At 43.8% G+C, this 72,089-nt stretch overlaps 1 protein-coding gene across 2 annotated transcripts; it reads right to left on the reverse strand.

Annotated features, from left to right (window-relative positions):
* Positions 1-17,923: 17,923 nt before the first annotated feature.
* On the reverse strand, positions 17,924-31,829 carry LOC124004130 (G1/S-specific cyclin-D1-like). Of its 2 annotated transcripts, XM_046312922.1 has the most exons (6): positions 31,821-31,829; positions 29,680-29,888; positions 28,421-28,636; positions 27,868-28,027; positions 25,181-25,329; positions 17,924-20,885 (listed from the first exon to the last, which is right to left on the reverse strand). In XM_046312922.1, exons 2-6 carry the CDS (start codon positions 29,875-29,877, stop codon positions 20,730-20,732), a joined length of 879 nt encoding a protein of 292 aa, XP_046168878.1. In that variant the 5' UTR covers positions 29,878-29,888; positions 31,821-31,829; the 3' UTR covers positions 17,924-20,729. The 2 variants fall into 2 exon arrangements, with proteins under 2 accessions (XP_046168878.1, XP_046168880.1); XM_046312924.1 differs by lacking the exons at positions 17,924-20,885; positions 31,821-31,829 and adding an exon at positions 23,240-24,940 and having other exon boundaries at positions 25,107-25,329; positions 29,680-30,163.
* Between the last annotated feature and the right edge of the window lie 40,260 nt (positions 31,830-72,089).

The raw sequence follows: 72,089 nt of genomic DNA on the forward strand, positions 1-72,089 counted from the left end.
CGCCTGGAAACCCTTGTGCCAACGGCCATGACCCTCCTCTACTGTTTCATAAATCTGTGTCCGTAGAAAATGCAAGGGCATAGAAGCACTATCTGGAAGAAAGATAATGTGAAAAGAAAGAGAAGGAAAGAGAAAGCAATATTCCCTGGAAATCAGTACTCCCTATTCCCTGGAAATCAGTACTCCCTATTCCCTGGAAATCAGTACTCCCTATTCCCTGGAAATCAGTACTCCCTATTCCCTGGAAATCAGTACTCCCTATTCCCTGGAAATCAGTACTCCCTATTCCCTGGAAATCAGTACTCCCTATTCCCTGGAAATCAGTACTCCCTATTCCCTGGAAATCAGTACTCCCTATTCCCTGGAAATCAGTACTCCCTATTCCCTGGAAATCAGTACTCCCTATTCCCTGGAAATCAGTACTCCCTATTCCCTGGATGGGAGAATGTGGTGGGATTTCGGAAGCGACAGGTGGTATCAACGGTAAAAAAACAAAACAATTCGAAGTCACTATGCTGTAACTGACATACCATCATAATAGCGTACATTACTTTACTTTACTTTGCAGGCTATGCTACAGGCTACGAGAACAGCAACAAAAGCAGATTTACAAGTTACAATCGTACAAGCTGCTGGCGAGGAAACTTCTCCCTCTACTTTTTGATAAAACACGGTATGCAGTAAGAGGCTGCTTCGGCTGCTGTTCAGTTATGTGACAATAGCAGTGGTGGTGCGGTGTGTCCTGAGGCCATAGGCTTAGGCTGACTGGGTTACGCTGACTGGGTTAGTCAGTGTCCACTGTGTCCTAAATGACACTCCATTTCCTATATAGTGCACTACTTTTGACCATGGCCCCAAAAGAATCTCCTTTATAATAAGCATTGCATGCATATCACTGTATTTGCAGATCTGAGAAACAATTGCTTTTCCTAAAATCATTTCAAGGAATTCTTTGTCATTTTACATGACTGGAGACATTACAGTAATGACCAAAATGACACGCTACTCTGACTCTGACATAGGGAGATCAATAAAACAAATGACTTTGCCTTAAATGCAACCAATAGTATAAGCCAATGAAAGGAGTGGAGAAACAGATTGTACATCATGATTTGTCACATCATGAGCACACACAGTATAGGCCTACATGGGGAGGAAGTTACAGTTCACCTTTCTAGTGGCACTCACTCATACAAACTTTTTTTCACGCAATATTGTGACAGACCTTTTAGCTACTGCCTGTTGTTCATTGACAGCCAAATTGACAGCCACAACTCAACTCAGCTGATATTTGCTGTACCAGTTGCCCAAATGCGGGCTTTCCAATTGCGGGCTTCTCGACTGTAGGCCTATATGTGCTCGTAATGTGACAGAACGCAATTCATAGCGATTTTTTAAAAGTAGTTATTGATCATCTGTGGCTAAATTATGTGAAGTATTTTCAATTATTTCATTTATTTCTATACAGACAAGGAGTATTTATGTAATTTGGCAAATGTATTTAAATGAATCAACACTTATTATTATTATTCAATGGATTGTAGTCAGTAACCCCGATCAGTGCCTTGCAAAAGTATTCATCCTCCTTTGCCTTTTTCCTATTTTGTTTCACTACAACCTGTAATTTAAATGGATTTTTATTTGGATTTCAATTGTGCAAGTTCTCCCACTTAAAAAGATGAGAGAGGCCTGTAATTTTCATCATCGGTAAACTTCAACTATGACAGACAAAATGAGAAAAAAAATCCAGAAAATCACATTGTAGGATTTTTAATGAATTTATTTGCAAATGATCTTTTATACTGATAACAAGTTCAAACATGTGCCATTTAATACAGGTAATGAGTGGAGGACAGAGGAGCCTCCTACAGAAGAAGTTACAGGTCTGTGAGAGCCAGAAATCTTGCTTGTTTTTTAGGTGACCAAATACTTATTTTCCACCATAATTTGCAAATAAATTCATAAACAATCCTACAATGTGATTTTCTGGATTTTCTTTTTTCATTTTGTCTGTCATAGTTGAAGTGTACCTATGATGAAAAGTACAGGCCTCTCTCATCTTTTTAAGTGGGAGAACTTGCACAATTGGTGGCAGACTAAATACTTTTTTGCCCCACTGTACATATACATATGAGATGAGTAATGTAGGGTTATTATTATTATTATTATTATATTATATTAATGTAGGGTATGTAAACATTATATTAAGTAGCATTGTTTGAAGTGGCTAGTGATATATTTTACATACATTTCCATCAATTTCCATTATTAAAGTGGCTGGAGTTGAGTCAGTGTGTTGGCAACAGCCACTCAATGCCAGTGGTGGCTGTTTAACAGTCTGATGGCCTTGAGATAGAAGATGTTTTTCAGTCTCTCGGTCCCTGCTTTGATGCACCTGTACTGACCTCGTCTTCTGAATGATAACGGGGTGAACAGACAGTGGCTCGGGTGGTTGATGTCCTTGATGATCTTTATGTCCTTCCTGTGACATTGGGTGGTGCAGTTTGCCCCCGGTGATGCATTGTGCAGACCTCTCCACCCTCTGGAGAGCCTTACGGTTGTGGGTGGAGCAGTTGCCATACCAGGTGGTGATACAGCCCGACAGGATGCTCTCGATTGTGCATCTGTAGAAGTTTGTGAGTGCTTTTGGTGACAAGCCAAATTTCTTCAGCCTCCTGAGATTGAAGAGGCGCTGCTGTGCCTTCTTCACGACGCTGTCTGTGTGGGTGGACCAATTCAGTTTGTCCGTGATGTGTACGCCGAGGAACTTAAAATTTACTATCCTCTCCACTACTGTCCCATCGATGTGGATAGGGGGGGTGCTCCCTCTGCTGTTTCCTGAAGTCCACAATCGTCTCCTTTGTTTTGTTGACGTTGAGTGTGAGGTTATTTTCCTGACACCACACTCCGAGGGCCCTGACCTCCTCCCTGTAGGCCGTCTCGTCGTTGTTGGTAATCAAACCTACCACTGTAGTGTCGTCCACAAACTTGATGATTGAGTTGTAGGCGTGCATGGCCACGCAGTCGTGGGTGTCATGTTTTGTCTTATATTGTCTTGTCATTTTGCTTTTCCCTCTGTTCGTTTTCCCCCTGCTGGTCTTTTTAGGTTCGTTCCCCTTTTTCTCTCTCCCTTCCTCTCTCTCTTCTCTCTATCGTTCCGTTCCTGCTCCCAGCTGTTCCTATTCCCCTAATCAATCATTTAGTCTTCCCACACCTGTTCCCTATCTTTTTCCCTGATTAGAGTCCCTATTTCTCCCCTTGTTGTCCGTTTCTGCCCTGTCGGATCCTTGTCTATTGTTCACCGTGCTATGTCTGTGTATCGCCCTGTCGTGTCGTGTTTCCCTCAGATGCTGCGTGGTGAGCAGGTGTCTGAGTCTGCTACGTTCAAGTGCCTTCCCGAGGCAACCTGCAGTTCATGATCGAGTCTCCAGTCTGTTCTCGTCATTACGAGTGGAATTATGCTTTATGATTGTAGATTTACTTTACTGGATTAAAGACTCTGTTTTCGCCAAGTCGCTTTTGGGTCCTCATTCACCTGCATAACAGTGGGTGAACAGAGAGTACAGGAGTGGGCTCAGAACGCACCCTTGTGGGGCCCCAGTGTTGGGGATCAGCAGGGTGGAGATGTTGTTACCTACCCTCACCACCTGGGGGCGAGACCAGGAAGTGGGACATCTGAGGTTTGTAGTTTTTCAAAGCTTGGCCTACCGAATACACATTGAGATATGGATGAGGTTGCACTTCCTATGGCTTCCACTAGATGTCAACCGTATTTTGAAACTTGAATAAGGATTCTACTATAAAGGAGGGGCTCATGAGACCTCTTTGAGTCAGTGGTCTGGCAGAGAGCCTTGGTCTCATAACGTGCGCTCCCGACAGAGTTACCAGTCGTTCCAATGCTTTTCTGAAGATAAAGGAATTCTCCGGTTGGAACATTATTGATGTTTTATGTTAAAAACATCCTAACGATTGATTCCATACATCGTTTGACATGTTTCTAAAGGACTGTAATGGAACTTTTCGAGTTTTTGTCTGAATGATGTGCCTGCGCCTCATGAAGATGGATTACTGGGCTGAACACGCTAACAACAAGTGGCTATTTTGACATAAATGATGGAACTTTATGGAACAAATCAGTCATTTATTGTCGAACTGAGATTCTTGGGAGTGCCTTCTGATGAAGATCATCAAAGGTAAGTGAAAATGTATGGTGTTGTTTCTAACTTTGTTGATTCCAAAATGGCGGACATTCCTCTGGTAGTTTTGGGATCCGCTCTCAGATTATGCTTTTTCCGTAAAGTTTTTTTGAAATCTGACACAGCGGTTGCATTAACGAGAAGTCTATCTTTAACTCTGTGAATAACACTAGTATCTTTTATCAATGTTTATTATGAGTATTTCTGCAAAATCACCGAATGTTTTGGAATCAAAACATTGCTGCGCCAATCTAAACTGAGAATTTTGGATATAAATATGCACATTATCAAACAAAACATACATGTATTGTGTAACATGATATCCTATGAGTGTCATCTGATGAAGATCATCACAGGTTAGTGATTAATTTTATCTATATTTCTGCATTTTGTGACTCCTATCTTTGGCTGAAAAAATGGCAGTGTGTTTTTTCGACTTGGCGGTGATCTAACATAATCATATGTTGTGCTTTAGCTGTAAAGCATTTTTGAAATGGACATGATGGGTAGATTAACAAGATTTTTATCTTTCATTTGCTGTATTGGACATGTTAATTAATGTGTGAAAGTTACATATTTCTAAAACGTATTTTTGAATGTTTTCGAGGGGTTCTGCTAGCGCTAGAAAGGTTAGCCAGTGTAGACATGCTAGCACAGGAGTAATATGATCACATTTTTTTGGATCGAGTCAAGATTCTAGCAGCTGTGTTTAGCACTAACTGAAGTGTATTTAGTGCTTTATCCGGGTACCTGGAAAGTTGAGCATTGCAGTAGACTAACCTAGAAGTGACAAAAGCATGAATTATTATGATTTTTTTTCCATTTTTGAACACAAAGTTTCTGTTACGTAGATGGAAAAAGGCTGTCCTTGAAACAGTCTTGATCTGTTCATCAAAAGAGAGATCAGTGTCTAGAGTAACGCCAAGGTCCTTCACAGTTTTATTTGAGATGACTGTACAACCATCAGGATGAATTGTCAGATTCAACAGAAGATCTTTGTTCCTTCGGACCTAGAACTAGCATCTCTGTTTTGTCCAAGTTTAAAAGTAGAACATTTGCAACCATCCGCTTCCTTATGTCTGAAACACAGGCTTCCAGGGTGGGCAATTTTGGGGCTCCACCAAGTTTCATCAAAATGTACAGCTGTGTGTCGTCCGCATAGCAGTGAAAGTTAACATTATGTTTACAAATGACATCACCAAGAGGTACAATATATAGTGAAAATAATAGTGGTCCTGAAATGGAGCCTTGATGAACACCAACATTTATTTTATCTTTATTTAACTAGGCAAGTCAGTTATTAACAAATTCTTATTTTCAATGATGGACTAGGAACAGTGGGTTACCTGCCTGTTCAGGGGCAGAACGACAGCTCGGGGATATGAACTTGCAACCTTTCGGTTACCAGTCCAACACTCTAAACACTAGGCTACCCTGTCACCACATTCACAGTTGATTTGTCAAAGGGCAAACCATCTACAGAGACAAACTGATATCTTTCACAACAGATAAGATCTTAAACAGGCCAGAACTTGTCCGTGCAGATCAATTGGGGTTTCCAATCTCTCCAAAAGAATGTGGTGATCAATAGTATCAAAAGCAGCACTAAGGTCTAGAAGCACGAGGACAGATGTAGTGCCTCGGTCTGATGCCATTAAAAGGTAATTTACCACCATCACAAGTGCAGTCTCAGTGCTATGAGAGTTCTAAACCAGACAGAAACATTTCGTATACATTGTTTGCCTCCAGGAATGCAGTGAGTTGCTGCGCAACAGCTTTTTCTAAAATGTTTGAGAGGAAAGGGAGATTTGATATAGGTCGATAGTTTTTTATATTTTCTGGGTCAAGGTTTGGCTTTTTCAAAAGAGGTTTCATTACTGCCACTTTTAGTGAGTTTGGTACACATCCAGTGGATAGGGAGCCATTTGTTATGTTCAACATAGGAGGGCCAAGCAGAGGTAGCAGCTCTTTCAGTAGTTTAGTTGGAATAGGGTCCAGTATGCAGCTTGAAGGTTTAGAAGCCATGACTATGTTCATGAATGTGTCAAGAGATATAGTATTAAAAACTGTGAGTGTCTCCCTTCATCCTAGGTCCTGGCAGTGTCGTGCAGACTTAGGACAACTGAGCTTTGGAGAAATACACAGATTTAAAGAGGAGTCCGTAATTTGCTTTCTAATGATCATGATCTTTTCGTCATAGACGTTCATGAATTTATCACTGCTGAAGTGAAAGCCATCCTCTCTTGGGGAATGCTGCTCTTTAGTTAGCTTTGCGACAGTATCAAAAATACATTTTGGATTGTTCTTATTTTCCTCAATTAAGTTGGAAAAATAGGATGATCGAGCAGCAGTAAGGGCTCTTCGATACTGCACGGTATTGTATTTCCAAGCTAGTCGGAAGAATTCCAGTTTAGTGTGGCACCATTTCCGTTCCAATTTTCTGGAAGCATGCTTCAGGGCTCGGGTATTTTCTGTATACCAGGGAGCTAGTTTCTTATGACAAATGTTTTTTGTTTTTAATGGGGGCCGACTGCATCTACTCAAGGTTAAATTTAGTTCCTCAGTTAGGTGTTTAACTGATTTTTGTACTCTGACACCCTTGGGTAGGTGGGTTGAGTCTGGAAGAGCATCTTGGAATCTTTTGGTTGTCCGAGGATTAATAGCACTGCTTTTGATGATCCTTGACTGGGGTCTGAGCAGATTATTTGTTGCGATTGCAAATGTAATAAAATGGTGGTCCGATAGTCCAGGATTATGAGGAAAAACATTATGATCCACAACATTTATTCCACGGGACAAAACTAGGTCCAGAGTATGTCTGGGGCAGTGAGTAAGACCGGAGACATGTTGGACAAAACCCACTGAGTAAATGATGGCTCCGAAAAACCTTTTGGAGTGGGTCTGTGGACTTTTCCTTGTGAATATTAAAGTTACCAAAAATGTGAATATTATATGCCATGACTACAAGTTCCGATAGGAATTCAGGGAACTCAGTGACGAACGCTGTGTACTGCACAGGAGACCTGTAAACAGTAGCAATAAAAAGTATTGAGTAGGCTACATAGATTTAATGACTAGAAGCTCAAAAGACAAAAACGCAGTATTTTTTTGCTATCGTAAATGTTAACAACACCTCCATCTTTGCGGGATGCGTGGGGGATATGGTCACTAGTGTAACCAGGAGGAGGGGTCTCATTTAACACAGTAAATTCATCAGGCTTAAGCCATGTTTCAGTCAGGCCAATCACATCAAGATTATGATCAGTGATTAATTCATTGACTATAACTGTCTGGAAGTGAGGGATCTAACATTAAGTAGCCCTATTTTGAGATGTGAGATATCACAATCTCTTTCAATAATGACAGGAATGGAGGATGTCTTTATTCCAGTGAGATTGCTAAGGTGAACACCGCCATGTTTAGTTTTGCCTAACTTAGATCGAGGCACAGACACAGTCTCAATAAAAAAAATATTTAAATAGGCATGTCAGTTAATAACAAATGTGTATTTACAATGACGGCCTAAGAACAGTGGGTTAACTGCCTTGTTCAGGGGCAGTATGACAGATATTTACCTTGTCAGCATGGGGTCTTGATCCACCAACCTTTCGGTTCCTGGCCAAACATTCTAAACACTTGGCTATTTGTCACTCACTATCAATGGGGATAGCTGAGCTGACTACACTGACTGTGCTAGTGGCAGACTCCACTAAGCTGGAAGGCAGCCTCCAGCTAGGATGGAGTCCGTCACTCCGCCGCAGGCCAGGCTTGGTCCTGTTTGTGGGTGAGTCCCAGAAAGAGGGCCAATTATCTACAAATTCTATCTTTTGGGAGGGGCAGAAAACAGTTTTAAACCAGTGATTGAGTTGTGAGACTCTGCTGTAGAGCTCATCACTCCCCCTAACTGGGAGGGTCCAGAGACAATTTCTCATTGCCGACATATCTTTCTAGCTGATTTACACGCTGAAGCTATGTTGCGCTTGCTGACCTCTGACTGTTTCATCTTAAAATCGTTTCTTACGGTCGCTTAAATCGAAGGACCAAGGCGCAGCATGATTTGAGTTCCACATCTTTTATTCACCTTGAAACTTACACAAAAAACAATGAACATACACGACCGTGAACTATGTGGTGCAACAGGCACAAACACAAAACAATATCCCACAAAGCAGGTGGGAACAGGGACACCTTAAGTATGATCCCCAATTAGAGACAACGAACACCAGCTGCCTCTATTTGGGAACCATACTAAGAGCACCAACATAGAAATGAAAAGATTAGAACACCCCCCTAGTCACGCCCTGACCTACAACACCAAAGGTGCGGACGCCTTGACCTACAACACCCCCCCCCACCTCCCCCCCAAAGGTGTGGATTCTGGCCGCAAAACCTGAAACCAAATGGGGAGGTTGGGGGGGTGACTAGTGTCAGTGTGCGGGTCGTGGCCCCCGCCCAGACCACTGATCCGGCCATGGAGCCAGGCTGAACGCCGTGCCTGGACTGGGCATTGGCTCAGAGGAGGGCTCCGGCCTTGGAGCGGGACTGGACACCGTGCCTGGACTGGGCACCGGCGCAGAGGAAGGCTCCAGCCATGGAGCAGGACTGGACAACGTGCCTGGACTGGGCATCAGCACAGAGGAAGGCTCCGGGCTTGGAGCTGGGTTGGACGCTGTGACTGGACTGGGCATCGGCGCAGAGGAAGGTTCCTGCCCTGGAGCGGGACTGAACACTGTGCCTGAACTGGGCATCGGCGCAGGTTTCACCGGACTGATGACACGCTCCTCAGGTTGAGTGCGTGGAGCCGGCACAGGACGCTCCTGGCTGGGGAGGCGCACTGGAGGCCTAGTGTGTGGAGCTGGCACAGGTTTCACCGGACTGATTACACACACTTCAGGGCGAGTGCGGGGAGCCGGCACAGGACGTACCGGTCTGGGGAGGCGCACTGGGGGCCTGGTGCGAGGAGCCGGCGCATATGGCACTGGACTGGTGACACGCTCTTCAGCACGCCTACGCTGTAGCATACTCCTCGCTACCACCTCTCTCCTGGGTCTTTCATTGAATTCTTCCACCGACTCCCACACAGGCTCTGGCACTCCCCTTTGCTCAGCCGACCACTCCTTGTGCCCCCCCACCCAAAAAAAAACATCTTGGGGTTTCTGTGGCTGTGGCCCCCGGTGTCGGTGCTGTCCTTCCTGAGTCCTCTGCAACATCCGCCAAGGAAGGGTCTCGCATCCACTCATGACCCTCCACAGCACGCTGCTTGGCCCTTGTGTGGTGGGATATTCTGTCACGATCGTTAAAAATGGAAGGACAAAGGCGCAGCATGATTTGAGTTCCACATCTTTTATTCACCGTGAAACTTACACAAAAAACAATAAACATACACGACCGTGAACTACGTGGTGCAACATTCACAAACACAAAACAATATCCCACAAAGCAGGTGGGATTTAAGTATGATCCCCATCATTGATCCCTATCATTGGTGCTGACGTGGATAACAATATCCCTATACACTCAACACTCACCAGTTTCAGCCTTAGCCAGCACCTTTCTCAGATTAGCCTTAACGTCGGTAGCCCTGCCCCCTGGTAAACAGGGTTATATCCTTCCTGTTTGGCCCTGTCTGGGGGTGTCCTCGGATGGGGCCACAGTGTCTCCTGACCCCTCCTGTCTCAGCCTCCAGTATTTATGCTGCAGTAGTTTGTGTCGGGGGGCTAGGGTCAGTTTGTTATATCTGGAGTACTTCTCCTGTCCTATTCGGTGTCCTGTGTGAATCTAAGTGTGCGTTCTCTAATTCTCTCCTTCTTTCTTTCTCTCTCTCGGAGGACCTGCGCCCTAGGACCATGCCCCAGGACTACCTGACATGATGACTCCTTGCTGTCCCCAGTCCACCTGGCAATGCTGCTGCTCCAGTTTCAACTGACCTGAGCCCTAGGACCAGGCCCCAGGACTACCTGACATGATGACTCCTTGCTGTCCCCAGTCCACCTGGCCATGCTGCTGCTCCAGTTTCAACTGTTCTGCCTTACTATTATTTGACCATGCTGGTCATTTATGAACATTTGAACATCTTGGCCATGTTCTGTTATAATCTCCACCCGGCACAGCCAGAAGAGGACTGGCCACCCCACATATGCTCTCTCTAATTCTCTCTTTCTTTCTCTCTCTCGGAGGACCTGAGCCCAAGGACCGTGCCCCAGGACGACCTGACATGATGACTCCTTGCTGTCCCCAGTCCACCTGACTGTGCTGCTGCTCCAGTTTCAACTGTTCTGCCTTGTTATTATTCGACCATGCTGATCATTTATGAACATTTGAACATCTTGGCCATGTTCTGTTATAATCTCCACCCGGCACAGCCAGAAGAGGACTGGCCACTCCACATTGCCTGGTTCCTCTCTAGGTTTCTTCCTAGGTTTTGGCCTTTCTAGGGAGTTTTTCCTAGCCACCGTGCTTCTACACCTGCATTGCTTGCTGTTTGGGGTTTTAGGCTGGGTTTCTGTACAGCACTTTGAGATATCAGCTGATGTACGAAGGGCTATATAAATACATTTTGATTTGATTTGTATGATAGCTGGATGATTTGTTGAAAGTCTAATACCAGGGGTAATGGAGTCACCAATGACTAGGGTTTTAAATTTGTCAGAGCTAATGGTGGGAGGCTTCGGCATCTCAGATCCCGTAACGGGAGGAGGAGAGTCCAGAGAAAGCTTGGCCTCTGACTCCGACCCGTTGCTTAATGGGGAGAACCGGTTGAAAGTTTCTGTTTGCTGAATGAGCAAAACCGGTTGAGCATTCCTACAGCCTTTCCTTCCAGAAGCCATGAGAAAATTGTCTGGCTGCGGGGACTGTGCAAGGGGATTTATACGAACACTTCTCATCACCCCGAGAATACCATCCCCACATTGAAGCATGGTGGTGGCAGCATCATGCTGTGGGATGTTTTTCATTGGCAGGGACTGGGAAACTGGTCAGAATTCAAAGAATGATGGATGGTGCTAAATTCAGGGAAATTGTTGAGGGAAACCTGTTTCAGTCTTCCAGGGATTTGAGACTGGGACAGAGGTTCACCTTCCAGCAGGACAATGACCCTAAGCATACTGCAAAATAAATACTTGATTGGTTTAAGGGGAAACATTTAAATGGTTTGGAATGGCCTAGTCAAAGCTCAGACCTCAATCCAACTGAGAATCTGTGGCATGACTTAAAGATTGCTGTACACCAGGGGAACCCATCCAACATAAAGGAGCTGGAGCACTTTTACCTTGAAGAATGGCCAAAAATCCCAGTGGCTAGATGTGCCAAGCTTATAGAGACATACCCCAAGAGACTTGCAGCTGTAATTGCTGCATAAGGTGGTTCCACAAAGTATTGAATCTGGGGTGGTGGGAGTGAATAGTTTTATTTGGCTTATTTGTTGTTTGTTTCACAATAAAAAATATTTTGCATCTTCAAAGTGGTAGTCATGTTGTGTAAATTAAACGATACACCCCCCCCAAAAAATACATTTGAATTCCAGGCTGTAAGGCAACAACATAGGAAAAATGCCTAGGGGGTGAATACTTTCGCAAGCCACTGTATGAGGTTATTGCATAGGAAGGCTCAGTGGTGATATTTCAGCTAAAACTAGGGTAAAGCAAAGTGCAAGGTATTTTCATAAAGTTCATGCTCATTTAGGCCTACTGCATTTCTACACCATTTAAAAACAAACATTTAATTTGGAGAAGAGCAAGAACAAGCCAAATTTACTCTAGACATTATCACCTTGGCTGTTGAAGTATAAATTATTTCAAATTGTTATATTATAATATGTTTGGGGTACTTTTACACCTTTTTTGTGATATCCAATTGGTAGTTCTTGTCCCATCACTGCATCTCCTCTACAGACTCGGGAGAGGTGAAGGGGGAGAGCCATGCGTCTGAAACACGACCCTGCTAAGTCGCACTGCTTCTTGACTGGGAGTGCAGATGCTGTTGTCTTGGACTCGCCAAGCACTGAAAGACCTGCAAAGGAGATATTTCAAAGGTATGTAGCCTTTCATTCTCTGTTCACTGCAAATAACATGGTTGGATGTAAAATGACACACTGCTCGCTTAACCCGGACACCGTCCAGCTGGCGACCAACGTCAGCTTGTAGGTACCCGGCCCGCCACAAGGAGCCGCTAGGACAAGGAGATCCCGGTCGGCCAAAACCTCTCCAATTGTGCACCACCTCATGGGTCTCCCGGTCACAGCAAGCTGTGACACAGCCTGGGATCAAACCCGGGTCTGCAGTGATGCCTCAAGCACTATGATGCAGTGCCTTAGACCACTGCGCCACTCGGGAGGCCCCAAATGGCTGATATTAAGCAAACCAAAGATCAGAGGCAGTAGGCCAGAGATGTTCTCTTGTGCGTGATTGGACAATTTCTTTGTCCTGCTAAGCATTCAAAATGGAATTACTAATTTTGGGTGTCTGGATAAATATATGGAGTAAAATGTACATTATTTATTTAGGAATGTAGTGAAGTAAAAATAAAAGTTTTCAAAAATATAAATATAAAGAACAGATACCACCATGGAAAAGTGTAAAACATGTATTTGCATCAGTAGGCTAAGTGACTCAAATGCATCGGAAAAGTATTGGAAAGTGGAAAGTTCAGCAAAACAACAGGGAAGCTCATCAGGTAAGCTGTAGGCATGTGCTAGAAGATCTGAATTGATTTAAATTGCTAGACAAATTATTATGAGCACGCATCTCAACTTAGCTAACATTTCCCAGGCTAATTGTAAACAAATATCCAAATATACACTACTGTTCAAACTTTGGGGTCACTTAGAAATGTCCTTGTTTTTGAAAGAAAAGCACATTTTTTGTCGATTTAAAAAAGGTCAAATTGATCAGAAATACAGGGTAGACATTGTTAATGTTGTAAATTACTATTGTGTGTACTACTCCCTTCACAGAACAGCGCAAACTGGCTTTGACCAAAATATAAAGAGGAGTGGGAGGCCCCGGTGCACAACTGAGCAAGAGGACAAGTACATTAGTGTCTAGTTTGAGAAACAGACGCATCACAAGTCATCAACTGGCAGCTTCATTAAATAGTACACGCAAAACACCAGTCTCAACATTAACATTGAAGTGGCAACTCCGGGATGCTGGCCTTCTAGGCAGAGTTCCTCTTACCAGCGTCTGTGTTCTTTTGCCCATCTTAATTTTTTATTGGCCAGTCATTTTTCTTTGAAACTCTGCCTAGAAGGCCAGCATCTTCACTGTTGATGTTGAGTTAGTTTCTTTCTATTCTGGTTAGAGCTAGTTTGCGCTGTTCTGTGAAGGGAGTAGTAAACAGCGTTACACAAGATCTCCATTTTCTTGGCAATATCTTGCATTGAAAAGCTTTCATTTCTCAGAACAAGAATAGACGGACGAGTTTCAGAAAGGTCTTTGTTTCTGTCCATTTCGAGCCTGTAATCGAACCCACAAATGCTGATGCTCCAGATACTCAACTAGCCTAAAGAGGGCCAGTTTTATTGCTTCTTTAATCAGGACACAGTTTTCAACTCTGCTAACATAATTTCAGAAGGGTTTTCTAATGATCAATTAGCCTTTTAAAATTATAAACTGGGATTAGCTAACACAACGCGCCATTGGAACACAGGAGTGATGGTTGCTGATAATGGTCTTTTGTGTGCCTATGTAGATATTCAATTAAAATCAGCCGTATCCAGCTACAATAGTCATTTACATCATGAAAAAATGTCTACACTGTATTTCTGATCAATTTGATGTTATTTTAATGGACAAAAACTTTGCTTTTCTTTTTTTTCAAATAAAATTTCCAAATGACCCCAAACTTTTGAACGGTAGTGTATATATACACTGCTCAAAAAAATAAAGGGAACACTTATACAACACAATGTAACTCCAAGTCAATCACACTTCTGTGAAATCAAATTGTCCACTTAGGAAGCAACACTGATTGACAATACATTTCACATGCTGTTGTGCAAATGGAATAGACAATAGGTGGAAATTATAGGCAATTACAAGACACATCCAATAAAGGAGTGGTTCTGCAGGTGGTGACCACAGACCACTTCTCAGTTCCTATGCTTCCTGGCTGATGTTTTGGTCACTTTTGAATGCTGGCGGTGCTTTCACTCTAGTGGTAGCATGAGACGGAGTCTACAACCCACACAAGTGGCTCAGGTAGTGCAGCTCCTCCAGGATGGCACATCAATGCGAGCTGTGGCAAGAAGGTTTTCTGTGTCTGTCAGCGTAGTGTCCAGAGCATGGAGGAGCTACCAGGAGACAGGCCAGTACATCAGGAGATGTGGAGGAGGCCGTAGGAGGGCAACAACCCAGCAGCAGGACCGCTACCTCCGCCTTTGTGCAAGGAGGAGCAGGCGGAGCACTGCCAGAGCCCTGCAAAATGACCTCCAGCAGGCCACAAATGTGCATGTGTCTGCTCAAACGGTCAGAAACAGACTCCATGAGGGTGATATGAGAGCCCGACATCCACGGGTGGGGGTTGTGCTTACAGCCCAACACCGTGCAGGACGTTTGGCATTTGCCAGAGAACACCAAGATTGGAAAATTCGCCACTGGCGCCCTGTGCTCTTCACAGATGAAAGCAGGTTCACACTGAGCACATGAGACAGACATGACAGAGTCTGGAGACGCCGTGGAGAACGTTCTGCTGCCTGCAACATCCTCCAGCATGACCGGTTTGGCGGTGGGTCAGTCATGGTGTGGGGTGGCATTTCTTTGGGGGGCCGCACAGCCCTCCATGTGCTCGCCAGAGGTAGCCTGACTACCATTAGGTACCGAGATGAGATCCTCAGACCCCTTGTGAGACCATATGCTGGTGCGGTTGGCCCTGGGTTCCTCCTAATGTAAGAAAATGCTAGACCTCATGTGGCTGGAGTGTGTCTGTAGTTCCTGCAAGAGGAAGGCATTGATGCTATGGACTGGCCTGCCCAGTCTGGGACATCTGGGACATCATGTCTCGCTCCATCCACCAACGCCACGTTGCACCACTGACTGTCCAGGAGTTGGCGGATGCTTTAGTCCAGGTCTGGGAGGAGATCCCTCAGGAGACCATCCGCCACCTCATCAGGAGCATGCCCAGGCATTGTAGGGAGGTCATACAGGCACGTGGAGGCCACACACACTCCCGAGCCTCATTTTGACTTGTTTTAAGGACATTACATCAAAGTTGGATCAGCCTGTAGTGTGGTTTTCCACTTTAATTTTGAGTGTGACTCCAAATCCAGACCTCCATGGGTTTATACATTTGATTTCCATACTTTTTGTGTGATTTTGTTGTCAGCACATTCAACTATGTAAAGAAAAAAGTATTAAATAAGAATATTCCATTCATTCAGATCTAGGATGTGTTATTTTAGTGTTCCCTTTATTTTTTTTAGCAGTGTATATATTTTTAAACAAAAATCAGACAATTTGATTGATTATACAAAAAAATGTAAATATTTTTTGTTATTTAATGTTTTTGCTTATTGCCTTAAAATTTTTGCCTGGGGGGTACGCTCTGCAAATGTAGGCATGTTTATATAATTACGCGCTCACATCTTATGCTCACATCCATTGAACTGTACAAAGCTAGCTAGCTAGCAAAAACAACCTGAGTGACAAATGGACTCTATTGCACCTCCAACAATTTTCCAAGTCGACTGACAAAATTGATACGTGCTCTATCACTGATGGGAGTGCAGATGCTGTTGCCATGGACTCGCCAAGCACTGAAAGACCTGCACAGGAGATATTTCAAAGGTGTGTAGCTTTTCATTCATAACATGGTTTGCTGTAAAATGACCCTCCCCCCAGCCCCCCTTTTGCTCTCAAAACAGCCTCAATCTGTCAGGGCGTGAACTCTACAAGTTTTTAAAAGCGTTCCACAGGGATGCTGGCTCATATTGACTTCAATGCTTCCCACAGCTGGGTCAAGTTTGCTGGATGTCCTTTGGGTGGTGGAACATTCTTGATACTTAAAAAAAATATATATATATTTAACACTTTTTTACCAGGTAAGTTGACTGAGAACACATTCTCAATTACAGCATCAACCTGGGGAATAGTTACAGGGGAGATGATTGAGCCAGTTTGAAGCTGGGGATGATCAGGTGGCCATGATGGTATGAAGGCCAGATTGGGAATTTAGCAAGGACACCGGTCTTAACACCCCATACAATAAGTCAAGACAACCATTTAATGTTCCATCTGAAAGAGGACACCCTACAGAGGGAAATGTCCCCTATCACTGCCCTAGTTGCCACCTATTGGTCCTCTAACACCTCTTCCAGCATCATCTTGTCTCCCATCAAGAGGCCAACCAGGACCAACTCTGCTTAGCTTCAGAGGCAAGCCAGTAGTGGAGGGTGGTTTGCTGCTGAGTGTGAAAACCCCAGCAGAGTTGCTGTTCTTGACAAAAAAACGGCACACCTAGCTCCTAATACCATAACCCTTACTACCATACCCCATTAAAAGGCTCTTACATTTTCTGTCTTGCCCATGCACCCTCTAAATGGCACACTTAAACAATCCATCTCTCAATTGTCTCAAGGCTTAAAAATCCTCCTTTAACCTGTATCCTCCCATTCATCTACACTGATTCTAGTGGATTTAACAATTGACATCAATAAGGGATCATAGCTTTCACCTAGATTCACCTGGTCAGTCTATGTCATGGAAATGTTTTGTATACTTAGTGTATATCAATCTGTCTAACAATGAATATCAATGTCCTGTGTATTTGCATGTCATTGTGGACGCTACATCAATCAACATGTCTGAGCTGAGCATTGTGTAATTTTGTCAGATGATATTAAATATGCAAACATTAAAGGTTTGTGTATCTTGGCTACAATGGTATTTTCAGTTGGTAAAAAGATTTGGTAAAAAGAAGAAGTACATTTTGGTTATTAATAGCCTATTTCACTCTGGTTGTTGGCACTACCTGTTGTATGGTGAACATGGGCTTCATCAAGCTTTATTTGTCAGTAAATCTGCCTTTGAGAATAGCCAGTGCTTACCCAGCCACCAACCTCACTTCAAGTGACTGGCGCAATGGCACTGTCCCAATGAAAACGGTGCTGAAATGATAATGTAGTTGAGAACACACAGCAATTGCTTTGCATGTATTATAATGGTTGGATGACTTTGTGAGTTTCACGTAACCACGGCTCTATGAACTAAGCGGTGCATTCAGCTGACTAAATTATTTTTACACCATCGCAGCAGCGCAAAAGATTCAGGGCTGACCACAAATCATTCGGGGCTAAAGCCGCAAAATCCCGATCCTGGTGAGGTCTTTGCCTGTGGGAAAGGATTAGGGTTTCAGCCTTTCTATTCCTCTATACAGAATTATCCCTTCAAAAGCATTCCATGCATAACAAAACAGAATGTACTATGTCCCTCTCCTCTCCCGCTCCTTTCTCTCAATTCTCCCTCTCAGTCTCTTACCCCCCACCCCCCCCTTACATACACACACGCGCATGCATACGCAACCTGATGTCTCTTCAACAGATTTCCCCCCACTAGGTAGGAATCAAAGTGATTAGGACCTGGATAGCAGCTTCATATCCAAGCAGATGTATTTACATTACTTTGGTCACAAAGACCAGAAAAGTATTTACTTATGTTGAGGCAAAACCAACAATATTGCCTCCATATGGAACACTCTGACATACCAGGAAGAGAAAAGAGGCAGTAGTCTTTAGGGTTATTAATTTTTTATTGTGCTGCAGCAAAAACACATGATTGATAACATCATGTCTCTGGTCGTTTCGAGCTGATGACATGAGGTACATTTTTTATTTATCAAAACGGTGTTAAATCGCTATCAGAAAACAACCTATGGCTTAATAGGTAAACATGCCATTTACAAAAATCTGTTTTCAATTTGTACAAAAGCTTTATAAATATATATATATATATATATAAGGGCCATCAACGGCCTAATGGGGGATAGTCTCTTTTAATGAAACAGCTTAAAAAGGAGTTATAACGGTGTTTTAAACTAGTTATAACAACTTTCTAACATCAGGTTGGTTGTTATGTCACCAGGTTCAATCAATGCTTTCTACTAGCTCCCTGAAGGACCCATTTGGATAATAGTATTCAAATTTTCAAAATGGACAGACAAATGAAAAAAAAAAAGATACAGTCAGAATTAAAGTAAAACTCAAGACGAAATAATCCGATATTTTTGTCTGTAGCATGAGGTATAGTGAAGGAAACAGGAGCTCTATTTTTTTATGTTTTCTTTTTTTCTTTTTTGGAATAGAGCAGAAATCATAAAACATAGTAAGAAAAATCTGATCACATACCAATACACTACAAATGACAATGTCAATAATATCATCATTTTCTATGAGAAATTCTATTACATGGCAGTATATTGACATTTAACTAATACAAATATCCACAAAATAGCAGCAAACACTTTGAGAAAAAAAAAAGGATTGTTTTTTCTTTTCATTTTCATTTCATTTAAAGTCATGCAACTTTGCTGGGAATATTCCTCCATAGCAGCTTGTTGTTAGGAGTGTTAACTTTTTTTCTTCTGTCACTGTACAATCAAACCGTTTGCCCACATACCTTATGCCCCCCCATCACTCCCCTCGCAACCCCAATAGCAACTTCAGTTATTTCGTCCAGCTTCAACAATACGCAAAAGACATCTTTGAATATGTGCAAAATGATTTCAAAGCCTTTTCAATTTTCATTTGATGACAAGGGACGATTTGAGACATTCCTCTTTTGAATTCTAGTTTTTCCTTAATAACATTCAGTACACTAAGCCAATGCAATGATTTCAAAGCAATACTTTGAGTGTACTTTTACTTCATATGCCTTTCAAAGTAGGGCCAAAATGTTGTGTTTTGATTGGATGAAATTACGCATATTTGTAAAAAAAAATGTATTTGCAACTCTGAATTGAATGTTTTGAAATATTTACATATATGAAATAGCTTCTGTCATCATGATCCACACTGGCCTTGAAAAGAGAATACTCTGCAATATATAGTTCTTAGTGTAACTACAAATTACAAGCCTCAGATGCAATTCAAGCTGTTAGAAAAGTCTGTTATCAACTGTCATGAGGAGAATAGGTAGATAGGTGCATTCTTGCGTGGATGGGACCACCATTTTTCACTGTCTTTACAACTAAGATGATGGAAAGATGGGGTCCAGGTATTTTAGCTAGACAAATAGATTAGATTTGCAAAACAAATTCTAATATGTCCTGCCATTCCCACATAACACCATGTTTAGAAACACTCTTCATCCCAGAAGCTGACGTTGTTCCCAAACCATTCCATTATGTTACGTCATGTCCCACATGGTTCTTCTCAAAATAGGCAGTAAGGAGTTATTGACCCAAAGTGCTTTTTTTGATGGAATGGTTTTTAGATAGTAAGACAGAATTACAATTCGATAAAGACTGTGGACTACGTTAGCTTACATAGAGAGAACATACAGGACAGCTAGCTAATTATTCTGTCGCAGAATGCAATGTTGCAAGCATCCAGTATAATGTGATCTAGACGTCCTGCAGATATTTTGAAGCAGCTGTACTTCACTGGTTAGCTTGCTGTCTCCGGAAAGCAGTGTGTTAGCAGTTAGGACAGAGGCCTAGGTAATCCACAGACCTCTGATGACAATTGAATAAAGGCTCTATTCAATGAGTATCGCTGAAGCGTTACAGATTGCGCGATCGGAGACGTAAAGGTCATTTCCGATTAAGCCGACATACGCAGAGTTTTACAGTTAATGCAGTCTCTGCTAACGCGGGAACATTGCCTTTCAATTTCAATCCAGTCGTAACGCTGAACTTCCGCGATATGGATTGAATAGAGGCCTTAAGTACGCTAAACAAATTAACATTGTACGGTTACATTCTCCATTAAAAAAAAGAAGAGGAGATTAGAAGACTGATTTCAAAACAATATCTCAAAGTTGGTTAAATGTTGAGGCAAGCATGGCCACACCAAACTAACCAGGGACAACAAAAACGCCCCTCCATTAGAAACGGGTTTACCATACCATAAAACGCCTATGTCATCAAACAACTCAGGCTTTTTTACGTGAGAAATTCCAGGTGTATCGTGCTCAATCTGTCCAAACAACAACAGAAATACCTATTTCATTATTCTCTAGTTGTCTATTCTGTTGTACATACAGCACTACATTTCTTTTTTTTTTCTTTCTTATTCAAGTTTCTTTCGTCTAAAATACATAATGGGAACCATGCCCAATTGATGCTGCCTCAAACCAGTGAGGGGACAGAGAGCAAGTGTACGCATGAAGCCCGGGCTGATCCCTTACAACACCTGTTAGGAGCCAGACAGGATGTTCAGGCCAGACCCTATGCTACGAGCACAGGTGTGCGAGTAGGTGAGATCGCAGTCAGTGGGAGCGGTGCTGCTGAGACAGTGTCAATCAGCGCGTTCTCTTCTATCCCCGAAGCCCTATCCTCCATCCATGGCTGCTGCTTAGTGAGCACCAGAAAAGGCTGTCCGACTCAGATGTTCACATCTCTAACGTCCGTTGGCGTGCACGACAGGTCGACCTCCTCATCCATGCTCTTGGTGTCAATGGAAACCGTGTGTTGTTGTGCCTGACGGAGACTGGTCTCCAATAAGGACTCGATCTGTTCTTGACATGCCCGTAGACAATCCTGCAGGGGGGGGGAGAGGCATTGTTAGAGATGACATAAGGACTCGTGTTGGTTCGTCTCTCAGCAACAAGCACCACTTACAGTCATGGACATTTGTCTTAACAGGTGGCTTTTTTGCCTGCCTTCTAAAATAAATCTTCAAACAATCGGAACAATCTGAAAACATATGCAGTATTAGAATGGTATGACCATGGTACCAATGTTATACTGTGTAGGCTTTAAGGAGTGGTGACAACACACAGAGCCAAAGAGGCAGAGTTGCACTCTAGTGGGAAGGGCTGTGACTGTGTGAGGATTAGGAGGAAGAGAATACATCCAGAAAGACTGGAAACCCAATCTGCTAGCACCAATTCCTGGACACAAAACAATAGGAGCAAAAGCAATTCATTGGGCGAAGGATAAGAGGGGCAGACCCTCAGTCAGGTGGTGGAAGGAGAGCCCCAGGGACCTCATTCTATTGATTACGGTTCTTATTACCTGGATCAAAGAGACCTGTAGAAACTAGAGCCAGACCAGTGGGTGAGGAAGGTTTCAGAAGTTATTCTATTACTATACAACACTTATATTACCCTTTGATTAAAATAATAACAATACACTGAACAAAAATATAAACGCAAGATGTAAAGTGTTGGTCCCATCTTTCTTGAGCTGAAATCAAAGACCCCTGAAATGTTCCCGTACACACAAAAAGCTTATTTCTCTCAAATGTTGTGCACAAATTTGTTTACGTCCCTGTTAGTGAGTATTTTTCCTTTGCTAAGAAAATCCATCCACCTGATAGGTGTGGCATATCATGAAGCCGATTAAACAGCATGATCATCACACAGGTGCACCTTGTGCTGGGGACAATAAAAGGTCACTCTAAACTGTGAAACTTGGTCACAAAACACAATGCCACAGATGTCTAAAGTTGAGGGAGTGTGCAATTTGCATGCTGACTGCAGGAATGTCCACCAGAGCTGTTGCCAGAGAATTGAATGTTAATTTTTCTACCATAAGCCACCTCCGAGGTTGTTTTAGAGAATTTGGCAGTACGTCCACTCGGCCTCACAGCCGCAGACCATGTGTATGGTGTTGTGTGGGTGAGCGGCTTACTGATGTCAACGTTGTGAACAAAGTGCCCCATGGTGGTGGGTTGGGTTATGATATGGGCAGCCATGAGCTATGGACAATGAACACAATTGCATTTTCTCTATGGCAATTTGAATGCACAGAAGTACTTTGACAAGATCCTGAGGCCCATTTTGTTAAGGTATCTGTAACTAACAGATGCATATCTGTATTCCCAGTAATGTGAAGTCCATAGATTAGGGCCAAATAAATTTATTTAAATTGACTGATTTCCTCATTTGAACTGTAACTCAGTAAAACCTTTGAAATTGCTGCATGTTGCATTTATATTTTAGTTCAGTATAATAATAGTTTGTGACATTCCTTTGAAATAATGAGAGATTACAGTGCCTTGCAAAATAATTAATCCCCCTTTGCTATGAAGCCCCTAAATAAGATCTGGTGCAACCAATTACCTTCAGAAGTCACATTATTTGTTATATTGCACACAGGTGGACTTTATTTAAGTGTCACTTGATCTGTCACATGATCTCAGTATATATACTGAGATCATGTGACAGATCAAGTGACAACACTAAGCAATGGGTACCACCAAGAAAGCAGCACCATGAATGAGCTCCCCAAACAGGTCAGGGAAAGAATTGTGGAGAAGTACAGATCAGGTTAGGGTTATAAAAAATATCAGAAACTTTGAACATCCCATGGAGCACCATTAAATCCATTATTAGTAAATGTAAAGAATATGGCACCACAACAAACCTGCCAAGAGAGGGCCGTCCACCAAAACTCACAGACCGAGCAAGGAGGGCATTAATCAGAGAGGCAACAAAGAGACCAAAGATAACCCTGAATGAGCTACAAGCGCCACAGCAGAGATTGGAGTATCTGTCCATAGGACCACTTTAAGCGATACACTCCACAGAGCTGGGCTTTACGGGAAGAGTGGCCAGAAAAAAAGCCATTGCTGAAAGAAAAACATTAGCAAACATGTTTGGTGTTCGCCAAAAGGCATGTGGGAGACTCCCAAAACATATGGAAGAAGGTTCACTGGTTAGATGAGACAAAAATTGAGCTTTTTGTCCATCAAGGAAAACGCTTTGTCTGGCGCAAACCCAACACCTCTCATCACCCCGAGAACACCATCCCCATGGTGGGGAACACGGTGGTGGCAGCATCATGCTGTGGGGATGTTTTTCATTGTCAGGGACAGGGAAACTGGTCAGAATTGAAGGAATGTTGGATGGCACTAAATACAGGGAAATTCTTGAGGTAAACCTGTTTCAGTCTTCCAGAGATTTGAGACTGGGACGGAGGTTCATCTTCCAGCAGGACAATGACCCTAAGCATACCACTAAAGCAAGACTTAAGTGGTTTAAGGGGAAACATTTAAATGGTTTGGAGTGGCCTAGTTAAAGCTCAGACCTCAATTCAATTGAGAATCTGTGGTATGACTTAAAGATTGCTGTACACCAGCGGAACCCATCCAACATAAAGGAGCTGGAGCAGTTTTACCTTGAAGAATGGCTAAAAGTCCCAGTGGCTAGATGTGCCAAGCTTATAGAGACATACCCCAAGAGACTTGCAGCTGTAATTGCTGCAAAAGGTGGCTCCACAAAGTATTGACTTTAGGGGGGTGAATAGTTCTGCACGCTCAAGTGTTCCGTTTTTTTGTCTTATTTGTTGTTTGTTTCACAATAAAAAATAATAAAAATAATAAAAAATATTTTGCATCTTCAAAGTGGTAGGCATCCTGTGTAAATCAAATGACACAATTCTAGGTTGTAAGGCAACAAAATAGGAAAAATACCAAGGGGTGTGAATACTTTCGCAAGCCACTGTATGTACTCAAATATGACATTAGGACTGAGTTGTGTCCTGTGTTTGCGATGCAAATATACACAACTGACTTTGTAGTTGCAAGGAAAGTGCATTTATTCATGGTGCCTCTTTCTTTTTTCTTCCCCCTTTCCTTTTGGACTCCACAAGAGCCTGGCCTCCTGCATCAATGACAAAGGGGACAACGAGCGGGAACTTTTGCACGTTGTCGTCGACTGCACTGGAGTAAGGGACTGTTCGCTCGCCTCTCATTTCCTGACCTCATTCAGAGACAGGATTTATGGCCTGGCTACCTGCTGCTCTACATCCCCTGTCTCTCAGAACTCTCTCTCTCTCTTTCCTCTAGTGCTGACTGATTAGTACTTTTTGAGGTCGGTTTGGGTTTGTTATGATTATATATATATATTTTTTTAAATGACTCCGGTTTCGCTTATTTATGTTTTTAAACATTAAATGCAACATTGAGTTGAATGGTGTAACAACACAGAATATTTTTTTATAAAAAAATCCCATGATGGTAGTGATTGCTCATTACATCACTTATTAACCATCATTTATTCACATTACTTTAACTAAATATTTCAGTTGTTGTGTATATTACACTTGTTTTATTTGATGACTTTACTACCTCATTCCAAGTCATCATCTCATCTCTTATAGAGCTGTTGCCCCATGCTGTCTAACAAAATCTCCATAATAGTCCTTCTTCAAAGTAAATAAGGCACACTTTTATGACTGCTGAATACTATCTAACAATCGCTGAGATCATGTACTTTCAGGTAGAGATACCATGCGAAGTAACTGATCTCTGTCCTTCTCCATAACGCATTCTTCGGTCTCTTTTACATATAGCAGGTATAGCAGACATGAGTCAGTCATGGTCACATGATGAGGTAACCCTGCCTACGAACTTCAAAACCAGTGTCTGCCCTCGGCCCAAGAGGGAATATCCTCTTGCCCTAATCGTCTAAGATGTTGGTTGCTCCCGTGGGAGACCCGGGCAACTGATACTTTGGGTTAATGCTCAGGACTACTCCTCTCTTGTTCTACTGTCACCCCCTCTCCCCCACGAGTTACCACACAGTGGAAGCAATCCGATCAATAAAAGGAAATATGTGGAAGATAAAAGACGGCCATTCATTCCATTGCAAAGCGAGGCAGAATGGTTGCACAGGAGATAGGTTTTTACTATATTAGGCTGGATGAGAGCGAGAGGGAAAAGGATACAAGGTAGTGGTCGGAGACTTGGAGGGAGTTGCAATGAGGTTAGTGGAAGAACAGCATCTAGTAAAGATGAGGTCGAGCGTATTGCCTGCCTTCTTGTCACATTTCTAAGCTACATGTTCACTTTCAACATTTTTGCATGAGACTTGGTTGTCCTTGCATACCGGGTCACTTCTGATGACTTGAGACAGGAAGTCAGTGAGTTGCTGGGATGACAGTGCATCGTCCATGCTCTTCAGATTCAGCCCCTGGACAGCAGCCGCCACACTGCCCGCTGCGATCATTGACGGAGGGTTGGCAATGAATTTGACATCTGGTGGAGAGAAATGCTCTTCAGATTCAGCCCCTGGACAGAGAGAGAGAGAGAGAGAGAGAGAGAGAGAGAGAGAGAGAGAGAGAGAGAGAGAGAGAGAGAGAGAGAGAGAGAGCGGGTCAGAGGCAACAGGTCAAATACCCGAAGCAAGGCATTTGATCCGCAAATAATTCACATAACAACCTTGCTAATGGGGCAGCTCACTGGCTGCAGAGCGGCAGCTCAGGCCATTGGCACGGGTGCGACAACAAAAGAGAGATGACACCCTGGCAGTGAGGGGGGAGGCGGAGGTGAGGGGGAGGGAGAGAGGGTTGAGAGGAAGGAGGTGGGACGAGGGGGACGGGGCAGCGTAATGTGGCACAACCAGATAATGGCTAGGCAGAGAGGAGAGAGACACTGTGCATCCAACAGAATCAGAACAGAGCCACCATGCTGACATGTGGCAATGTGCCCTGACTGCAACTGAGGAGCTGTGCTGTAGGTCCCAGTCACACTGCCCCCTCCCCCATTACACTCCTATAGCCGTCACCCCCTCCTACTCTCTCTATCATCGTCTCTGTAGCCTCAAATTTGCATACATACAACACTCTGATAAGAGCAAGGAGTTGCAGATACAACAAATGACATAATCAAATAAGAGGTAAGACATATTGCTGGAATCTGATGTTGGTGATAAATGATCTATTCAGCCCAGGAACTGCTTGACAATCACACAGAGAGAAAGAGACAAGCTCATGAAATGCAGATGTATTCTCCCCAGACCCTCTTCTCCCCCTCAAGCCCAAACCCCCTCCCCTTTCGACAGCCTCAGTATGCAATAAATCACTCTTCAACTCGCTTGGCTTGGACCCCTCTCTGGAAAGATCATGTCTCACTTCCTCTTTTCAAGTGCTTAGAGAGACAATAAATCTACTCCAGGCAGGGGCGCTCACACACGCACCACATGTGCGCACACGCACACACACACACACACACACACACACACACACACACACACACACACACACACACACACACACACACAGAGGGGCTCCTCAGATGATGCACATTGTGTGAAACAACAGGTCTAATCACCAGGCTCAGACCATTAATTTTACCATATTAATTAGGGGGCCTCTCAGTCTAGGAGACGAGCCCCCTTTACACCTCACCCCCCAGCCCAATGGGTGTGGGGCTGGGGCATCATTGTGAGTGAGCTCCCATTGCAAGGGCCTGCACCACAGAGAGCTTAGAGAGGAGGGTTAAGGAAGAGCGCTGCGAGATTAATTGAACTCGCATAAAGGCAAGCCAGAGAGCCATTATCCAGGCCCATATCCCCACTAGATCTGCCCAATCCTAGCCTCCCTATAAAAGAGAAAGGAAATAAATGCTTGCAACCCTCAAGATGAATGCAAGGAATGCCAGCCAGCAGCTGCTCTTAAGGACAAATATCAGACAAGAGACTCCACAGTCTCTGAAGAAAAGGAAGATATAAAAAGGGGATACATTTCTTCTATTGCCGGCAAGATGAAGGAAGTAAATTAATGTCACAGAGGTGCATCAAAGAATATTGAAACACACCCCTGATACCAACAATGTCGCAGCAGGTCCGAACTCGTGAAGTGCCTTCCATTACGCAACGCAAATAGCACATACAGGATCTTCAACATGATTTCACACACTCCCCCTGTCATTCCCTCCCTCCCTTATTCTGTTTGTCTAGATTCTTTCATACAATTGGAGTAAACTGTTGAAAGTGATCCTTTGCGGAAAAGTGTTTCTTATTGCGTCACTCTTAATTCCCTTCCCCTCCACTACCAAAAGAGAGGCCAGGACCTTTTTTAAAAAAATTTAAAATCTCCATGCCACCATGGGTTCACAACAGAACAGGGCAGGGCCTAGGCCAATAGGCCCATTCAATCTATTACATTAAGCACTAACTTCAAACAGCGCGTTGAGTTAAGTCCTCCCCCTGACCTACCACAAGGCAGAGGGGCTTACTCTAACACAAATCAAATGTTGTTGAGGGAAAGCAATGCAGGTTGGAAACCTACAGAGCAGGACTTCTCTTCAATATAACCTGAAGTAAAACCGCCTGCTGTTGGGGTCCTGGCCTTCTATTGTGCAGGCGTATGCTAGAGCGTAGTCCAAAGGGTCGACATTGGACAGGGTAACAGCAGCGACGTGGAAGTACATTGCTGCAGTAAGACAGGTTCGCGGGGCCTGCTCGCGAACGAACGCAACGTTTCTGGAATGTGTCCAGCGTCTGCTGTATTTACCAGAACCGTCTTACGCCAAACCAAACCGCTTCCCTTCACCAAAACGCCAAGTCACAGTGGTTCGAATCAAGTTCAGCAAAAGATAACGGCACAATTGTTACACGAGAATGGGAGTTGTCATGCCATTGACTAACATTAACTCATCCCCCCCCACATCAGTACATCTAAAAACCCACGGGGACATGTAGGATTACAACCTCCTCCTAAATTAACAGCACTTAACAGCAGAGCAGTCAGCAGTGTAACAACAGGCAGGTGGTGGTGGGACTCCAATGCATACCTGTAGCACAGAGAGCCACAAAGGTCTGGGCATGCTTGCACAGGATTTGCTTGGTGTCCTGATGGATGGGTAGCTTGGAGAGGAAGTGGTCTATGAAATCGTGCGGAGTAACTGAGGCTAGATCCCATTTCAGCTTGTTCAATACCAGTAGTTCCATTTGCTGTAGAGGAGATAGGAAGAGAGAGAGAGAGAATATATGTGGTAGGACACCTGCAAGGGTTCAAGAAATCAACACACCACTAGAGGGAGGACATGCTCCACACAGGCCTATACTCTGCCATGGTGCCAGTGCCATGACAATGACAATCATTGATGATACGGGAAGTAGGTTTAAGACATTTTTTTGTTACAGAATTTCAGTTATTTTCTCGTTTAAAATGATGTATCTCCCAAAGTTAACTTTGGCTAAACTGAAAAGAATCCACTTGTAATAAATTATAGTCATAGTTCAAATATGTCAAAAACACCATACTACATTTTTACAATACCTCCTAAACATAATCTACATGTGTTGGTTATAGCTAATGAGAACATGATGCGGAAGTCAAATTACCAGCAACTCGCCCGTCCGGATGGAATTGTCTGTGTATATGCACAACTTCACAGCTGTTAGAGGAATGGTCTCCTTCATTTTAGACGCCAGAAACATGCATGTAGCGCCCAATAACTGTAGTCGAGTCTTCTTTGTGGGTTCAACAGACAAATATCTGTCTAAAAAATTCATAGCTAGGGGAAAAACCTCCTCTTCGCATTTCTGTTCCTCACAGACCTGGAATCAAAAGCAAAACGAGTTAGGCTAAGGTTTAACACATCCAGTCTAAGGTTGATCTCTCTGCAAGTCAAGCGCATGGCTTGCAGAGCCATATTGTCGTTCGCCATATTTTCAAAAAATATTTTTAAATATTTCTAAATTGTTTTAGAATGTAACATGGGCGTGTAAACGTTATTATGCTTTTGTTTTATCGGACAGAAGTGTCAAATTCCGAATATCTAAAATAATAATGTTCAAAATGAACTATATTTGTAAGCCACTAGAAATTGGACAAGCAGCATGCGCACACATCTCATAACAGCATGCAACTTAAAAAATAATAATTTGAAATATAATCTTCCACATCACGAAAACATTTTTACCGGGTTAATGTTAATCAATGTGCCGTCTTACATAATATGTCACCTTTATTACAGTCTCTCGAAAGGGATCGAAGCTATGAACCAATTTTAGAGGCGACCCTTTCAAACTCCCAAATCGACGTGTTCAGTTGCTTCAACTCTTAAGAACAATTATGTAGGCTACGTTTGCTTTATCAAGTGGCAACTTAACAATAGAAACAACGTTTCAAATGCATCCGATGTCGGTGACGATATGGAAAACAGCTGTGACATGGTTATTACACTTTTTAAACCACAAAGTAGTACTATAAACCACAAGCAAACAAAGAGGGCGAATACTGGCACTAAGTGACGGCATACAGTACGTGTACATTGACATTAATTAAGAAGATAATAATACTAAGGTGTAACATTTTGTTCACTTGAATATAATCCAAGGGGAAAGTTTGGCGTCATTCGCAGCATGCGTCAGGTAAAAATAAGGCTCAATGAGTCACACAGACAACCTCTAATTAAGTCCAAAGTTTAAGCTATCGCTGGGTGAATAATGTAATAAACACATGACATGAACAACACAGGACGAGCAATCGTTATAGTTGCATGGTAGTCATGTATTTTGCCAATATTCCAAAGGGCATAGGCCAGTGAATTGATTCAGATAATTGAATGGATCTGTTAGAAACGGTTTCTTGCACAAACCTCCAGCATCCACGTAGCAACAATTCTCCTCATGCAGGGTACAATCTCTTTCTGTACACATTTGAAGTAGTTCGTTGCGGGGAGATAATTGTCTTCCGCTTTTAGCATGGTCTGCAGAACTCTGTCGTTGAGCAGGTTCGAGTCTTGGTAAGCTCTCCGGATGGTCTCCACTTCACAGCACAGCAACAGGTGTTCCATTCCGGCAGTCGCTCGAGCAATGAGAGAGACTGAAAGAGAGTCTGAACTATTGCTTCCCCCGAAAAGTTCCGTGGACCTTGCTTTGCCTCTGTCTGCTGCGACTGCTGTGTCGAAGCTCTCAGGAGGCCAACAAACTTTGATCAGCTTCCCTCAATAAACTCCCCTCCCCTCCGCGCACTGGGGAAATGACGTGACTGTTGTTATGTAGGTTGGTTATGGAGCAGATCAAAGGCGAGAGAGAGCGAGAGCGAGAGAGAGAGAGAGAGAGAGAGAGAGAGAGAGAGAGAGAGAGGCCCAAAAAGAGAGGTCCGCCTCAAAGAAGGGGGCACGTTTTAGAACGCTATTCCACATACGTTTATAGTCCCTTCCCATCGCCGTCAGCGTATGGCCTATTGGAAGTGGGAGGTCTCAGGTCCATTTCTGGGTCTGATTGTAGCTACTGCGAGGTACCAGTAGGGGAAGCAGAGATGCTCGGTGGCTGGATTGGAGAGCTCATGTAACCTTTATTTTTCGTGTGGCCTCTTTTAATTTTTTTTTTTTACCCCTGCACAACAAGTACGTTGCCTAATATTAACTAGGCCTACAAGTACAAGCATAGTAGTGCCCCCCCCCCCCACACACACATCCAAAAAATAGGAAGTAGAGGAAGGAGGAACATAGGCTAATAATAGCGTTATTAGTTGTACAATTGGGTTATTGTATTTGTATTTGTCATGTGCGTGTATTGTTTTGTATCGTCAGGTATTACTGAACAGTTGGGAGCACCCACGATAACATCAGCTAAATATGTGTATGCGACCAATTCCGTTTGTTTTGAGTAGGATGATGAGGACGATGTTGAATATGATGATGATTATTATTGTTCTATCTCTGCACACGTGTTCGTTGTCATGATAGCAAATATTTGTTTTCATTTGTGAATCTGAATCTGAAAAAAAAGAAGACATTTTACAAATATTATTTGGTATATATAAGCCAGCCGTAAAACTCCAATGAAATGAAAAGCACCAACATAATATCTTGTAACTAGACTATTTGGCGAAATGGCAATAATCAGGACTAGACAAACTATTAAACTAAATGAAAACCATAGTCAATGAAAACTAAAGTAAGAAATAGTGTGGAAATCAAAATTGAAAACTTCACACAGCAAAATCGTGTTTTACCTTTTACACTGTGAATTACAGTGAAAATAGTCCACATCATGTTTACATTTTGGTCATTCAACAGCAGGTAGTGAGGGCATTCATTTTCATACATGTTCCTCATGTGAATCAAAGCCACGACCCTGGTTGTTGTAAGCTTCACGCTCTACCAACTAAGTCACACAAGACACCTGTTGATACTATTGTGAATACATAACTACTTTTTGATTATTCATATTAATACACTGAACAAAAATGTAAATGCAACATGCAGCAATTAAAACTATTTGACTGAGTTACAGTTCATGTAAGTGAATCAGTCATTAGGCCCTCATCTATGGATTTCACATGACTGGCAATACAAACATACATCTGTTGGTCATAGATACCTTAAAAAGGGTCTTGGATCAGAAAACCAGTCAGTAACTGGTGTGACGACCATTTATCTCATGCGTGACACATCTCCTTCACATAGAGTTGATCAGGCTGTTAATTGTGGCCTGTGGAATGTTATCCCACTCCTCTTCAATGGCTACGCGAAGTTGTTGGATAGTGGCGGGAACTGAAACATGCTGTCGTACATGTTGATGGGGCCGGATGAATGGCACGACAATGGGCCTCAGGATCTCGTCACGGTAGCTCGATGCATTCAAATTGCCTTTGATCAAATGCAATCCGTAGCTTATGCCCACCGCCACAATGGGGCACTCGGTTCACAACGCCGACGTCAGCCCACACCAATGCCATACACGCTGTCTACCATCTGCCCGGGTACAGTTTAAACCGGGATTCATCCACGAAGAGCACACCTCTCTAGCGTGCACGTGGCGATCGAAGGTGAGCTTTTGCTCACTGAAGTCGGTTAAGATGAGTCAGGTCAAGATCCTGGCGAGGACAACAAGCATGCAGATGAGCTTCCATGAGATGGTTTCTGACAGTTTGTGCAGAGATTATTTGGTTGTGCAAACCCCAAGTTTCATCAGCTGACCAACTGGCTGGTCTCAGACTATCCCACATGTGAAGAAAATGGATGTGGAGGTCCTGGGCTGGCGTGGTTACACATGGTCTGCGGTTGTGAGGCCGGTTGGAAGTACTGTCAAATTCTCTAAAACAATGTTGGAAGTGGCTTATGGTAGAGAAAATCATCTGGCAACATTCAATTCTCTGGCAACAGTTCTGGTGGACATTTCTGCAGTCAGCATGCCAATTGCACGTTCCCTCAAAACATGACACATATGTGGCATTGTGTTGTGTGACAAAACTGCATATTTTAGAGTGGCCTTTTATTGCTCCAACATAAGGTGCACCTGTGTAATGGTAATGCTGTTATTCAGCTTCTTGATATGCCACACCTGTCAGGTGGATGGATTATTTTGACAAAGGAGAAATGCTCACAAACAGGGATGTCAATAATTTTGTCCACAACATTTGAGAGAAATATGCTTTCTGTGCGAATGGAAAATCTCTGGGATCTTTTATTTCAGCTCATGAAACATGGGACTAGTGTTGTGTTTATAGAGGCTGAATGGGCAAAACAAAAGATGTAAGTGTCTTCGAACGGGGTTTGGTAGTGAGGGCCAGGCACACCGGTTTGAGTGTGTGAAGAACTGCAATGCTGCTGTTTTTTTTTCTTCACGCACAACCATTTCCCGTGTGTATCAAGAATGGATCCAACACCCAAAGGACATCCAGCCAACTTGACACATCAGTGGGAAGCACTGGAGTTAATATGGGCCAGCATCCCTGTGGAACATTTTTGGGACCTTGTAGAGTCCATTCCCAGATGAATTGAGTCTGTTTTGAAGGCAAAAGGAGGTGCAAATCAATATTAGGAAGGTGTTCCTAATGTTTTGTGCACTCAGTGTACGTTCAGAAAGGCAGAATATTCACTGTTTTAACCCGTTTTAACACAGTTACAGCCGTCAGCATTTTTCAGTGACAATACTTTTTGCTGCGTCCATTACACACAGGTGTTCGGAGAGGCAGATAGCTAATTAGCACAGGGGTGGCAGGTAGCCTAGTGGTTGGACTGTTGGGCCAGTAACCAAAAGGTTGCTCGATTGAATCCCCGAGCTGACATGGTACAAATCTGTCGTTCTGCTCCTGAACAAGGCAGTAAACCCACTGATCCCCTGAAGGCTGCCATTATAAATAAGAATTTGTTCTTAACTGAATTGCCTTGTTTAATAACAAAATAATAATTGTTCACTCTGTCTTCGGTCTGTTCTGCGTAAACAAGCGTTGTGACATGGAAATATGCCTGTGTGGCAACCCTAACCCTATAAAGGTGTGTCGTAATTTAACCTTTTGTTTTTTTGAAAATTATTTCTTGCTGACATGAAACATGATAAGTTTCCAAAACCGTACCGCAAGCGATGCGTGTTCATGTTTAGAGCAAGCTTTGGCGCTTTTAACTTAACTCCCCCATTTCAGAAGATACTATCGTCAATTGGCCCTAAAGCAGTTAGCGTCTATGAATGGGGATAGGTTAGGCTACACAGAGTGATTCTTCCTGTTGGAATGTTCAGGGGGAATAGACCAAATGGGGGTAAGACAGTACAATTGAGAGACTACTTTGTACTTCTCTTATTTCACCGTGACTTCCTGGTCTATTGCCACATATGAGCAGCAGAGGAGGTGTGGGCCTCTGTGACAAAGCTGGCCCTGTGTAGGACAGCTTGACTTCAGTTCCAGGAGAGCAGAGTGGGTGAGATGGAGGTGGCAGGGTAAGGGCGGTTTAGTTTTCCCCACGTTCCTGCTGCATCCCAGTCAGTGGATGGCTTGTTAGAGGCCAGAGACCATTGACGACTACATGGTGTGTGGAAGGAGGACCCGTGGAGAAAGAGAACATTCAGGATGCACAATCAACAACGTGTAATTCTGTGATCTATGGTCTTTATTCTGCCACTGCCCTGGCGTCTTCCTCTGCACTCTCTGTGCCATACACATGTAGGTGTGCTTGAGGAATAGCTACTCATTAGCTGCCAGCGGGGCTGGCTGTTTTTAGTCACCATGGATAACAAAATAAACTCCAATGGAATGTGAAATTATCGTCATTGCCAGTGTTGATGTGAAACAATATCAGAACAACATTTTTATCAAAGAGCACACTTTGGGCTAAATCTTTAGCCATACCTCAGATCTCCATGTGAATATAAATAACAGTTCCTTGAAGGAGTCTGAACCTTTGACAACCCCATAAATCACACGGCAGAATGGAAAGTCAATTACATAGGGAGTGGTAAGAGTACCATGTAAGGGCAATACGAGATTAATGTCCACTACTCTCAGTCTTCTGACCACGACACTGTGACCCCATTAGCTGTGAATCAACTCTACTTGAAGTGATTCCAAAACCAAAGAATCTCGAACTCATAGGAGGGAGTTTGAATTCCTCTCATTACCTGTGTCAAAGGTTCCAAGTGAAGTAAGCATTTAAAGAGAAAGGGAGTGACATTGGCCCGTGAAAGCAACAAAGGCAGTTATATTTTGATGCCCGGATATCTTTGTGCAGTATGGCCTGGATTATCTTGGTTCGGGTTAGGGTTATTTTGGTCCTGTCCTAAGCGTGCTCTTGGCTTACAGGACCCATATAGGTCTTGATCTGTATCTTTGTCTTAGCAATCTTTGTCTTAGCAATCTTTGTCTTAGCAATCTTTGTCTTCATTTTATCAGTGTTTACCATGTTATTCATTAGTTGTTATGTTTCTGTTAATAATATCATTATTCAAATGGGTAAGAAGTCACTAGCAACAATGATTAGCAGTCATTAGCAATAGTTAGGACAAGAGCCTCTGTCAATGCTTACAGGAGGGACTATCGTCACACTTTCCCCAGTGCAGTGTTGCTTGTTGAAATTAACTTTGTTTTTGTATTCAAGCTTAATGACTTGATTATGTAGTGAGGTTATGCCGTGGCCTGTGGGTGAGAGGTTTAGTATATACCTTCATTCCTGCTGTAAGTTTCAACTGACCTCTAGGGCAACGTTCTCTCTCCCGTCTCTCTGTACATGCGTCCCAAATGCACCCTTTTCCTTTTATAGTGCACTATTTTGACAAGGGGCAGAGGTGGAAAAAGTACTAAATTGTCATACCTTAATAGAAAATGACTCAAGTAAAAGTGAAAGTCACCCAGTAAAATACTACTTCTGTTAAAGTCTACAAGTATTTGGTTTTAAATAAGCTGAAGTATCAAAAGTAAAATGGAATTGCTGAAATATACTGAAGTATCAAAAGTAAAAGTATAAAGCATTTCAATTTCATTATTTTAAGCAAAACAGATAGAAATACAAAGGGAGGGTATATTACTGTAATCGTTAGAAGTTTGCCAGTAAACTACCAGAATGGTGGTAGCTTTGGGTGGGAATTTTACAAGATGACATGTGGTGGCCTTTTGGGATACTTGAAATTATCACAGGTATCTGTAATTATCTCTGAAACTCTGTGTGGCCTCATAACAAGTAAAATATATACAATTATCATATAATACCAAAAATATGATTAAAATCACACAGGGAAAATGTATGGAGTAAAAAGTACATAATTTTCATTAGGAACATAGTGAAGTAAAAGTGAAAGCTGGCAAAAATATAAATATTAAAATAAAGTACAGATACGAAAAAAATACATTACTACTTAAGTAGTAATGTATATTTTTAAATGAATTTTTACTTAAATACTTCACACCGCTAACCAGGGGCCCATTGGGCTCTTGTCAAAAGTAGCGCGCTATATAGGGAATAGGGTGCCATTTTGGATACATCTATGTGATTCATTCCCAAGCCGTCTGTGCCTTTTTGAAGCCCCTGTGCTGGAAATGTTTAATGTTTGTGCCTTTCTAAGAACTCATTTCTATGTTCTATTCATGTGCTTTTCTAATAACCGTTTGCTGTGTTCATGCAAGTGATGCAAGTGATTGACTGAGACTGAACGAATCCTCACTATCAGTAGCTGCAATTTGGCAGTACGCCCAGACTTGTTTTCAGAACGAATGATATCTCAGTTTCAAGGTCTCAGTTTCGAGAGAAGAAGGCTCGTGAGGTCTGTCACACGTTATGAACCAGTATTGGTCGGTCACATGAATGAAACAAAACGGTAATGATGAATTAATTATGCTAAATCATGCAAATATAACTTGTCTTGTGTATAGCTGTATATAAGACAACTCCTGATTGACATGTGTACTATGGTGCATAGAGTTGGTTGGAACCTCTCCAGTGTGGTGATAATAAAGGATGATTCATTTAAGATTGACTTTGAGTGTCCCTGGTGGTCATTTCCACAACATGGTGGTGAATTTCCACGACACATCTCTCCTTTCTCCCTGACCAGTGTTTTATGCAGTGGATACATTCAGATACATTCAGTGCCAGGCAGAAGAAATTGCCCTTTGAGAAAGATCTGGCATTTCCATCTTTCTGTGAAGATAAATATGAAGTGAGCCGACCTGAAAGCTTTAGTTTTGTGGCAAAGTCTGTTATCCTGTGAGGGAGGAGGGCTTGTGTGTCTTTATCCCTCACTCACTGGATCCCTAATCTCAAACCCAGAAGCAAATCTTGCGTGCTTGCTGGGCAGCTACTCGATTTTAACATTAACGTTGGCAACCTGTTATGACTGGATCACTAATGTGTTTAATCTTGTCAATCAAAATGAATATAATACATTTATAATGCATGTGTGATTGTGCATGCATTGCTGAATCACAGAGATTTAGAATTTTCAGCAAATTGAGATATGAGCAAATAAATATTCCCCAATCATTACTAATGGAAAAAACACTATTTTGTGCTCTTGAAGAAAACCTACTCAGCCAAGTCAAGGCTGTTCCCCGCTCAAATAAAATGTTTTCATACACATTCCTCGTCTCCACAAATTTCCCGAAGAAAGTAATGGCGCGGGGGGGGGGATATGTGCTGTTTTACAGGCTCCTCATCAACTATGCTATTTTTGTTTGTTTTTTCGCATTGTTTGTAACTCTTTATGTACATAATGTTGCTGCTACTGTCTCTTATGACCGAAAATAGTTTCTGGACATCAGAACAACGATTACTCTCCTCGAAATGGATGAAGATTTTTCTTTAATAAGTCCGACGTGAAGGATATAATGCTTTGTCGAGAAGAGGCCCAAATCCCCGTCATCAGCGTGGAGAAAAGATTGAGAAAATGGGGGAGAAGGCCGGGGTGACTTGTAAGAATTTGTCGACGGGCAGGTAAACCACCACTACCCTCTGTATTTTTGGCCAACTTGCAAACATTGGAAAACAAACTGGGTGATCTACGATTAAGACTATCCTACCAATGATACATTCAAAACGTTAATATCTTATGTTTCACCGAGACTTGGATAATATAGAGCTGGCTGGCTTCACCGTGTTTCGTCAGGACAGAGCAGCTACGTCTGGTAAGACGAGGGATGGGGGTGTGTCTATTTGTCAATAACTGCTGGTGCGCGATGTACAATATTAAAGTCTCGAATATCTACCAAGAGAGTTCTCATCTATATTATTCGTAGCCCTCTATTTACCACCACAAACCGATGTTGGCACTAAGACCGCACTCAATGAGCTGTGTAAGGCCATAAGCAAACAAGAAGACGCTCATACAGAAGCAGCGATCCTAGTGGCCGGGGACTTTAATGTCGCCAAACTTAAATTCAATTTCTACCAGCATGTCACATGTACAACCAGAGGGGGAAAAAACTCTAGACCACCTTCACTCCACATGCATACAAAGCTCTCCCTCGCCCTCCATTTGGTAAATCTGACCATAGTTCTATCCTCCCGATTCCTGCTTAAAGCAGGAAGTACCAGTGACTCACTCAATACGGAAGTGGTCAGATGACGCTTATGCTACGCTACAGGACTGTTTTGCTAGCAAAAACTGGAATATGTTCAGGGATTCATCCAATGGCATTGAGGAATATTGCACCTCAGTCACCGGCTTCATTAATAAGTGCATCAACGACATCATCCCCACAGTGACTGTACGTACATTTCCCAACCAGAAGCCATGTATTACAGGCAACATCTGCACCGAGCTAAAGGCTGGCGCTGCTGTTTTCAAGGAGCGTGACTCTAATATGGACACTTATAAGAATTCCCGCTATGCCCTCATACGAACCATCAAACATGCAGAGCGTCAATACAGAACCAAGAATGAATCCTACTACATTGGCTCTGGCACTCATCAGATGTGGCAGGGCTTGAAAAGTATTTCAGACTATAAAGGGAAACCCATCCGCGAGCTGCGCAATAACGCGAGCCTACCAGACAAGCTAAAGGCCTTTGAGGCAAGAAACACTGAAGCATGCATGAGAGCACTAGCTGTTTCAGACTACTGTGTGCTCACACTCTCCATAGCCGATGTGAGCAAGACCTTTAAACAGGTCAACATTCACAAAGCTGCGGGGCCAGGACATGTACTCAAAGCATGTGCGGACCAACTGGAAAGTGTCTTCACTGACATTTCCAACCTCTCCCTGTTTGAGTCTATAATACCTACAGTACATGTTTCAAACAGACCACCATAGTGCCTGTGCCCAAGAAAGTGAAGGTAACCTGTCTAAATGATTACTGTCCCATACCTCTCACGTATGTCGGTAAGGGTATGCAACAACACATCTGCCACGCTGATCCTCAACACTGAGGCCCCTCACGTGGGTGCATGCTTAGTCCCCTCCTGTACTCCCTTTTCACCCATGACTGTGTGGCCAAGCACGACTCCAACACCATCAATAAGTTTGCTGATGATACAACAGTGGTAGGCCTGATCATTAACAATGATGAAACAGCCTATAGGGAGGAGGGCAGAGACCTGGCAGTGTGGTGCCAGGAAACAACCTCTCTTTTAATGTGAGCAAGACAAAGGAGCTGATCATGGACTATAGGAAGAGGAGGGCCAAACAGGCCAGGGCGACGGGACTGAAGTGGAGTGGGTCGAGAGTTTCAAGATCCTTGGTGTCCACATCACCAACAAATTATCATGGTCCAAACACACCAAGACAGTTGTGAAGAGGGCACGACAACACCTTTTCCCCCTCAGGAAACTAAAAATATTTGACATGGGTCCCCAGATCCTCAAAAAGTTCTACAGTGTAACGTAGTTCGTCTGTTGTACCTGTCTCTGGTGACAAACACAGAGACAGGTACAATCACCCACGAAATACAACGCGCACTCAGGCTACCTAAATACGGTTTCCAATCCGAGACAACGAGAATCAGCTGACTCCAATTAGGAATCGCCTCAGGCAGCCAAGCCTAACTAGACACACCCCTAATAATACACAATCCCAATTAATACAAACCCCAATACGAAACACAACATATAAACCCATGTCACACCCTGGCCTACCCAAACATATAACAAAAACACAAGATACAATGACCAAGGCGTGACAGAACCCCCCCCCCCCCCCCTAGGGTGCGGACTCCGGGACGCACCTCAAGAGCATAGGGAGGGTCCGGGTGGGCGTCTGTCCATGGTGGCGGTTCTGGCTCGGGAAGTGGACCCCACTCCATAAATGTCCTAGTTCCTCCCCTTCGCGTCCTAGGATAATTCACCTTCTCCGCCGACCATGGCCTAATAGTCCTCACCCTGATCCCCACATAACTGAGGGGCAGCTCGGGACCGAGGGGCAGCTCGGGACAGAGGGGCAGCTCGGGACAGAGGGGCAGCTCGGGACAGAGGGGCAGCTCGGGACAGAGGGGCAACTCAGGACAGAGGGGCATCTCAGGATAGAGGGGCATCTCAGGATAGAGGGGCATCTCAGGATAGAGGGGCATCTCAGGACAGCAGGGCAGCTCAGGACAGAGGGGCAGCCCGGGACAGAGGGGCAGCCCGGGACCGAAGCAGCCCGGTACTGAGGGGAAGCCCGGTACTGAGAGGGAGCCCAGTACAGAGAGGAAGCCTAGTACTGAGAGGAAGCTCAGTACTGAGAGGAAGCTCAGGCAGGTAGTAGGCTCCGGTAAATCCTGGCTGGCTGGTGGATCTGGATGATTCAGGTTGTCTGGCCGATCTAGAAGATCTTGGCAGACTGGCACTTCTGGCGGATCCTGGCAGACTGGCACTTCTGGTGGATCCTGGCAGACTGGTGACGCTGGGCCGACTGGCGGCGCTGGGCAGACAGGAGACTCCGGCAGCGCAGGAGAGGAGAAAGGCTCTGGCTGCGCTGAACAGGCGGGAGACTCCAACAGTGCAGGAGAGGAGAAAAGCTCTGGCTGCGCTGAACAGGCGAGGCGCACTGGACGCGCTGGGCTGACTGGGATCACTGGTGGCGCTGAACAGACAGGAGACTCCGGCAGCGCAGGAGAGGAGAAAGGCTCTGGCTGCGCTAAACAGGCGGGAGACTCCAACAGCGCAGGAGAGGAGAAAAGCTCTGGCTGCGCTGAACAGGCGAGGCGCACTGGACGCGCTGGGCCGACTGGGAGCACTGGTGGCGCTGGACAGACAGGAGACTCCGGCAGCGCAGGAGAGGAGAAAGGCTCTGGCTGCGCTAAACAGGCGGGAGACTCCGATAACGCAGGAGAGGAGAACAGCTCTGGTTGCGCTAAACACGCGGGAGACTCCGGCAGCGCAGGAGGGGAGAAAAGCACTGGCTGCGCTGAACAGGCGAGGCGCACTGGAGGCCTGGTGCGTGGTGCTGGAACTGGTGGTACTGGCGCGAGGACACGCACAGGAAGCCTGGTGCGGGGAGCTGCTACCGGAGGACTGGTGTGTAGAGGTGGCTCTGGATAGACCGGACCGTGCAGGCGCACTGGAGCTCTTGAGCACCGAGCCTGCCCAAGCTTACCTGGCTCGATGCCCACTCTAGCCCGGCCAATAGGAAGGGCTGGTATGTGTCGCAGCTGGCTCTGCACCCGCACTGGAAACACCGTGCGCTCCATAGCATAACACGGTGCCTGCCCGGTCTCTCTAGCCCAACGGTGAGCACAGGGAGTATGCGCAGGTTTCCTACCTGGCATAACTATTCTCCCTTTTAGCTCCCCCCAATATTTTTTTTTGGGTTACTTTCCGGTTTCCAACCGCGTCGCCGTGCTGCCTCCTCATACTTGCGCCCCTCCGCTTTAGCTGCTTCTATTTCCTCCTTGGGAAGGCGATATTCTCCCGGCTGCGCCCAGGGTCCTTTACCATCTAATATCATCTCCCAAGACCAGAAGTCCTCATATTGCTGCTCCTCACAATTAACAGGGAGAGTAGGCTCAGGTCTGACTCCTGACTCTGCCACTCTCTCTCTGCGCTTTCCCCCGTTACCTACGGTTTTCGCTCTGTAAAGCCGTGCTTTCCTTTTCGATTCCATACGTGTATAGCCCTCTTCGCATTGCTGTAGGGAATCCCAGGCGGGCTCCTGCACTCGCTCTGGGTCGGCCGCCCACCTGTCGATTTCTTCCCACGTCGTATAATCCCTGCTTCTGCCGTCCATAAAGTCCTCCTTTAGATCCTGCCAGTTCACACGCTGCTCGGTCTGTGAATGGTGGTGGGTGATTCTGTAACATAGTTTGTCTGTTGTTTGAAGAGAGTCAGACCGAAATGCAGCGTGTAGGTTACTCATGACTTTTAATGAAGATAATGCGGTACATGAAATAACTGAAAATACAAAAACAACAAACGAGTGAAACTAATTACAGCCTATCTGGTGACTAACACAGAGACAGGTACAATCACCCACGAAATACAACGCGCACTCAGGCTACCTAAATACGGTTCCCAATCCGAGACAACGAGAATCAGCTGACTCCAATTAGGAATCGCCTCAGGCAGCCAAGCCTAACTAGACACACCCCTAATAATACACAATCCCAATTAATACAAACCCCAATACGAAACACAACATATAAACCCATGTCACACCCTGGCCTACCCAAACATATAACAAAAACACAAGATACAATGACCAAGGCGTGACATACAGCTGCACCATCGATAGCATCCTGACCAGTTGCATCACGGCCTGGTATGGAAACTGCTCGACATCTGACCGTAAGGCACTACAGAGGGTAGTGCGTACGGCCCAAGACATCACTGGGGCCAAGCTTCCTGAAATCCAGGACCTATATACTATCGCATGGCAAGCTGTATTGGAGTGCCAAGTCTAGGACCAAAAGACTCCTTAATAGTTTCTACCCCCAAGCCATGAGCTGAACAACTAATCAAATGGCCACCCGGACGATTTACATTGCCACCCTCCCCCTTGTTTTACACTGCATCCACTCGCTGTTTATTATCTATGCGTAGTTACTTTACAAATGACCTCGACTAACCTGTACCCCCGCACATTAACTTGGTATGTTATTGTTTATGTACGTTTCTTGCTACTTTTTGATTGATTCAAAAAATATTTACTTTAGTTTATTGAGTAAATATTTTATTAACTCTAATTCTTGAACTGCATTGTTGGTTAAGGGCTTGTAAGTAAGCATTTCACGTAATTGTCATGTTTTGTCTTAGATTGTCTTGTCATTTTGCTTTTCCCTCTGTTCGTTTTCCCCCTGCTGGTCTTTTTAGGTTCGTTCCCCTTTTTCTCTCTCTCTTCCTCTCTCTCTTCTCTCTATCGTTCCGCTCCTGCTCCCAGCTGTTCCTATTCCCCTAATCAATCATTTAGTCTTCCCACACCTGTTCCCTATCTTTTTCCCTGATTAGAGTCCCTATTTCTCCCCTTGTTTTCCGTTTCTGCCCTGTCGGATCCTTGTCTATTGTTCACCGTGCTGTGTCTGTGTATCGCCCTGTCGTGTCGTGTTTCCCTCAGATGCTGCGTGGTGAGCAGGTGTCTGAGTCTGCTACGTTCAAGTGCCTTCCCGAGGCAACCTGCAGTTCTTGATCGAGTCTCCAGTCTGTTCTCGTCATTACGAGTGGAATTATGCCTTATGATTGTAGATTTACTTTACTGGATTAAAGACTCTGTTTTCGCCAAGTCGCTTTTGGGTCCTCATTCACCTGCATAACAGAAGGATCCGACCAAAGAATGGACCCAGCGACTACAGACGCTCGTAACACTGCCGTCGAGATCCAAGGAGCCATGCTCGGCAGACACGAGCAGGAATTGTCTGCTGCTCGCCATGCCGTGGAGAACCTGGCCGCTCAGGTTTCCGACCTCTCTGGACAGTTCCAGAGTCTTCGTCTCGTGCCACCTGTTACTTCCTGGCCTGCCGAGCCTCCGGAACCTAGGGTTAATAACCCACCTTGCTACTCCGGGCAGCCCACGGAGTGCCGCTCCTTTCTCACCCAGTGTGATATTGTGTTCTCTCTCCAACCCAACACATACTCTAGCGAGAGAGCTCGGGTTGCTTACGTCATTTCACTCCTTACTGGCCGGGCTCGAGAGTGGGGCACAGCTATCTGGGAGGCAAGGGCTGATTGTTCAAACAATTACCAGAGCTTTAAAGAGGAGATGATTCGGGTTTTTGACCGTTCAGTTTTTGGTAGGGAGGCTTCTAGGGCCCTGGCTTCCCTATGCCAAGGTGATCGATCCATAACGGATTACTCTATAGAGTTTCGCACTCTTGCTGCCTCTAGTGACTGGAACGAGCCGGCGCTGCTCGCTCGTTTTCTGGAGGGACTCCACGCAGTGGTCAAAGATGAGATTCTCTCTCGGGAGGTTCCTTCCAGTGTGGACTCTTTGATTGCTCTCGCCATCCGCATAGAACGACGGGTAGATCTTCGTCACCAAGCTCGTGGAAGAGAGCTCGCGTCAACGGTGTTTCCCTGCTCCGCATCGCAACCATCTCCCTCCTCTGGCTCAGAGACTGAGCCCATGCAGCTGGGAGGTATTCGCATCTCGACTAAGGAGAGGGAACGGAGGATCACCAACCGCCTGTGCCTCTATTGCGGATTTGATGGACATTTTGTCAATTCATGTCCAGTAAAAGGCCAGAGCTCATCAGTAAGCGGAGGGCTACTGGTGAGCGCTACTACTCAGGTCTCTTCATCTAGATCCTGTACTACTATGTCGGTCCATCTACGCTGGACCGGTTCGGTGCTACATGCAGTGCCTTGATTGACTCTGGGGCTGAGGGTTGTTTCATGGACGAAGCATGGGCTCGGAAACATGACATTCCTTTCAGACAGTTAGATAAGCCTACGCCCATGTTTGCCTTAGATGGTAGTCATCTTCCCAGTATCAGATTTGAGACACTACCTTTAACTCTCACAGTATCTGGTAACCACAGTGAGACTATTTCTTTTTTGATTTTTCGTTCACCTTTTACACCTGTTGTTTTGGGTCATCCCTGGCTAGTATGTCATAATCCTTCTATTAATTGGTCTAGTAATTCTATCCTATCCTGGAACGTTTCTTGTCATGTGAAGTGTTTAATGTCTGCCATCCCTCCCATTTCTTCTGTCCCCACTTCTCAGGAGGAACCTGGCGATTTGACAGGAGTGCCGGAGGAATATCATGATCTGCGCACGGTCTTCAGTCGGTCCCGAGCCAACTCCCTTCCTCCTCACCGGTCGTATGATTGTAGTATTGATCTCCTTCCGGGGACCACTCCTCCTCGGGGTAGACTATACTCTCTGTCGGCTCCCGAACGTAAGGCTCTCGAGGATTATTTATCTGTGTCTCTTGACGCCGGTACCATAGTGCCTTCTTCCTCTCCGGCCGGGGCGGGGTTCTTTTTGTTAAGAAAAAGGACGGTACTCTGCGCCCCTGCGTGGATTATCGAGGGCTGAATGACATAACGGTTAAGAATCATTATCCGCTTCCCCTTATGTCATCAGCCTTCGAGATTCTGCAGGGAGCCAGGTGCTTTACTAAGTTGGACCTTCGTAACGCTTACCATCTCGTGCGCATCAGAGAGGGGGACGAGTGGAAAACGGCGTTTAACACTCCGTTAGGGCATTTTGAGTACCGGGTTCTGCCGTTTGGTCTCGCCAATGCGCCAGCTGTTTTTCAGGCATTAGTTAATGATGTTCTGAGAGACATGCTGAACATCTTTGTTTTTGTCTATCTTGACGATATCCTGATTTTTTCACCGTCACTCGAGATTCATGTTCAGCACGTTCGACGTGTTCTACAGCGCCTTTTAGAGAATTGTCTCTACGTGAAGGCTGAGAAGTGCTCTTTTCATGTCTCCTCCGTTACTTTTCTCGGTTCCGTTATTTCTGCTGAAGGCATTCAGATGGATTCCGCTAAGGTCCAAGCTGTCAGTGATTGGCCCGTTCCAAGGTCACGTGTCGAGTTGCAGCGCTTTCTAGGTTTCGCTAATTTCTATCGGCGTTTCATTCGTAATTTCGGTCAAGTTGCTGCCCCTCTCACAGCTCTTACTTCTGTCAAGACGTGTTTTAAGTGGTCCGGTTCCGCCCAGGGAGCTTTTGATCTTCTAAAAGAACGTTTTACGTCCGCTCCTATCCTCGTTACTCCTGACGTCACTAGACAATTCATTGTCGAGGTTGACGCTTCAGAGGTAGGCGTGGGAGCCATTCTATCCCAGCGCTTCCAGTCTGACGATAAGGTTCATCCTTGCGCTTATTTTTCTCATCGCCTGTCGCCATCTGAACGCAACTATGATGTGGGTAACCGCGAACTGCTCGCCATCCGCTTAGCCCTAGGCGAATGGCGACAGTGGTTGGAGGGGGCGACCGTTCCTTTTGTCGTTTGGACAGACCATAAGAACCTTGAGTACATCCGTTCTGCCAAACGACTTAATGCCCGTCAAGCTCGTTGGGCGTTGTTTTTCGCTCGTTTCGAGTTTGTGATTTCTTACCGTCCGGGTAGCAAAAACACCAAGCCTGATGCCTTATCCCGTCTGTTTAGTTCTTCTGTGGCTTCTACTGATCCCGAGGGGATTCTTCCTTATGGGCGTGTTGTCGGGTTGACAGTCTGGGGAATTGAAAGACAGGTTAAGCAAGCACTCACGCACACTGCGTCGCCGCGCGCTTGTCCTAGTAACCTCCTTTTCATTCCTGTTTCCACTCGTCTGGCTGTTCTTCAGTGGGCTCACTCTGCCAGTTAGCTGGTCATCCCGGTGTTCGAGGCACTCTTGCGTCTATTCGCCAGCGCTTTTGGTGGCCGACTCAGGAGCGTGACACGCGCCGTTTCGTGGCTGCTTGTTCGGACTGCGCGCAGACTAAGTCGGGTAACTCTCCTCCTGCCGGTCGTCTCAGACCGCTCCCATTCCTTCTCGACCATGGTCTCACATCGCCCTAGACTTCATTACCGGTCTGCCTTTGTCTGTGGGGAAGACTGTGATTCTTACGGTTGTCGATAGGTTCTCTAAGGCGGCACATTTCATTCCCTCGCTAAACTTCCTTCCGCTAAGGAGACGGCACAAATCATCATCGAGAATGTGTTCAGAATTCATGGCCTCCCGTTAGACGCCGTTTCAGACAGAGGCCCGCAATTCACGTCACAGTTTTGGAGGGAGTTCTGTCGTTTGATTGGTGCGTCCGTCAGTCTCTCTTCCGGGTTTCATCCCCAGTCTAACGGTCAAGCAGAGAGGGCCAATCAGACGATTGGTCGCATACTACGCAGCCTTTCTTTCAGAAACCCTGCGTCTTGGGCAGAACAGCTCCCCTGGGCAGAATACGCTCACAACTCGCTTCCTTCGTCTGCTACCGGGTTATCTCCGTTTCAGAGTAGTCTGGGTTACCAGCCTCCTCTGTTCTCATCCCAGCTTGCCGAGTCCAGCGTTCCCTCCGCTCAAGCGTTTGTCCAACGTTGTGAGCGCACCTGGAGGAGGGTGAGGTCTGCACTTTGCCGTTACAGGGCACAGACTGTGAGAGCCGCCAATAAACGTAGGATTAAGAGTCCAAGGTATTGTTGCGGCCAGAGAGTGTGGCTTTCCACTCGCAACCTTCCTCTTACGACAGCTTCTCGTAAGATGACTCCGCGGTTCATTGGTCCGTTCCGTGTCTCCCAGGTCGTCAATCCTGTCGCTGTGCGACTGCTTCTTCCGCGACATCTTCGTCGCGTCCATCCTGTCTTCCATGTCTCCTGTGTCAAGCCCTTTCTTCGCACCCCCGTTCGTCTTCCCTCCCCCTCCCGTCCTTGTCGAGAGCGCACCTATTTACAAGGTACGTAGGATCATGGACATGCGTTCTCGGGGACGGGGTCACCAATACTTAGTGGATTGGGAGGGTTACGGTCCTGAGGAGAGGAGTTGGGTTCCGTCTCGGGACGTGCTGGACCGTTCACTTATTGATGATTTCCTCCGTTGCCGCCAGGATTCCTCCTCGAGTGCGCCAGGAGGCGCTCAGTGAGTGGGGGGGTACTGTCATGTTTTGTCTTAGATTGTCTTGTCATTTTGCTTTTCCCTCTGTTCGTTTTCCCCCTGCTGGTCTTTTTAGGTTCGTTCCCCTTTTTCTCTCTCTCTTCCTCTCTCTCTTCTCTCTATCGTTCCGCTCCTGCTCCCAGCTGTTCCTATTCCCCTAATCAATCATTTAGTCTTCCCACACCTGTTCCCTATCTTTTTCCCTGATTAGAGTCCCTATTTCTCCCCTTGTTTTCCGTTTCTGCCCTGTCGGATCCTTGTCTATTGTTCACCGTGCTGTGTCTGTGTATCGCCCTGTCGTGTCGTGTTTCCCTCAGATGCTGCGTGGTGAGCAGGTGTCTGAGTCTGCTACGTTCAAGTGCCTTCCCGAGGCAACCTGCAGTTCTTGATCGAGTCTCCAGTCTGTTCTCGTCATTACGAGTGGAATTATGCCTTATGATTGTAGATTTACTTTACTGGATTAAAGACTCTGTTTTCGCCAAGTCACTTTTGGGTCCTCATTCACCTGCATAACAGTAATTCGGCGCATGTGGCAAATGACATTTTATTTCATTTGATTTGATTTGAAGTCCCGTGTGATTTCAGAGGAATTACCATCTGACAGTCAAGCACCTAATAACCCAAACACAGAGCACTGCCTGCAGCAAAACCCCATTGAGGAAAGTCACCATTGAAAAAGCCAGGCAGCACACCTCCACTGGGATTCCTCCCCTGAAGCACATCAGTGAGAAAAACAAGTCCTTTCAAGCAGGGGAGCCTAGATTATGAGCTGTTTACACAGGGTAATCCCTCACCGGGGACGGATGTGCTGCAGTCAAATCTGGGTTCAAGTAGTGTTTGAAATCATTTCAGATACTTTAACTGGTCTTGATTGAGCTTGCCTGTTGAACCAGAAGTGGCCAAAAAGGTGCAAATCTGGCACCTGGCACCATCTAGCATTCCAGGAAGGCTTAATGCAAACACTCAAAGTATTTGAAATATTTCTAATCGTTTTCGAACCCAGGGCTGACTGCAGTAGTGCTTCAGGACCTCTGACTGAGGGGGTAGAGGGGCAGCAGGGGGAGTATAGGGGGACCAGGGGGCAGGGGGCAGGGGGCAGGGGTGGGGGTGGTGGTGGTGACTTGTAGGATCATTCACGCCTCTCCTCAGGTTTTGTGAGATGCACCAGTGACAGACACTTATGGTGTCAGCATGCGTCAGTCCGGCTGGTGCTTTGCTGACCTCAGCTAGCCGAACCAAACAAGTGTGCTCGCATAGGCCCTTAAATTTTTTTCACTTGAAAAATGAGAAAAAAGTGACAATAGCACAGTTTGTCCATTTTTAGACACGGTAGCCAGTATTTCCTCAAAATAGTCAGAATTAATATAAGATAACAAGAAATCTGTCAGTAATTTAGACGATTTAGTTGCTCAATTTGACATCTTAACTAAATGTTTTGTGCAGTATTTTTCACTGAAAACATTTGCATGAAAATGAGTCGTCTCTCATTGAATGACAACGAAGAATTCCCTACAGTTAACCAATCACTGACGAAGGGGCGTAAACTTCACCTCTGATACTTCATCTTGCTTCCATAAAAAAATGTTTCCCCCAAAAAACATGACCAAAGTCCAAAACAAAGAAAAACGTCACAAAATGTCATCATAATATACGCACAAACTCTACCGAACTGTTTCTGCTCGGAAGCATGTGGACACCTTTAGTTGTCCATTTAGTTGCCCGTTTAATTCCGCCCTCTGGGCATGCCATCACCTCTCCAACTAAATGTAAACCACGGTTATGATTAGTACATCCTACTCAATTTAGACAGGATTACGACATCACTTTTATGATATTTTATTAAACCAGTCTCATAAAACAGTGGGTGTGAGGTACCTGGATGAGAAAAGGAGTTCTGAGAAAAACGAAAGGACGTTTTGGGATCTTTTGTGAAGAAGGTGCCAGAGCCGGAGCTTATAGGGAACGAGAGAAGGGCGCATTTTTGTGGATCTAGTCTTGCCATTATTGATTGGCAGGATTCAGTGTAGTTGTACATGAAGAAAATGCATTGCAAGTACTGTATGAGCACACATTCATTGCGAAAAAAGTACAATATTTTTCTCAACAGGTTTTGCTGCCTGCAGTGCTCTGTGCTATTGGGTGGATCGCTGTTTGAGTGAGTAGTCTACATTGAGTACTTGACTGCTGGTGCTAATGATGGTAGATGTCTTCTCAATGACATCAGGATATCTCAAATTCAATTCTGCATATGTTACTGCATCATCACATGATGGGTATACAAAAGTCATATGACTCGAGTTTTAAGGAAAGTTACTTACTTTCATTTACCCACAGCAGTGTGAGAGCAGAGCATCACAACAAAAGAGTCATTCAGAGAACTAGGGGAAGCATGCAGACTTATCATTTTCTTTAAAGTCTCTGACTAACCCAGGGATATCTGATACAACACATTCCTGCTGCATCCCAGTCAGTGGCTTGTCAGAGACCATTGAAGACTACATGGTGTGTGGAAGGAAGACTCGTGGAGAAAGAGAACATTCAGGATGCACAACCAACTATGTGTAATTATGTGATCTATGATCTTTGTTCATTATTAGACCTAGACAACTCAGTGAAACCTTTGAAACAGGACTTGGGCGTAGTTGGCGTATTTTGTATAATTCTGCTATATAAACGAAATGTCACAGACTACGAATGGCTCAAAACTGTAACAACGTAACAATGATTTGTAACACTTATTTTTTAAGAGTACCAATGTCGGACTTCATAGCACATTAATAAGCTGTACTTAACAAATCCATAAGCAGAACATAACCTTCAATGAAAGCTGTTGTATTAGTCTGCTAATCAGGTAGAATTTCCTCAAATCCACCTATTCTGTCCATCCAAGGGAACGCTGCTCTTTCTGACTGCCAGCCTATCAGCTGCTTTGATGTCCTACGGAATACAATTCAAATCAAATCAAATTGTATTTGTCACATTTGCCAAATACAACAGGACCGTGAAATGAGTACTTACAAGCCCTTAACCCACAATGCAGTTCAAGTTGAGCTAAATAAACAAAATCATTTTTTAAAATAAAAGTTGCTTCATTTTCTTCTTCTTCCCTAACCTCCCCCTGCAGAGAAAAAGGAGGAGAAGAAAGAGGAGAAAGAGGTTTCCCACTGAAAGAAACCCTTTCTCTACCCAGGGTGTCTCCACAATGGCCCACAATGAAAAGATGGATATAGCAATTGTCCTGTTTAGTGATCCGCAAAAGGGAGAGGAGGGGGGTCCTCTGTGTGGCAAAGGCCTGCACCGGACCCGACCTGACACAGAGGTGGCAAGACAATGAGAGGCCAAGGGTGCTAAAGAGAGGAAAATCTGGAGACAATAGGGGCCTCCGCCAGAGCAGCGCTGTGGCCACGCCAGCCACCGAGCAGCAACATTAAGTACTTTAGACACCAGAAGGCCAAGTGGAGCGTAAGGAACGCAAAGTTTCCTCCACCGAGAAGCGGAGAGAACAGAAGCAACCAGTGTGGGCTACCTGTGTGGCCTCGATCGTTTTTGGGTTTGGAAATATACTTAGGGACTGGACTCCACAGGTCTGCTCAGTGACAGTTGAGTTAGACACTATCCACTCGGATCTAAAATGACGAGGATTTGACTTGACTAGCAAAGGAGGGTTGGCGTTTAAACGTGGTAATGAATAGGGTCTGTGTTCTCCTAGCCTGATCGGTCAGCAGCTAGGGTCATTCCTCTCCTCCATTAAGGCCCTGCCACTGTTCTCTCAGTTCTCTCTCTCTCTCTCCTCTTTCTGCATTGTTGTTTTATGTTGTCAGCCAAGAAAAGGAGCAGATGGGAAATGAGTCAATTAGAATAGAATTATGCCGTCATCAATCTTCTTTTCTAGGCACGTAGGATACCCCGCAACAAAATAGGGTCACAACAGATCTAACAGTCTAAACAGGAGGTCCTGTTCAGAATGACTAATCAAAATATTGTTTTGTTTTTGAATGACTGACTGGCACTTCATGCCTCATTGAACTGACTGCACCAAAGCTGTGTGTCTGACTTATTTTTTCTTATCTGAAGAAGCAGAGAGCCAAAGGAGATATGAGAAAAAAAATGTATGTCGCTTATCACAGCACATGGAATGCAAGTCGAATAGAATGTTTCATTATGGTGACCAAAATTAACATAGTTAACTAAATGATTCTGATCCCAGAGCAGCCGATAAGAGTGTTTGTTTGCCAACAAACGCATATTCAGACTATTCAAGCGAATCAGAGTGTTTGAATCATGGTTCAATCTGACCTTACTGCTGACTTACACTCGTCCACACTCATTCATTTCCAACCACAATTACGTCGACAAAAGCCTCCACACACATAAATGTTTCCCTTTTAGCTTATTTATAAACGGTTACATTTTCCAACTATATTAGGACATTATAACCTTGCAAAAGCACTCTGTTACTCCATATATTTATTTGTAGTCAAGATTCAGTCATGAGTCATGCTTGCTAAAGTGCTTGATGCACAGAACTTTATGACTCATGAATACGCATGTTCTGACCAAATGATCCGCGATGCAAATATGTCTTTTGCGAAATGATATACTTTACAATATAATTTACTTGACATTCATAATATTTTAGATTTCTTGGTCACAAAATGACCTAGGGGATTTAAGGGCCTCCAATTCTATCTAGATATTATATATCTACAACATAGTCCATGTTTTGATGTCAAACCTTTTGGTGGAAAATAAATCATTCTGGACTTTCTCTGCCCAATCACTTTGATCTCATTGTATGTGGTTTGAAGAAGGCCTGTTCATATTTCAAAAAAGGGTCCCAGTCCTCTATAGCCCTGTGCAGGCGTTATCTATATTCATAAAGATCTGATCACAGAGAGACTTAGGCCTACTACCCCACCCATTGCTTTGGAAATAAGTTGTCTAAAGTTTATATGTAGCATCGAGTGACAAGACATTTACACCATCTACCAGTGTAAAAACTATTCAGTAACAATTAGCAGCAGAAAAAAAGATGACATGTATTTTTGAGGATGTGTCTCAACTCTGATGAGGTTATGTGAAGTCAAACGAAACACGACACCCGTTACTGATAAACTAATAGTGCATTTCCACTGGTGATTTACCCCGGTGTTTTACCAAAAAGCCTCAGACCTTTGTATTTCCACATCCACGGCCTGACTCCTGGGAATCACTGGGCCATGGCCTCAATGGACCATCACTGACATGCAGACCCATATACAAGGCTCTGGGGCTATACGGGTGGCATTTTAATAACAATGGCTAACTGTGAACATGGGTTTACTCCTTCGATGGTTAGCACCTTCTCACAGTGCAACTGTTTTGATTATGCAGAGGATGTCGATTCTGCTCTTCAAAAGCCCTCACTGTCAGTCCTATAGCTATGGAAACACAATTTCCCTAGTAAGACATCAGGGTGTATATACTAGTGTAACACTGGTCTTACAGTTGAAAAGAAAATGAATTTACCCTAAGTGGTGCTTTCTGGTCCCCCCCCTCCCAGCCCTGACCCCGTAGTCATATAATAGTGTTACCTAACATATTCTAGCTACATGTTATTCATCCTCTGGGAGTTTTCTCCTCACACATGTCATCATGTGCTGGACAGGACCAAATGGCAGGAGGAGAGGAAAACAGAACAGACGTCTCTCTCTCTCTCGTTCTATCTCTCCCAGGCGGACTACAGGCGGGTGAACCAAACACTGACCTCTTGTCTATATTTACTTTCTGACATCCATTAATTTAGGATCTGTGACTGCTCTCCACTGATGTTAGGGGCCAAAGATCCTGAGAACAGAGGGTGTCCATGAAATCACCTGGGATCTCCCAAGTAGCAGACTCCAATCAGTCATTATGAGTCAAAATAACAGCCTGGATCCCCTTACAATGCCTTCATCCCAAATGCCACTGCATCCCCTACATAGTGCACTAACCCATAGGGTTGTGGTTAAAAGTAGTGCTTTACATAGGGAATAGGCTGACATTTGGATGGAACACCTTGTTTTATGGGACATCGGTCCAACCCCTCCCTAGGTGATATTTACAGCTCTGTTCAGGCTGCTCCAGAACTTTACACACAGCAGCTAAAGTCATCATGGATGTGAGGTGGTCCACTTTGAATGGGGGTCAGGGATGAATTATGACATTATTAGCAGGCTCTTGCAGAGGAATGTAGATGGACACAGTTGGTCATTGATTGCAATTTATCTTTAAAGATTAAACATGTTTACAGCAACACATGGTGGCTAGACCAGACACAATAATGGGCTGAAGGTGTTACATTAACATTACACAAGTCCTCAAGTGGTCTCATACTAGCATTTGCAAGATGCCTATTCAATAAACACTAACAGTTAGGTCGTTTTGCAGAACACCAACTCCATCATCAAGTTTGCTGATGACGCCACAATTGTAGGCCTGGTAACCAACAACAATGAGTCAGCCTATCGGCAAGAGCTAAATGAACTGGAATTGTGGTGCCAGGACTAGGGCTGTTGCCGTGACCATGTTAGCGCCACACCGGCGGGTCATGAAGGCGGTCAAATTCCACATGACCATTTAGTCACGGTAATTATGCTTCTCCAAGCTCTGATGCTGCTGACGGTCATAAGTAGCCTACCAAACCTGCTAACTGCCTGGTACTCAGCACTCTATTGTCCCTCTAATCACTCTGACATCAATGAGAGCCCATGAGCTCATGTTGCGCAACATTTCTATAGGCTATGCAATTGCGTGAGAAAATAGAGTGATGACCTCTATTAAAAAGAGGAGGATCCCATCAGCTTTCTATAGGCTAGGCCTACTATGTTTATTTCTCAACTTTCCTATTATGTAAATTGCTTCTCTTTACAACAGGAGTATAGCCAACCTGGCTGGCATGAAAATGAACCATGAAAAAGCGTCCTCTATTTGCTATTTAAGTGCAGAGATGACATGCATTTCCCCCCGCCCCGCTTATAGCCTACTGTCGTGTGCGCATTGCTGTGCTTATAATGTGAAGAAATAACCTAATAGTTTATCAACATTATAAGCTAAACGTCCTGATCTGTCGCGTCAGCCTAATTGCGTCAAAACGTTGCTTTTTTATGCTGGTGGTTGTATTATTTTGGGATCTATCACATCACACAACTGTCCCAGACTATGTTTGGAATATTTATTTTGTACTATGGGGGATTACAGATTGACATAGGCTAGTGCCTCTGCTGTTCGTTAGGCCTATTCATCTTGTTGGTTGACAAAAAGTTATTGGATAAGGACGCGCGCAGTTGCATTTCCGATGTGTCTGTCCTCAGTTGTAGCCTGCAAGAAAGACCCGATCAAGTGATGGAGAGCCATGTGAGTGAGAGGTGCTTCAAGGCACGCAGCACTTAGAGAGATGGGAATTATACATATTATATTTAACCCAAGGGCACAACGGCCACTGGTCGCAAATGCATGGATTTTTTAGGATGTATTAGGCCATACAAAGGGGATCCAGCTGGGAAATTCAAGGAATTATCAAGTGCTTGTCAAATTGTGAATGAGAGACTGATGAAGTGTGTACAGCCTGCACAGAAACAAAGCAGAGCTCATGCCATTCAAGCAACTTTTAAAAAAATCATCGAGTAGCATCATGCAGCCTTAAAAAGCCCAACGTTTGTAGAAAAACCAAAGTTACATTAATAACTCAAAATTAAGCATATAGGAGTACCTATTTCTTTGTTAACCGCTCAACACAGAATAGCCGCATGTGCGCACTCCGTCAAATAATTTGGAGAAAATATCCTTTCTTTGTTATTCAGTTTTGTTCAATTGCATTCTTCATTCTATAATATAATATAAAATAATGTCACGGATTTCTAAGCAAATCTTGTCTGCTAAATGAACTAGTGTAGCCCACAGCCATATGGCATAGCCAGATCTAACATAAGGACAACTCAGAGTATGCTATTCTGTTCTTCTGAAATATACTACATTTTCTTCCTATCATGTTTCTTTAGACCTGTCTAAAATAAATAATGGATTTATTGTGAAGGAGTAGGCTGTATTACATGGATTTATATTGTAGATGTTCCAAAGGTCTGCATCAGTGGCTTGTATGTGCGGAAGCCAGGAGATGCTAAATGTGTTCATGTTAATTAGTGGCCAATTACCGTGAGACTGGCAGTTATTTGACCGGCTGACAAAATTCTGTGACTGCCACAACCCCAGCCAGGACACCAATCTCTCCCTCAACATCAGCAAAACAAAGGAGTTGATTGTTGACTTTAGGAGGGAACAGGATGGAACATGCCCCGAACCACATCAACATGACTGCAGTAGAGAGAGCAGTCACACACACACACACACACACACACACACACACACACACACACACACACACACACACACACACACACACACACACACACACACACACACACACACACACACACACACACACACACACACACACACACACACACACACACACACACACACACACACACACACACACACACACACACCACAACTGCTAAATACTGCACAATTTAAGCACATGAGCCCGATGAGCCGGCAGAGGCATGGGAGCCCGACGAGCCAGCTGAGGCGTAGGAGCCCGATGAGCCGGCTGAGGCATGACATGGGATGGGAGCCTGCCGACCCAACCGAGGCACGGAAACCTCTCGAGCCAGCTAAAGCGTGGAAGCCCGACAAGCCAGCTGAGGTACCCCCGGTTCAATCGGCGACGGCACCCAGGCCCAACGTCACCACCAAAAACCAAAAACAAGAACTCGCTGATGCTTCAAATATTGGTGTCAGCATTCTGTGAGGACCGATGCTGGAGACGAGAAGCAGGTACAGAGAGTGAACATTTAATGGTAAACGGACACATAACACAAACAAGGATAGTGTCTGGACGGGGGACTGAAACGGGGAACACATCTGAGGAATAGACAGATATAGAGGGCGCAATCAACAGCGTGAAGGAGTCCAAGTGAGTCCAATGAGCATAGATGCGCGTAATGATGGTGAAAGGTGTGTGCAATGAGGGGAAGCGGGAGCAGTCGTGACAAATACATTTGGCAGGGGAAGTACAGCTCGGTCTCCACATCATTTTACGTGCAGCGTGCACATATGTGTCAAGTAATTATCTTCTTGTTGTTCTGTTATTTGGTTGGGTCTAATTGTGTTGTTGTCCTGGGACTTTGTGGGGTCTGTTTATGTTTGTGAACCGAGCCCCAGGACATTACTCGCCCAATCTGTGGTTTCGTTCAGAGCACACACTGGATGCTCTGGCCAATAAGTAGGATTGTTCCGAAAGCTCTGACCTCACAAATACAGTCAAGAACCCAAGCTAACTGGCTAACATTGGCTAGCTACTTACAGACACATAATGAGAGAACACCCCGTTTTGACCATTTTACCCGGCCTAGCAGAGCTGATTAGGCTTTTTTCATATTATCCAGAGTGTTGGTGACTGTAACTGTGCTGCTGGCAACAATTGAAATACTCTTTGTTGCCAACGTTTACTGACACCGGATATATTCACCGGGTGTTGAGAGTTCAAAAATGCATCAGTTATTCTGCGCTTTGGCACACTAAGACGAGAGTCTTTTGTTAAGAATTGTAGCTAGATATCTACCTAGGTAAACACTGCATCCCAACGCATGACGTAACGTTAGTTAGTGAGCCAGCTAGCTAACATTAGCTAGCTAGCTAACAGTACACGTTAACTTGAAATGAAAATACTTTGCAAAATTAGAGTGTAGCTAGCTAGCTAAACAATGGACCATAATCACAACTCATGACGTTACGACCCTGCATGAATCTGCAGGTAGCCAACCAACCAAGTTCTATGGCTATAATTAGTCAAGCAAATGTATCTGAGATATAATGAATAAGATCATACACAAAACATTAGCTAGCGACCCAGCCAGCTAACGTTAGCTAGCTAACAGTACACTTGAAATGAAACCACTTTCTGTCAAAATTAGAAAAGTGTAACATCTGAAAATCTTACCAGTATAGATCAAGAAATGTGTGTTTTTTGCCCATTTTAGCTGCACAATTGTTGTTGTTTATGTTTTTCCCCCAACACCACTTCCCATCAATTTGTATAGCAGACCTTCATGTCAAATTGAGTCAAAAGCTTTTTTGAAATCAACAAAGCAAGTGAAGATTTTGCCTTTGTTTTGGTTTGTTTGTTTGGAATTTAGGGTGTGCAGGGTGAATCTTTTATCTGTCATACAGTAATTTGGTAAAAAGACCGATTAGTATATTGTTTTTACTGAGGAAATGTTAATGATAATGCAGCGGATTTTCCCAAGGTTGCTGTTGACACATATCCCACAGTAGTTATTTGGGTAAAATTGGTTTCCCCTTTTGTGCATTGGGGTGATCAGTTCTTGGTTCCAAATTTTCAGGAAGATACCAGAGCTAAGGATGATGTTAAAGAGTTAAAGTATAGCCAATTGGAATTTGTGGTCTGTATATTTTGTCATTTCATTTAGGATACCATCAACACCACAGGCCTTTTTGGGTTGTAAGATTTGCATTTGTCCTGTAGGTCATTTAATGTAATTGGAGAATCCAGTGGGTTCTGGTAGTCTTCAATAGTTAATTCTAAGATTTGTATTTGATCACGTATATGTTTTTGCTGTTTGTTCTTTGATATAGGGCCAAAAAGATTGGAGAAGTGGTTTATACTTACAGTACATCTCCATTTTGGATAGATAACTCTTTGTGTTGTTTTTTTTGTGTTTTCCAATTTTCCCAGAAGTGGTTAGGATTATTTTCTGACTTTTTCGTAGTGTATTTTTGTATTGTTTTAGTGATTCACCATAGTGAAAGCGTAGGCTCAGGTTTTCTGGGTCTCTATGATTTTGGTTGGATACGTTTCTCAATTTCTGTCTCAGGTTTTTACATTCTTCATCAAAACATTTTTCATTGTTGTTCATTTTCTTAGGTTTCTGCTTGAAATGTTTCTATTTGATGGGGAAGCTGAGGTCAAATATACTGTTTAGGTTTTCTACTGCCAAGTTTACACCTTCACTATTACAGTGAAATGTTTTGTCCAGGTAGTTGTCTAAGAGAGATTGAATTAGTTGTTGCCTAATAGTTTTTTGTAGGCTTCCACACTACTTTCCTTCCATATATTGGATATCTTAATATTATTGAGTTCATTTCTCTAAATGCCTCACGATTGAGTTCAAGTAGACTGTGATTTTGCTGTGATCTGATAGGGGTGTCAGCGGGCTGACTGTGAACTCTCTCTCTTTCTCAATTCAATTCAATTCAATTCAATTCAATTCAATTCAATTCAATTCGCATTATTGGCATGATGTAACAATGTACATATTGCCAAAGCTTATTTTGGATATTTACAATATAAAAATAAATAAAAATGAGAATCAAAATTGTCAACGGGACAACAGTAACAACAATAACCAAGGGTCAAAATAACCATTCATTCAACAATAACAATAAGCATACAGTAGAGTACATGTGCAGGTTGATTGGTCTGTCAGACACTGTCCCTCAACTTACGGCAGTCAGCAATGTAGTGTGCTGCCAACCCACAGCTCTCTGCGTCCCCCCCCCCCAAAAGGACGGGTAGCCTATCCTCATCAGAGAGGTCTTTGAAACCTTGAATAAGGGTTTCAAATTTGGGAAAATGACATTGTTTTCGATTTTTTACATTTTGTTTTTACATGCAGCTGCGTCTCAGGTTCTGCTGTTGTGCAGTGGTTGCATAGCCTTTCCTCTACAGGGAGACAGGTTTTTCTGTGTCTACCCTTCTCAATGGCAAGGCTGTCAAGGTTTTGATAAGTAACCATGGTCAAATTTAGTCACGGTGTACTGTCGATTTAGGGCCAGATAGCACTGCATTTTGCTTTGTGCTTGTGTTTCCCAATAAGCAATATAGTTTTGTTTTGACTGTGTTGTAATTTGGTTTATCCTGATTGATTGGATGTTCTGGTCCTGAGGTTTGCGTGTGTTAGTAGAACAAGTATGTGAACTCAGGACCAGCTGGATGAGGGGACTCTTTTCTTTGCTCAGCTCTTGCCATTGCAGGGTTTGGTAATGATATGAGAGGGGGTCACTGTATTTTAGATGTTTCCAAAACTTAATTGCTCTTTTTTAAGTTTTTATTATTAGTGGATATTGGCCTAATTCTGCCCTGCATGTATTGTTTGTAGTTTTCCTCTGGACACGTAGGAGAATCTTACAGAACTCTGCTTGCAGGGTTTCAATGGGGTGTTAGTCCCATTTGATGAAATCTTGTTTTGCAAGTGGACCCAACATCTCTCTCTCTCTCTCTCTCTCTCTCTCTCTCTCTCTCTCTCTCTCTCTCTCTCTCTCTCTCTCTCTCTCTCTCCCTCGTGTTGTGAAAACTGCCTGAAAAATATGGCTGTGAATCAGTACTTAGATACACACACCTAACCCCTTACACAATAGCCCCTCTTTTAGCATTACTCATACTTGGGGTGGACAGCATAAGCATTGATTTTGCCAAATGGATGTTTTATGGATGCAAGGTATTCCAAATAAACTAACTTAGCTTTCTTTATGAAAGGGATCCTTTTAACTTAATGGAAACGGTCATATTGTCTATTGACCACTTGACATCTTTTTAAAAGCAGGCATTCATTCAGTGACTATGATTGACTTGGGCTGCTTTTTTTCTCCATCTGTTTTCCTTTGACCCTCAAATATATATATATATATATATATATATTTTTTTTTTAAATAATTGCTAGAAATTATATATGCTTTCCTGCAGTAGACATGTGTCCTAGACTGGTGGACTTTAGAGTGAGGATTGGAGAGTGATCCGGGCTTTGGGATCAGACGGATGGGATTCCCCAGCCCCATTCACAAGGATACAGCCCTAAGTGATAGCTGAGACAGGGGGCCAGGGCCGGTGGTGTCTGGATGCCACACACAATGCTGCCTCTTTGGCCTTTCCCTGTCACAGAGGCACCAAGAAGGTTAGGGTGGGCTAGGGGGATGGGAGACAAGGCCCTCCTGCTTTTTAGGGTCAGGTTCTGTAGGCCTAGTATTCTGCTGAGGGGTAGGAGGACAGCATTGAAGGATACATTCATTTTAGACCTCACAATTCTATGGTTCCTTACCCTGACACTAGTATATGAGCCAGGGGAGACTTTGGATTTTCTTTAATGAATAAACAGCCACTACTTACTCAGTAACACTGAATGTCATTACATTTGTAATTAAGTCTCCCACCCCTTCTCTAGACTGGACCACTGTGGAACATAAGCCATTGTTACCTAAAGCCTGGCATCATGTCAAACAACCTGCCAAAGCTCAATTTGCAAATGTAAACAGTTCCACTCTTAGTTCCTCTCGACACTCATTAACTCACCCTAATTAGCATTTAAATGGAAAAAACAACCTCAGCAAACAAAACTGCATTGAAGTGCTTGTTGATTTATATTGTATTGATATCTGAATAATAATTGTGGACACTTTTATTAATACTACTGATAATGATACTTTCACAGTTTTTTGTGTGTTTAATTTTTTTTTTTACCCCTATTCTTCCCAATTTCGTGGTATCCAATTGTTAGTAGTTACTATCTTGTCTCATCGCTACAACACCCGTACGGGCCCGGGAGGGACGGAAGGCCGAAAGCTATGCGTCCTCCGAAACACAACCCAACCAAGCCGCACTGCTTCTTAACACAGCGCGTCTCCAACCTAGAAACCAGCCGCACCAACGTGTCGAAGGAAACTCCGTGCACCTGGCTACCTTTGTTAGCATGCACTGTGCCCGGCCGGCCACAGGAGTTGCTGGTGCACGATGAGACAAGGATATCTCTACCGGGCAAACCGTCCCTAACCCAGACGATGCTAGGCCAATTGTGCGTCACCCCACGGACCTCCCGGTCGCGGCCGGCTGCGACAGAGCCTGGGCGCAAACCCAGAGTCTCTGGTGGCACAGCTAGCGCTGCGATGCAGTGCCCTAGACCACTGCGCCACCAGGAAGGCCCTAACAAAAAACAAGCAAAAAAAACCAAACAAACAAACAGACAAAAAATATTAACCGGCAACCCAATCTTGAAATGAGGGTCTGTCGAAGTTCCAAAGTTTAGCATTTCATTTGAGTTCCACCAGATTTAGGTCTGGTGTCTGAGCTGTGTTACATGCCCAGTAGGGCCTGAAACAAATCATATTCTGTAGGACTTCTCTTAGGGTTGTTATGGCCAAAGGCTGCAGAATACAGGACAAACAAGCAAGCATTCCCAAAGAACATCATTCGAAAAGATACACAGGCTAAATAAACGATGAAGCTGGCTCTTACAGTGCAGCTGTGTCATCTCTCTCCATAAGGCCACCACCCAAGGACATCTGCATACCATTTTCCTCATTGAGGTTTTGTTCCACAGTAATGCAGCCTGCCTCTGTAGGATCCTTGTTTTAGAGGGTGGTAATAGTTGTGAAATTGTGAATACAAATAACGTCTCCCAACATTACTTGGAGACAATAACACAAACATGATACAGCAGCTGCACAATAACACAGCATAGAACTATACATACTGGACAATAGGTTTGTAAAGTTTTCATGCAGCGCTCGTAGTCTTCATCGTCCATTTTCAATTTTCTATTTGACTGGTCACAACGGGAACACCTCTTTAGGACTACCACTGTAAGATACACCCTCCCATCCTCTCCGATCAGATTACAGCAGGCTCCTGGGGAAAGTAGGCTGCACAAACGCTAATACAGCCAATACTTTGTTAATCCCATTGGTTAGGCCTAATCCCTTGTCATTGATTTTGATTGTTTCTCTTTGACTTTCAGGGGAACAGGTGGATTTAGGGGGAGTCCCCCCCCCTTTTCCCCCACGTGGGCCAGCCCCCTAACAATTTGAGTTCTAGCCAATGAGCTTCCGCCCCTCACCATTTGAGTGACAGCTAGCAAGATGCACACACAGTAGAGCGAGGGAGAGAGCAATGACATGGTGCAATATCTGCATATACTGCATGTCACATAGTCATTTTTGGGGACCACTTTGGCACATGAACGCTACTTTCAGAACTACTGGCTAAAAACGATACAGAGTACTGACGGATATCTTTAACCAAAAAGGTCAATCCAATAACCCTGTTGTCACCATTGGAGCAACATTAAAAGCAACATTAAACGGTGCAGTATCTGATCTATGTACTGTATGGAGTTTACTTAGAGTACAAAAAATTAAAGGATACCTTCTTAATATTGAGCTGCACCCCTCCCTCGCCCCCCTGCTTTTGCCCTCAGAACAGCCTCAATTTGTTGGGGCAAGGTGTCGAACATGTTCCACAGGGATCCTGGCCCATGTTGACTCCAATACTTCCTACAGTTGTGTCAAGTTAGCTGAATGTCCTTTGGGTGATGGACCATTCTTAATACACGCGGAAAACTGTTTAGCGTGAAAAACTCAGCAGCGTTGCAGTTCTTGAAACCGGTGCACCTGGCACCTACTACCATACCCCGTTCAAAGGCATTTACATCTTTTGTCTTGCCCATTCACCCCCTGAATGGCACACATACACACTCCATGTCTCAATTGTCCCCAGGCTTAAAAATCATTCTTTAACCGGTCTCCTCCCCTTTATCTACACAGATTGATGTGGATTTAACAGCTGACATCAATAAGGGATCATAACATTTTGTTTAACCTGATAACATCCCCAAAACATTATTTTAAATGAATTACAAATTAAATGTTCTCCAAACATGCACTAAAATGCTGTGCACAACATCTGTAACAACCACCACAGAACATTCCCCAAACGTTCTAATGTAAAAACAGTAACGTTTTCCCAGCAAACCAAAATGTGTTCTGTAAAAGTTCCCAGAACATTTATTAGGTTGCAGCAAATGTTCTCATAACACCAAAACAGTCCAGTCGTGTTGATGATTATAAAATGCTTGTTTAAAACTGTTGCCTGATGTTGCATGAACCTTCCCAGAACACATTTTGTCTGTTCATTAAAAGGTTCCCATAATGCTTCATTAGGTTGTGGGAACAGTCTGGTGGGGAAATTGTGGGGACGTCACGAAATATATGTTCCCAAAACATAAAAACTGTCCAGCTGTGTGCAAGATTATACTACGTTTATTTTAGGGTGGAAAGAACATTTACCTGATGTTACAAGAACGTTCACATAACACTTAGTCTATTCTTCAAAGGTTCCCAGAATGTTTCATTATGTTGTAGGAACAGTCTGTTGGGAACATTGTGGGGACATCACAAAAGATATGCTCCCAAAACACAGAAACTGTCCAGTTGTGTGGGTGATTCTACAATATATCTTTTAGGGTGCAAAAAACATTCACCTGATGTTAAAAGAACGTTCCCAGAACACATTTTTTTAAATGTTCTTTAAAAGTTCCTAGCACATTTCTTTAGGTTGTGGTAACAAGACACAGGTATATGTTCTCAAAACATAAATCACTCAGGTTGTGCTGATTATTACAATGTTTCTATTAGGTTGCAAAAATATTCACCTGATGTCGCAAGAACATTACCAAAACAAAGTTTTATGTTCCCAAACATTTCTTTAGAGATAGGTGCCCAAAACATGAAAACTGTCCAGTTGTGCAGACATTCAGATAATATTTGTATCAGGGTGCACAAACATTCCTTTGATGTTGCACGAATGTTGACAGAACAGACTTTGAGTTTTTTTAAAAGGTTCCCAGAATTTGTATTAGGTTGTAGGAAGAGTGTAGGTACATTACAATAGGTATGCTCAGATGTTTCATTTTGTATCTTTATTTAACTTGGCAAGTCAGTTAAGAACAAATTCTTATTTTCAATGACGGCCTAGGAACAGCAGGTTAACTGCCTGTTCAAGGGCAGAACGACAGCTTTGTACCTTGTCAGCTGTACCTTGTCAGCTCAGGGATCTGAACTTGCAACCTCCCGGTTACTAGTCCAACGCTCTAACCACTAGGCTACCCTGCCACCCCTGTGTGATGACATTACTACAATGATTAAGTTAGGTTGCACAGGATATTCCCTTAATGCTGTAAGAAAGTTGACAGAATGTTGACAGAACACCTTTGAACACTTATTGGCACAAAACGTTTCAGCTTTTTGTTTTTATTTTATTTGTAAACAGTGGCAAAGAAATCTCAATTGAATCCATTTTCAATTCAGGCTGTAACACCACAAAAAAAGTCATGAGGTCTGAAAACTTTCTGAAGGCACTGTATTTGTTATGTATCACAGTTTTTCAGAATGATTATTGCATGCATTTTCATGTGTTTCGATCTATATTGACAAGAAGATACAATTGTTTTATTATTTAGTTTGAAGTGTGTGAGCCAGTATTTAAAAAGAATGTGAATACACCAGAATAGAAGTTATTTAAAGGTAGCTCTATCCAACTAAAATCCCATTGCATAAGACTTTCATCACACGTAACGAAGACAGACAATCATAAAATACACAGCATATGAAGAGGAGGGGAACATTTGAACCCTTGTGGGGTGTTCATGTTTTTGTTATTGACCCAATGTTCGCAGGTCTGATGGACCCACAACATTATTCGGTTTTTAAAACAATAGAGCCATAACAATTTACGTAATAATACTTAATAATTAATTAGATGTTGACTTACATCAATTACAAGCAATATATACAGCAAACATGGTTAATATTTACCATTTACCTCTGGCAACTCCGGGATGCTTGGCTTCTAGGCAAAATTGCAAAGAAAAAGCCATATCTCAGACTGGCTAATAAAAAGAAAAAACAGATTAACATAACAGGGGCAAAAGAAAACAGACACTGGACAGAGGAACTCTGCCTAGAAGCAAAGCATCCCGGAGTCGCCTCTTCACTGTTGACATTGAGACTGGTGTTTTGCTGGTACCATTTAATGAAGTTGCCAGTTGAGGACTTGTGGGGAGTCTGTTTCTCAAACTAGACAATCTAATGTTCTTGTCCTCTGGCTCAGTTGTGCAAGAGAACTCCACTTTCTATTCTGGTTGGAGCCAGTTTGCGCTGTTCTGTGAATGGAGTAGTACACAGCGTTGTGCGAGATCTTCAGTTTCTTGAAAGTTTCTCGCATGGAATAGCCTTCATTTCTTAGAACAAGAATAGACGGATGAGTTTCAGAAGAAAGGTATTTGTTTCTGACCATTTTGAGCCTGTAATCGAACCCACAAATGCTGATGCTCCACATACTCAGCTCGTCTAAAGAAGTTTTATTGCTTCTTTAATCAGAACAACAGTTGTCAGCTTTGCTAACATACTTGCAAAAGGGTTTTCTAATGATCAATAAGCCTTTTAAAATGATAAACTTGGATTAGCAAACACAACGTACCATTGTAACACAGGAGTGATGGTTGCTGATAACGGGCCTCTGTACGCCTATGTAGATATTCCATTAAAAATCAGCTGTTTCCAGCTACAATAGTAATTTACAACATAAAAAATGTCTACACTTTATTTCTGATCAATGTTATGTTATTTGAACGGACAAAAAAATAGCTTTTCTTTAAAAAACAAGGACATTTCTATGTGACCCCAAACATTTGAACGGTAGTGTATAGTTACAGCAGTAGGAGATTCAGACACACACATGCAACAACATCACTCACACTTACTTCTGTTATTGGAGTTTCTGGTTCTGTAGGTCGGGCGGATGGGGCACCAGCATCCTCCTCCTGAATCCTCCTCACGATGGATGCAGAAGCTGGGGTCCTTGGGATATGTGGCCTCCTCTGGATTTGAGATCATACCAATGCCTTGCTCAGTTCCTCAAGAAAAAGCTGTCTCCTCTGGAGCTTCCCTCTGTTCCAATCTGGGCTCAACACCATCCAAACTACAAATGCGTTGTACGCCGAGATGTCCAAGATATTGAAGAATATCACAAGTGGCCTGTGTAGGGTTCTTCTTTTTCAGTTGTAGTCATTCACCAGCTTGTCTAAATTGTCCACCCCTCTTTTTGTGCCTTTGTAATCCATTATGATTCCTGTTTTTTTATGTTCCTGGCCACAGATTCTTCCATCCATATGCAGCTTACTCACAGGTTTGCAAAGGGTTGGAAACTTTCCGGTACACTTCCAGAATTTTTTCGTAAAATTTCCATGGGAAGATAAGCCCGGGAATTTTGGGAATGTCGCTTAAATTCATCAAAAAGGTTAGCTTATAACAGTGAACCTTTTTTTTGTGGGATACACATAAGGCAATCAGGCAGACTTGCGGCATGTTTTGGTTAACCTCTCTGGGATATGTGGGACGCTAGCATCCCACCTGGCCAAAAGCCAGTGAAAATGCAGAGCGCCAAATTCAAATAAATTACTATAAAGATCTAACTTTCATGAAATCACGCATGTAAGATACCAAATTAAATCTACACTTGTTGTGAATCCAGCCAACATGTCAGATTTCAAAAAGGCTTTTCAGCGAAAGCAAACAATGCTATTATCTGAGGGTAGCACCTCCATAAACAAAGAGAGAAAAGCACATTTCAACCATGCAGACGCAACACAAAAAGTAGAAATAAAAATACAAATCATGCCTTACCTTTGACGAGCTTCTTTTGTCGGCACTCCAATATGTCCCATAAACATCACAAATGGTCCTTTTGTTCGATTAATTCCGTCGATGTATATCCAAACTGTCCATTTATTTGGCACGTTTGATCCAGAAAAACACCGGTTCCAACTTGCGCAACGTCACTACAAAATATCTCCAAAGTTACCTGTAAACTTTGCCAAAACATTTCAAACTACTTTTGTAATACAACTTTATGTATTTTTTAACGTAAATAATCGATAAAATTGAAGACGGGATGATCTGTGTTCAATACAGGAGGAAAACAATCTGTAGCTAGCTTTCTGGTCACACGCCTCTATCTAAGAGTACACTTGAAGTGACCCTCGTTCTGAACAGTGCTACTTCTTCATTACACAAAGGAAAAACCTCAACCAATTTCTAAAGACTGGTGACATCCAGTGGAAGCGGTAGGAACTGAAAGAAGGTCCCTTAGAAATTCCCAATGAAAACCCATTGAAAGGAGAGTGACCTCAAAAAATATCAGAATGGTTTGTCCTCAGGGTTTCGCCTGCTAAACAAGTTCTTTTATTCTCACATACATGATTCAAACAGTTTTGGAAACTTCAGAGTGTTTTCTATCCAGATCTATTAATAATAAGCATATCTTATCTTCTGGGGATGAGTAGCAGGCAGTTGAATTTGGGCATGCATTTCACCAGGCGTGAAAATACTGCCCCCCTGTCACCAAGAAGTTAAACTATCCCCAATTCAATGGAATTGCAACTCTCTGCATGCACACTGCATTCTTCCATCACATGTGCAGTGCACTCTTCCATCACATGTACAGCTGATTCTCAAGATCTTGCACACTAATGAGATGCTATTGAGCTCACACTACTACACTGTCTGAGCCAAGGATTGCATGCTTTCTGGTACGTTTTGATTACAAAACTGGGTGGGGTGAATATATTTAATATGACATACATGATTTTTTGTTTACTAGTACATATAGCCTACAGCAAAGTGTGTTTAAATCATTTCTAACTTGTTATCAATTTCTGCTAGTTAGCTTTTGCTACATGTGGGTTTTAGCTTGCTTGTGTCTGCTAACTGAAGAGTGTTAATTCACCTGTTTCCATACATGTTTCATTTTAAAACATTTGTCTTACAAAGGAGATGTTTACTCTAAATGCCTAACCATTTATCTGTGTATGGAATTGTATTGTTTTTTTTACTGACCAGGCTGGGGAGACCTACTGGATGCCTGGTCCGTGGAGGAGGCACGGGATGAACCAGGCTGGGGAGACCTACTGGAGGCCTGGTCCGTGGAGGAGGCACAGGATGAACCAGGCTGGGGAGACCTACTGGAGGCCTGGTCTTTGGAGGAGGCACAGGATGAACCAAGCTGTGGGGGAGCACTGAAGATCTGGTGCGTAGCCTTGGCACCACTCTTCCAGGCTGAATGCCCACTCTAGCCATTGCATCGATTGAGGGAGACAATGCCATTCTGTCTGATGTTCAGAATCTGCTTGCAAATGTAGGAGAAGAAATATGTACTGTCCTGCCAACTTCACTGTGGCTCCAAGCAGAGGAAACTGCAGTTCTGAAATACATCAAAAAGCATGAAGTCTTCTGCCAGAAGCCCATACACGCCACAGCATACATGTTGGACCCCAAGTATTCTGTACTGGCAAGAGCATCCTGTCTGATGTAGAGATCAAAAAGTCCATCTTCTTCCATCGCTCTCCAAAAACACACCTTCCCTCTAAATTAGTGCAGTCCAGAATGATTTTCTAGTTGAAATTTGGGATGAAAAGTTCAAAAGAAGACTTTATGTCCTGCACATGACTAACCGCCATCCACACCGGCCCTGGTTGCATCCTTATCACATTGGCAGCCATGCGGGGTGGCTCATTCCTTGGACAAGAAAACCATCCAATTTCACAATTTTTTGACATCCATATTTCTCCTCCTGCAGGTTGCTGATGAGCTGGATGCTGACGGGATGGTCCTGGGGCTGAGGACGGGATGTCATCTTCTTCCAACTCACTGTCAGACTCTGAATTGACAGAGATGATCCTCATATTCATCTTCCAAAGTGGAAGACACACATTCCACACTAGCTTCTCAGGCCCTCTGAGCAGAGATTCATTTTGCCGTACTGATTGATTGTGGTAAGGAGTCACACATGGAAAGCTATTTATTTCTTGTGTCCCTCCCCCAATTTGCACCTGACTGGGATAGAGTGTGGGAAAATTCAGATTTTCCTATTCAAAAAATAATTAATTGTTTAATTTTTCTTTCAGTAAACACTGAAAATGGGTCCCACAGACCCGAACACCACACAGGAGTTAATAACTCACAAATTGTGTTCTGTGTCCTGATTGACCATATGAGACTAAAAAGAAAAACACAATAGCACAGCTATCCCCTGGTGGCACAGAGAGAATGATCTTGCTGAATACTGCAGATCCGATCCAAAGCATGTTTCTTTTGCAAATGTTTTTGTTGTCAGATTTAGGCTCCGATATTATCGACTAAAAGATAGTCTTTGTTTCATCCAGATATATAAATGCAGTCAGAAATGCACAATTTAGACTAACTGTAAAACATGTAACAAGGTTTATAAAGAGGATGAGTGAAGTGATGGTGAAGAACCCAGTTTCCAGTATTTCCCTGTGTTAGTTACAGTGGGGCAAAAAAGTATTTAGTCAGCAACCAATTGTGTAATTTCTCCCACTTAAAAAGATGAGAGAGGCCTGTAATCTTCATCATAGGTACACTTCAACTATGACAGACAAAATGAGTAAAAACAAAATCCAGAAAATTACATTGTAGGATTTTTTATGAATTTATTTGCAAATTATGGTGGAAAATAAGTATTTGGTCACCTACAAACAAGCAAGATTTCTGTCTCTCACAGACCTGTAACTTCTTCTTTAAGAGGCTTCTCTGTCCTCCACTTGTTACCTGTATTAATGGCACCTGTTTGAACTTGTTATCAGTATAAAAGACACCTGTCCACAACCTCAAACAGTCACACTCCAAACACCACTATGGCCAAGACCAAAGAGCTGTCCAAGGACACCAGAAACAAAATTGTAGACCTGCACCAGGCTGGGAAGACTGAATCTGCAATAGGTAAGCAGCTTGGTTTGAAGAAATCTGCAGAGAGCTGGGACCAAAGTAACAAAGCCTACCATCAGTAACACACTACGCCGCCAGGGACTCAAATCCTGCAGTGCCAGATGTGTCCCCCTGCTTAAGCCAGTACATGTCCAGGCCCGTCTGAAGTTTGCTAGAGAGCATTTGGATGATCCAGAAGAAGATTGGGAGAATGTCATGTGGTCAGATGAAACCAAAATATAACTTTTTGGTAAAAACTCAACTCGTCGTGTTTGGAGGACAAAGAATACTGAGTTGCATCCAAAGAACACCATACCTACTGTGAAGCATGGGGGTGGAAATATCATGCTTTGGGGCTGATCCGTGTAAAGGAAAGAATGAATGGGGCCATGTATCGTGAGATTTTGAGTGAAAACCTCCTTCCATCAGCAAGGGCATTGAAGATGAAACGTGGCTTGGTCTTTCAGCATGACAATGATCCCAAACACACCGCCCGGGCAACGAAGGAGTGGCTTCCTAAGAAGCATTTCAAGGTCCTGGAGTGGCCTAGCCAGTCTCCAGGTCTCAACCCCATAGAAAATCTTTGGAGGGAGTTGAAAGTCCGTGTTGCCCAGCAACAGCCCCAAAACATCACTGCTCTAGAGGAGATCTGCATGGGGGAATGGGCCAAAATACCAGCAACAGTGTGTGAGAACCTTGTGAAGACTTACAGAAAACATTTGACCTCTGTCAATGCCAACAAAGGGTATATAACAAAGTATTGAGATAAACTTTTGTTATTGACCAAATACTTATTTTCCACCATAATTTGCAAATAAAATCATTAAAAATCCTACAATGTGATTTTCTGGATTTCTTTTCTCATTTTGTCTGTCATAGTTGAAGTGTACCTATGATGAAAATTACAGGCCTCTCTCGTCTTTTTAAGTGGGAGAACTTGCACAATTGGTAGCTGACTAAATACTTTTTTGCCCCACTGTATGTCTAAGAAGGCTAAAAAGGAAGCTTGGAAGTCTTTATTGACCATTCTGCCATGATTATATACTGAAAAAAAGAAGCTGTAAGAGAGCTTCCCTGGTGGCTCAGAGAATAAAAAATCTGGCTTGGGAATCAAACTTTCTGACCCCACATGTGCGGGTTGTCGACATATGAAGTGTAAAAAATATAGATGTGCTTTTATGATTAAATCCTGTTCAACTGCCCTGTAAATGGAATCATGTGGTGATTGGCAACATATGAAGCGTAAAAAATGTGGTTGCATCATTAAATGCTGTTCATATGAAATCAAAACACGATGTGGCTCGATATCACCTCTAATACAGTCCTCAAATGCAAATGGCCTTTCAATCTGGAGAGAAACATTAAGGGGATCTATTCCAACCTACTTCCCTATGCTTTAAGGAGCTACACATTTACATGCTGAGAATGTTGTTGTAAGGACCGACGTTGGAGTAGAGAAGCAGGTGCGGGGTGTCAAACCCCCTCTAGGGGAGCCACACGGCGTCCCACCTGGGTGAGCCTGACTGGCCCGGCCGAGGTACGGGAGCTGGACAAGCCGGCTGGGCATGAAATCCCAACGATCCGGCTGAGGCCTGACGTGGGATGGGTGCCTTCCGAGCCAACCGGGGCAAGAAACCTCTCGGCACCACCGGTTCCATCGGTGGCGGCCCCCCGGACCCGACGTCACCACCAACCAGAAAGCCAGCACTCCCCGATGCTTCGTTTGGTGGCTTCTGCATTCTTTAAGGACCGACACTGGAGTAGAGAAGCAGGTACGGGGAGTCAAACATTTAATCAAGGACAGACATGGAACAAGACAGGAACAGCATCAGCACACGGGTAATCAAGAACATATGACAACCAATGCTGAAGCGGGGAACTGAGTGGGGCAACAGACAGATATAGGGGAGGTAATGACAGAGGTGATTGAGTCCAGGTGAGTCCAATAATCGCTGATGCGTGTGACGGGGGAAGGCAAGTGTGCGTAATGTCGGTGGCAGGAGTGCGTAATGCTGGGGAGCTGGGCACCCTCGAGCGCCAGAGGGGAAGAGAAGGGAGCAGGTGTGACAGTTGTGACAAAACTGAAATATACCATTTTCTAAATGTTTTCTAAATGTTCTGAGGACCCCCAAGACAAGGTCAAATGTATATGTGTCTAGTTAAATAAAGGTAAAATAAAAAAATACAAATATATGTAGATATATTGCTTGAACATC

The sequence above is a fragment of the Oncorhynchus gorbuscha genome, linkage group LG02 (assembly GCF_021184085.1).
Source record: "Oncorhynchus gorbuscha isolate QuinsamMale2020 ecotype Even-year linkage group LG02, OgorEven_v1.0, whole genome shotgun sequence".
Taxonomy (NCBI): Eukaryota; Metazoa; Chordata; class Actinopteri; order Salmoniformes; family Salmonidae; genus Oncorhynchus; species Oncorhynchus gorbuscha.

What these genes read in the sequence shown, in the direction of transcription:
- LOC124004130 (XM_046312922.1), bottom strand. Translation starts at nt 29,877, where the DNA reads ATGGAACACCTGTTGCTGTGCTGTGAAGTGGAGACCATCCGGAGAGCT. An exon ending in TTGCTACGTGGATGCTGGAG is followed by an intron (nt 28,637 to 29,679) that starts GTTTGTGCAAGA and finishes TTTTGATTCCAG; the next exon opens with GTCTGTGAGGAACAGAAATG. An exon ending in TCCGGACGGGCGAGTTGCTG is followed by an intron (nt 28,028 to 28,420) that starts GTAATTTGACTT and finishes TCTCCTCTACAG; the next exon opens with CAAATGGAACTACTGGTATT.